This window comes from Labeo rohita, chromosome 3 (assembly GCF_022985175.1).
Source record: "Labeo rohita strain BAU-BD-2019 chromosome 3, IGBB_LRoh.1.0, whole genome shotgun sequence".
NCBI lineage: Eukaryota > Metazoa > Chordata > Actinopteri > Cypriniformes > Cyprinidae > Labeo > Labeo rohita.
Genome location: NC_066871.1, coordinates 19,749,004 through 19,818,592, shown reverse-complemented (window position 1 = coordinate 19,818,592; position 69,589 = coordinate 19,749,004). Strand labels below are relative to the sequence as shown.

At 37.0% G+C, this 69,589-nt stretch overlaps 3 protein-coding genes and 1 long non-coding RNA gene across 5 annotated transcripts in view; all 4 read right to left on the bottom strand.

The window, feature by feature from the left end:
• gfap (glial fibrillary acidic protein) overlaps positions 1-8,403 on the bottom strand; it is an 8,962-nt gene extending 559 nt beyond the window's left edge. Inside the window, exons 1-8 of the mRNA XM_051099683.1 lie at positions 7,763-8,403; positions 3,600-3,660; positions 3,420-3,515; positions 2,961-3,122; positions 2,744-2,869; positions 2,395-2,615; positions 2,262-2,305; positions 1,551-1,636 (exon numbers count right to left, since the gene is read on the bottom strand). Coding sequence (XP_050955640.1) covers positions 1,551-1,636; positions 2,262-2,305; positions 2,395-2,615; positions 2,744-2,869; positions 2,961-3,122; positions 3,420-3,515; positions 3,600-3,660; positions 7,763-8,259 — 1,293 coding nt within the window. The 5' untranslated portion in view covers positions 8,260-8,403. The remainder of the gene's footprint in view (positions 1-1,550; positions 1,637-2,261; positions 2,306-2,394; positions 2,616-2,743; positions 2,870-2,960; positions 3,123-3,419; positions 3,516-3,599; positions 3,661-7,762) is intronic.
• Positions 8,404-13,663: 5,260 nt separating this feature from the next.
• On the bottom strand, positions 13,664-17,004 carry LOC127156964 (uncharacterized). Its single transcript, XR_007825807.1, has 3 exons — positions 16,900-17,004; positions 14,512-14,657; positions 13,664-13,753 (listed from the first exon to the last, which is right to left on the bottom strand). It is a non-coding gene; the product is annotated as an uncharacterized LOC127156964 (long non-coding RNA).
• A 3,188-nt stretch (positions 17,005-20,192) lies between these two features.
• On the bottom strand, positions 20,193-48,578 carry map3k3 (mitogen-activated protein kinase kinase kinase 3). Of its 2 annotated transcripts, XM_051099557.1 has the most exons (18): positions 47,226-48,578; positions 40,969-41,011; positions 40,147-40,239; positions 36,666-36,796; positions 36,545-36,585; positions 36,028-36,127; positions 34,922-35,035; positions 34,609-34,729; positions 32,825-32,958; positions 31,314-31,387; positions 31,165-31,232; positions 30,985-31,080; positions 30,745-30,906; positions 29,066-29,214; positions 28,421-28,552; positions 26,130-26,259; positions 25,697-25,874; positions 20,193-22,531 (listed from the first exon to the last, which is right to left on the bottom strand). In XM_051099557.1, the coding sequence occupies exons 3-18, from the start codon at positions 40,148-40,150 to the stop codon at positions 22,303-22,305; spliced, it is 1,863 nt and encodes a 620-aa protein (XP_050955514.1). In that variant the 5' UTR covers positions 40,151-40,239; positions 40,969-41,011; positions 47,226-48,578; the 3' UTR covers positions 20,193-22,302. The 2 variants fall into 2 exon arrangements, with proteins under 2 accessions (XP_050955514.1, XP_050955521.1); XM_051099564.1 differs by lacking the exon at positions 40,969-41,011.
• Positions 48,579-50,698: 2,120 nt separating this feature from the next.
• Positions 50,699-67,086, bottom strand: limd2 (LIM domain containing 2). Its single transcript, XM_051100115.1, has 4 exons — positions 66,852-67,086; positions 55,687-55,731; positions 55,110-55,246; positions 50,699-53,823 (listed from the first exon to the last, which is right to left on the bottom strand). Exons 1-4 carry the CDS (start codon positions 66,852-66,854, stop codon positions 53,664-53,666), a joined length of 345 nt encoding a protein of 114 aa, XP_050956072.1. The 5' UTR covers positions 66,855-67,086; the 3' UTR covers positions 50,699-53,663.
• Positions 67,087-69,589: the final 2,503 nt, after the last annotated feature.

The following is a 69,589-nucleotide window of genomic DNA, read 5'->3' as shown; positions in this document are numbered from 1 at the left end:
ATAATGGACTAAATTACGGTTCAACCACTGATGTGACATGGAGTATTTTAACAATGTCCTTACTAACTTTCTGGGCCTTGAATGTGTCAGTTGCATTGCTGTCTATGCAGGGTCAGAAAGCTCTCGGATTTAATCAAAATATCTCAATTTTTTTCAAGTGAAATAACTGAACATAAACATAGGAGCCTGAAAAAAATGCTCATTTTAGAAGAAAATTTCAGATCTCTTCAGAACTCTTCAGATACTGATTAATACATTTTTAAATAACAATAATAAAATATTCATAAATACAAATGTACTGCTCATTGTTAGTTAATGATAATTAAAGGAGTAGGTCACTTCCAGAGCAAAAATGTACATATAATGTACTCACCCTCTTGTCATCCAAGATGTTCATGTCTTTCTTTCTTCAGTCATAAAGCAATTCAAAAAACTTTTCGGGAATTATCTCCATATAGTGGACTTAAATGGTGCCCGTGAGTTTTAACTTTCAAAATGCAGTTTCACTGCAGCTTCAATAGACTCTAAACAATCCTAGCCGAGAAAGAAGGGTCTTATCTAGTGAAACGATTGGTTATTTTCTAAAAAAAAATAAAATAAAAACTTATATACTTTAAAACCTCAAATGCTTGTCTTCTCTAGCGCTGTGATGCACATGCATACTCTGTGCAGTCCCTTTCAAGACAGTTGGGGTATGTCAAAAAACTCCCATCTCATTTTCTCCTCCAGCTTCAAAATTGACCTACATCGCTGTTTTACCTTTTTTGTAAAGACCGTTTGACATTCTTTGCCCGTTCATTTTATAAACACTGGGTTGGTACTTCTGCAGTGATGTAGGATGATTTTGAAGTTGAAGGAGAAAATGAGAAGGGAGTTTTTTGACATGCCCTAACTGTACTGAACCGGAACACACAGAGTTCACGCAAAGCTAGACAAGACGAGCAATGGAGGTTACAAAGTATATATATATATATATATATATATATTAGAAAATAACCAATTGTTTCGCTAGATAAGACCCTTCTTCCACAGCTGGGATCTTTTACAGCCCTTTGAAGGTGCATTGAAACTGCATTTTGGATGTTCAAACTCACCATTGAAGTCCACTGCATGGAGAAAAATCCTGAAATGTTTTCCTGAAAAAACAATTTCTTTACGACTGAAGAAAGAAAGACATGAACATCTTGGATTGCAACGGGGTAAGTAAATTATCTTTAAATTCTGTTCTGGAAATTAACTTCTCTTTTAATGCATTACTACTAATGGAACCTTAAACTGTAAAAAATTATATAAATATCACATAAAATGCAGTGTTGGATGTAATACAAGTTTGATTTTTGGCCTTCATAGTAAAAGTTTGGGCACCTCTGTTCTAATGCAGTGTAATAAAGAATAAATGAATGAAAGAACTTATCATTTAATTCTGTTGTGAGAGAGATTGTTGGAAAAAAATGTTGCCATCAGCTGATGATGAAGTATTCATGTGAAGCCGGTGTCAAAAACTTTTTAAAACTTGTAAAGGTTGAAAAAGAGCGCCTCCTAGTGTTTACCTCTCCATCACGAGTCTCAACGGTTCGCACCACTATGCTCCTCTTCACATGTGCCTCAGGAGTCAGTTTAGTGTCCATGCTGGTGTCTAACAAAACACACACACAGGTTTCCATTTTTTGTGGGGTCATTCCGTAGGCGTAATGGTTTTTATACAGTACATATGTGACCCTGAACCACAAAACCAGTCATAGGTAGCACAGTATATTTGTAGCAATAGCCAAAAATACACTGTATGGGTCAAAGTTATATTTTTTTTAATGCCAGAAATCATTAGGATATTACGTAAAGATCATGTTCCATGAAGATATTTTGTAAATTCTCGACGGTAAATATATCCAAACTTTTTGATTAGTAATATGCATTGCTAAGAACTTCATTTGGACAACTTTAAAAACGATTTGTCTCAATATTTTGATTTTTTTGCACCCTCAGATTCCAGATTTTCAAATAGTTGTATCTCGGCCAAATATTGTCATATCCTAACAAACCATGCATCAATGGAAATCTTATTTATTAAGATTTCAGATTATTATCAGATTATTATTATTATTATTGTTATTATTATTATTATTATCAGATTATTATTTAAAAATTGACCGTTATGACTGGTTTTGTGGTCCAGGTTCACAAATTGTATTATCTATTCCCTTACCTTTACCTTAAAACTACCACTCGTGCACGAACCATTAACTGGATGATGAACTACTCACCTCTAAACTGTAGGTTGGTGAAGTTCTGCACTGGAACAGTGATTCTAGAAGAGGTGGAAAATATTCATTAAATCATATTTGAATTCATTTAGTCAAATTAGTGTGGCTGATGTCATTTCTCTCCTGTCCTCACCTGGTTTCCTCTCCTTCGAGCAGCTTCCTGTAGGTGGCAATTTCAATATCCAGAGCCAGTTTTACATTGAGCAGATCCTGGTACTCCTGCAAGTGTCTAGCCATCTCCTCCTTCAGCATCTGGATTTCATCCTCTAGGCGGGCCACGGTGTCCTGGTAACCGGCCGTCTCAATGGAGAATCGCTCCTCCATCTCTCGCAGCTGACGCTCCAGGGACTCGTTCTTAAAGACAATGAGAAGTTTGAAAAGGTTATGAGAGGGATACTTCGCCAAGTGATCTACAGTCAAGGGGTGAAATTTTCATTGCTGTAGTTCTGAATAAGTTTAGTGACAAGTTAACAAACACTTACAGATCCACGAAGAGACTCCAGGTCACAGGTCAGGCCTTGAATCTGCCGGCGATACTCATTGGCCTCCTGCTTAGCTTGTCTCAGAGCCTCTGCGTTACGGTTGGCTGCATCAGTCAGATCAGCAAACTAATGAAATAAATATTAAAAAAGAAACATTTTATTTTCTTATATCATGATATGAATTATAAGAGAATGCATGTTTGTGTGTTGATGTAACCTTTGAGCGATACCACTCCTCAGTCTCCTGCATATTGGAGGTGGCCATGGCCTCAAACTGAGCTCTGATCTCCTTCAGGGCAGCGGTTAAGTCTGGTTTAGAGACATCCAGATCCACATGAACCTGTTGGGCCATCAGCTGCTCCTGCAGCTCCCTCATCTCCTAGTCGGAGCAAGGAAGCGGAATGAAACAGTGAGAGAAGTTTACAGATGTACAGGTGAATATAATGTTATCTGGTCTAATCTGATTTTTAGGAGTCACTGTCCACCTTCTTATTTTGCAAGAGATGAAATTGAATCTGTTTGGTCAGATAAAGACATCAGAATCAGATGTAGCTACAAATAGCCAGATTAAATTAACCGATTTGAGACAGATATGCCAGTTGGAGTGAAATCAAATGAGACAGGGATGAAGTGAACAGACGGAGGTAGTGTGGAGAGAGTGGGAGAGATAACACACCTCCTCATGGACCTTCCTCAGGAAATTGATCTCGTCCTGCAGAGCCTCAATCTTCCTCTCCAGCTGTACGCGGTTCAGCGCCGCTTCATCCACATCCTGGAATCAAACGTGAGATTTATGAAAACGGTATGCTAACTTATTCATGATACATGAATGAGACGGGAATTGAGTGCTCCTTACCTGTCTGAAGGTGTTGAGGTTGTTTTCTGCATCTTGCCGTAGGGCAGTTTCATCTTGAAGTCTGGAGGATGGATAAGAAAACATATTTAAAAAAAAAAAAAAAAACTTTAAAACCAACAGTGTGCTACATATTAAGGATTTGTGGGACCCAAATATGGACTTTTTATTAAATGAGAGCAGTTTTGGCATAATGATTAGAGAGTTGGACCCCAAGGTCACGAGTTCCAGTCTTGGTACCATAGGGCCCTATGATTCCTCGATGCAGAAAACGCGTACGGAATTGCGGAATCCATTCATAAAAACGGAATTTACTGAAAAACGTGGAATGTTACAGAATTTCCCTGGTGAAAAAAACAGCATATGCTGGTAGGCATGTTTTGATGCTGGGATGCTGGTTAGGTATGTTTTGGTGCTGGTTTAAGCTGGTCCTTTGCTGGTTGATGCTGGTCATTGACCAGCAGCATGACTATCATAAACCAGTAAAGGACTAGCAAAAACCAGCAAAGGACCAGCATAAACCAGCAAAGGACCAGCTTAAACCAGCATCAAAACATACCTACCAGCATATGCTGTTTTTGTCACCAGGGTTGTCAAAGTTTGACTGAATTAATCGAAAGTAGGTCATTACACTTAAACCAAACCGCAATATGGACTACTATCTCTACATATTATGCTGCAAAAATACCATTTAAATGTGAATCCTGCATGTTCTGCGTGTCTCTGTTTTAATGAATGGAGCAGAGGAGCAGTTTTGTTTACTACACACACTGAAGCACTCGTGATTTCAGCGCGCTGATTTCAGCATTTGACCGTTCCATTTTAGGAAAACTAGCGTCATATCATATATAAACAGAAATGTAATGGTAGACACGGCAACCCGTCAAAATAAAAGTTTGGTTTAATTTGAAGACATTGTGTCAGAAATATTTTACTACTACTGCTAAAATGAAACAAACATTTTTTTTAGGATATAATCACACAACATTTTTTCCGTGTTTTAATTTTAATAGTACATTCCCCCTTGTTTGTCAAAAAAAAAGTTTGCTTAATTTTCAATAATTAAAAGATAAATGAAATTAATGTTTTATGCCTTCATTTGATAACCAGAACATTTTAAATACACAACAGAATTTCTGAGGGTAAACTTTCATAAGGCTATTTTAAGAATAAATTTGAATAAATTAAGTATGCACTCAAATAATTAGACATGCTAAAACACAGAATTTAATACAATAAAGCATGGTGGGAAAAAATAAAACATTTCATAGGGCCCTAAACATATCATTTTTGTTAAACCTTTATTAAATTGATGTGAAATTGTATACGTTTCATGATTTTAATTAATTAGACATGCTATTTTATTAATAAAATTTAATTTACCATTAAAAAGGAGTTGAGAAAAATTCAAACAGAAAAACAATCCAGAAAAAATAAAACGGAATTTGGAAAAAAAATATACTTGGCCACATGTCACTTTCTCACTTTCTTTTTTCAAACAACCCCCAGAAAGCTAAAGCATTGATACTGATGGTGCAGTTTCTTATTTTCCCTCTTGAAAGTATTTTTTTTTTTTTTTTTTTTTTTTTGTTTGTTTTGTTGAAGCCTTTACTTTCACTTTTTCCTCCTACTTGTGGAAAAGAAGGGGAAAAATTTTTTTTTTAAAGAATATATTTATTCATACATATAACTTAATTAAACGCTTAATTAGTTACTTAATTAGAAATGAATGCAGTAAAGACTTTAGGAGCCTCACCTCAGCCAGATCTTCTGTAATATGCCACTGGCTCTGATGTCTTTATAGTGGTTAAACATGAGTTTAATTAATAATTAGTTTAATAATTAATCTAACGGGCAGTCTTTGGTCTCAATAATCTATTATTTGTTCTATTATTTGTATTCTATTATTAGTAGTGTTTCTTGAGCAGCAAATCAGCATATTATAATGATTTCTGAAGGATCATTTGACATCGAAGACTAGAGTAATGATGTTGAAAATTCAGCTTTGTTATCACAGGATTTTTAAATAGAAACTTTTAAATTGTAGTACTATTTCAAAGTACTGTTTTTACCTTTTAAGTTTTTTGATTAGATAAATGCATAAGCACAAGATGGCTATAGTCCTGACTAAAAGACTTCTGATAACGCCAAAATATAGTACATTCTGTAATCTTCGAATTTCCCCAGGCCTCAAAGTGTATCCCTGAATATTTATTTATGATAAATCAGTTATGACAGTTATACTGAAAGGCTCACAGTGGAGGTGACCTATGATGCAGTGGTGAGATCTGCAGCAGGGGGCTGGACAGGGTTTAATGGATCACTCATGCATCATTAACTGCAGCTACTGCTCTTTCCCACGGGGTGGTGTAGATGCACTCCCTTTCATATACACCCTTCTAAACTGAGCCTCTACACCTGACAGAGGCAGTCCAATATACATCAATACAATTACAAACAAACAGTGTCTGATTGGGGCATGCAAATAAAAGTAATGCATGTACATAAGAAATAGTCAAAATGCAACTTATATTTTTGTTTACTGACTTTGTTACCATGGTTTCAGAATTTATTTTTACGTCACACTGATGTTTCATCAAATATTAACAGGGAATTAAATGGAGCATCGCAAATGATATATTATAGAATTATATAATATAATACATTTCCCTGTCAGTTCTGTTTTAACAGATTCTTATAAATATTTTCACTTTGGTATCTTCGTGATCAAATTTGGTCTCTGAATGATCTGGTAATGGCAAACAAGCCTTTTACTACAGATTCCAGTGAGTTTAAAGGTATGAGGATTTGGAATTTGGGTTAAAATGTGGTTCTTTTCTAACAACAGGACAATTGCACTGGGTGTGTTCGGCCTTTGTGAAAGCCCTGCTGAGGTATTGTGCCCCTCCCTGCCCCCATACCACTCATCGACTCAGGCTTTAGTTTGCAAAGAGAGGCAGCGTGGGATCGAACTAGAGTAAGAAATGGGGAGCCTCTCATTGAAAACAGAGTAGGGGTGCTATAAATTCACATAGAAACATTGTACTGTGGCAGTTTAGTACTGGTGTGGAAAAAAAATGCTTGAGTTGCTGCAGTTGTTTATTCTTAAGAGATTCTTTAGCTATATGAGAGCTGTTAAGTGCAGGTTAATAGATGGCAATTTTTGGATGTGGCTATTGACCTTTTTTGTGACTTTGTTCTCCTGTTGCTCTTAGCGCTCTTGTTGGTGTGTCCTGGAATGCGTGATGCCTCCACCCCAGCTAGACACATCTACTCACACAAGTACACCCCGGCTGTAGGTTGTTTTTTACTTTGACACACTGGTTATTCTAACTGAGTGATTCTAACTGTGTGTTGCCAGTTGTTTTCATAATGACACAGATAAATCAAAGTAGCTTTGGTTTCTCACTGGGTTCCCTTGCATTTTTGAAAGTGAACAGATTAATGATCTGACTGGCTTGAAAGCAACGCAAGTCACTTTAGATAAATATGTCTGCCAATTGTATATATATATATATATGTCTAGTCTGACACCCATTTTAAACAAACAAGGTGCCAGATGAAATTATAATATTATAGCATATTATATTTTATATATATATATATATATATATATATTATATTATATTATATTATATTATATTATAATTTTATTATGACCCTGGACCACAAAATCAGTTATAAGGGTCAATTTTTTTAAAATTGATATTTATACATCATCTGAAAGATGAATAAAAAAGCTGATAAATAAGCTTTCCAGTGATGTACGGTTTGTTAGGACAGGACAATATTTGTCCGAGATACAATTATTTGGAAATCTGGAATCTGAGGGTGTGAACAAAAATATATTGAGAAAATATATTGAAAATATTGAGAAAATCACTTTTAAAGTTGTCCAAATGAAGTTCTTAACAATGCATATTGCTAATTAAAAATGAAGTGTTGATATATTTACAAAATATCTTCATGGAACATGATCTTTAGTTAATATCCTAATGATTTTTGGCATAAAAGAAAAATCAATAATTTTGAACCATACAAATATACCCGTGCTACTTAAGACTGGTTTTGTGGTCCAGGGTCACATTTTTTTTTTTTACATATAAGTTGTATTCAATATCCACCTTGGAGGACACTTTAAATGGTCATAACACATCTGTCCTTACCTCTGTTTAAGAGTTGCCAGGTCTGAGGCCAGGTTGTCTCTTTCAATCTCCAGTCTGGCTTTACCAGCGTTGAGGCCGTCCACCTGCCTGCGGAGCTCCCTCAGCTCCTCCTGGTAGATGTCCCCCAGACGGCTGGGCTCCTTCCCCCTCAGCTGGTTCAGTTCTGCCACCAGCATCTTGTTCTGCTGCTCCAGGAAGCGCACTTTTTCGATGTAGCTGGCGAAGCGATCGTTCAGCCCCATCATCTCCACTTTCTCGTTGGTGCGCGTCTCCCGGTACTGGGCCTTCAGCAGGGAGTCCGCAGAGAAGTCCAGCCGCTCCCCGCCCAGGGACAGGCGCGAGGTGGACATGGTCATGGGGCTGGAGGTGAGGTGGCGCGGGCTGCTGTGGAGGGACAGGCGGCCTGTGCTGTGGCGGCTTGTGACCCCCACGGATGGGGATCCGCCTGAAGTCCCGAAACGCTTACGGTAGGAAGAGAAAGATCGCTGGGACTCCATGCCAGAGGAAAATGAGATCGAGTGTGGGTGAACTTTGGGTTTTTATAGAGAAGGCGGGGGAGTGAGAGGGGGTCCAATGGGGAGGGCAAAGGCCAGGGGGTGTGTATGTGGGCCCGGAATTGTTTGTGCTCGTCCACCCGGTCTCCTGACTGCCTCTTTTCACTCTGTTCTGTCTGTGTCTCTGGTGTGGGGTGCACCGTGTGTGGGGAGGGGACACAGTCAGTCAGAGAAAATCCTATTCATGCCACTGCTGGAACACATACACACAGAGACAGACTGTAATGGCACTGATATCTGTTCTGTCTCACCCCATAAAAAAGTGCTGCTTTGTACCTTTTCTGAGTTAATTTGGAGTTCCTCTTCTACTTGCTCAGAGTTCTTCTGTCGTTCCAAGAGGGATTTTAATGATGTCACGGAACACTGGGGTGATTATGTAAGTCTTCGTTATAAAAAGAGTCTGCCGCACTCTTTTGTGCTGATCTGGGAACATCACACATGCTTTTCAGTGCCACTGATTCATATCTGTTTACCAGAAAAATCAAGTAACCAAAAGATTTGACTCATTTAACTTATACAACTTACACCGGTTAACTATTAAGGGAATAGTTCACACAAAAATGAAATTTAAGTCATCATTTACTCACCCTGATGTCATGCAAAAGAAGATATGTTGAAAAATGCCTGAGCTGCACTTGGCCATAAATAAATGGAAGCTCCAAAAAAAAAAAAAAAAAAAAAAAAAATCACCACCACTAAAATTATTAAAAATTATTTTTGTAAACTGAAACAAGATTAAAAAAATTAAATACATCTAACAAAAATTTTTAGAATATGTATAATAATGTTTAAGTAAAACTACTAAAAATTAAACTAAAATTAAAAAAGAGATTAAGCTAAATATATCAGTTTGTCAATTTGTATCAATGTGTTTTTGCTTAATAATAAATGTTCATTCTTTTGGTTATTGCTGTTGCTTCTAGTAATTCTGTGTGCGTTTATACACTGACCAAAATTATAAATGCAACACTTTTGTTTTTGCCCCCATTTTTCATGAGCTGAACTCAAAGATCTAAGACTTTTTCTATGTACACAAAAGGCCTATTTCCGAAAACCAGTCAGTATCTGGTTTGACCACCATTTGCCTCACGCAGTTCAACACATCTCCTTCGCATAGAGTTGATCAGGTTGTTGATTGTGGCCTGTGGAATGTTGGTCCACTCCTCTTCAATGGCTGTGTGAAGTTGCTGGATATCGGCAGGAACGCCGATCCAGAACATCCCAAACATGCTCTATGGGTGACATGTCCGGTGAGTATGCTGGCCATGCAAGAACTGGGATGTTTTCAGCTTCCAGGAATTGTGTACAGATCCTTGCAACATTGGGCCGTGCATTATCATGCTGCAACATGAGGTGATGGTCGTGGATGAATGACACAACAATGGGCCTCAGGATCTCGTCACAGTATCTCTGTGCATTCAAAATGCCATTAATAAAATGCACCTTTGTTCATTGTCCATAACATACGCCTGCCCATACCATAACCCCACCGCCAACATGGGCCACTCGATCCACAATGTTGACATCAGCAATCCGTTCACCCACACGACGCCATACAAGCTGTCTGCCATCTGCCCTGTACAGTGAAAACCGGGATTCATCCGTGAAGAGAACACCTCTCCAAAGTGCCAGACACCATCGAATGTGAGCATTTGCCTGCTCAAGTTGGTTACGACGACAAACTGCAGTCAGGTTGAGACCCCGATGAAGACGACGAGCATGCAGATGAGCTTCCCTGAGATGGTTTCTGACAGTTTGTGCAGAAATTCTTTGGTTATGCAAACCAATTGTTGCAGCAGCTGTCTGGGAGGCTGGTCTCAGACGATCTTGGAGGTGAAGATGCTGGATGTGGAGGTCCTGGGCTGGTGTGGTTACACGTGGTCTGCGGTTGTGAGACCAGTTGGATGTACTGCCAAATTCCCTGAAATGCCTTTGGAGATGGCTTATGGTAGAGAAATGAACATTCAATTCACGGGCAACAGCTCTGGTGGACATTCCTGCAGTCAGCATGCCAATTGCATGCTCCCTCAAAACTTGCGACATTTGTGGCATTGTGCTGTGTCATAAAACTGCACATTTTAGAGTGGCCTTTTATTGTGGCCAGCCTAAGGCACACCTGTGCAATAATCATGCTGTCTGATCAGCATCTTGATATGCCACACCTGTGAGGTGGATGGATTATCTCGGCAAAGGAGAAGTGCTCAGTAACACAGATTTAGACAGATGTGTGAACAATATTTGAGAGAAATAGGCCTTTTGTGTACATAGAAAAAGTCTTAGATCTTTGAGTTCAGCTCATGAAAAATGGGGGCAAAAACAAAAGTGTTGCGTTTATAATTTTGGTCAGTGTAAGTTCCAGTCCATTTTAAACCAGGAATATAATAATTTTTAAATAAAATAACCCAGCATGTTTGGTAAAAACATTTAACCCAACCAGCTGGGTCAAAATAACCCAGCATGTGTTCTGTCCAATTTATACACAGCACTGGGTTGCCAAATAACCCAGCATTTTTTAGAGTGTAATAAAAAGATAAATTACTTTGCAAAATGATTAAAACAAAAAACAAACAAATTAAAAAAAGCTATTTCAAATGATTAATAAATACTATACATAAATGCCAAGTTCTGTCATGAAACTCCAGAAGGCGCAGGCTGATGGGTCGTTAATGCAAACTGATAATATTCACAGAGTTAAACTACGTGACACAAGCTGATTGGTTCATGTTGCATTTCACAGCACGCTTTAAGAGTTCCTCTGAAAACCTCCACCTCCCCAGCTCCACCTGTATAGATCTGCTATGGGATAATATGTATTAGATATGCTACTTGTGCAGCAGCAGTATGTCTTAAATTCTCACATCTTAAATACTCGCTTAAATACTCACTCTGTATCAGTGTATGTATTGGCAGTAGCAAGTTCTTCTACTAGCTTTGCTGCAGTAGCAGCAATAATCTACAACAACAGCAATAACCAACCGCAGCAGCAATTCAGCAGCGTTGCAGATCTGTTCCGCCAACACCAAATACATTAACATTGTCATATCATTACCATGCTAAATTCATCCGAGATTTGTCATGATAGAAATAGTGCTAAAATGACACCGGTCAAAGCATCATGAAAGTAAACAATATTTCTCGCCTGCTGTATTCCAAGACGTCATACAGTGATTCTGAAAACTCAAAGAAATTTAAGTCAATATTTACTGAAAACCTAGCCTTGATATCTCAGATATTTTGGTAATAAATGTAAAAAGAAAGTATAAACATATTATATTTATACTATATACTGATGAAGTGCAAGAGATAAAGGACAGATGGTTTTGATAAATGGTTTGGCTCATGCTCCATCAGCAGTCTACAATGCAGTAGAGGAGTGTATCAATGCCAGAGAGACACTAGGGCACTAGACTCACAGCCAGACAGAAAACAACACACCCACCAATCAGATTCGTAGGGGATGAGCTCATCAGCAGCCAACACTGATGACCAGCAGACTGCAGGATTGTTATGGATGGACGGTCAGATCCAGTGAGAATACTGGCTGTGTTAGGAACAGTACTGAAGATATCAGAAGTTAATTATGGGGCATACATTCACATAGAGAAGAGTGGGCCAAGATGTGTCAGTGGGTCAGCTGTGCCACTCATTAATTTAAGAAACTGTGCACATTTTTAAACAAGTGAACATATATTTAGAAAACATTATTTTATTATATCTAGCATGATATGTGAGGAAGCATGCTGTTTTTTTGTATACTACATTATGAGGTTTGGGGTCAGGTTTTTTTTTTTTTTTTATATTTTTGAAAGAAGCCTCTCATGCTCACTCCAGTGCTAAGGTGGCATCAAAGATACAGTAAACAGTAATATTAATCAATATAATTACAATTTAAATAACTGTTATATAAAAAGTTCAATTTTAAAATGTAATTTATTCCTGTGATGGCAAAACTGAATTTTCATCAGCCACACTATAGTATGGGGACCAATTTTTACTATTAACTAATTATTAACTACAACTTTTGCCTCAATAAACTATAATAGTTTTTGAGGTAGTTGTGAATTTATTAGCAATTTATATAAACAGCCAACATGCTTGTAATATACATGCTAATAAGAAAGTTCATAGTGAAAACTGGTCCTAAAGTAAAGTGTTACAAAAAATATTATAATATTACGTAATATAAATATTTAAGTATCATTTAAATAATTTAAATATTTATATTAGGGCTGGCAAACGATTAATCACGATTAATCGCATACAAAATAAAAGTCTGAGTTTGCCTAATATATGTGTGTGTGCTGTGTGTAATTATTACGTATATATAAATACAAGCACATTCATGTATATATTTAATAAATATTTACAAGTATATGTATTTATTATAATTTTTATAGAATTTATATTATATATAAATAAATATATTTTGTACATAAATAACATATTTCTCTTAAATATATACATTAATTTGTGTGTATTTATATAAGCATATTAATTACACACAGCACACACACATATATTAGGCAAACTCAAATTTTTATTTTGTATGCGATTAATCGCGATTAATCGTTTGCCAGCCCTTTATATATTTTACATTTTTAAAGATATTAAAAAAAACTGCTAGGACTGAGCAACGTCATGTTTCCCCTGCAACAGTACGAGTTGGAATGTGGGAATGCAATTATAGACATACTTCTTTCTACCTCATTTTTGTCTTAAGTGCCATATCAAGACAAACCTGTTTTACTCACAAGATTTCTGGACATGTGAACTCGAGTGTAGGCACCAGAACTAAACTTCATTTCTAGTCAATAACAATATTTTAGCCCAGAGGAATTCAATTAGGCCTATCCCAACCTGTACTGCAGCATACCCATCATGCCGTACTCTCAACGTAACCTGTTTCACTGTAGCAAGCAGACTATATAACCAAAGACACTCTTGCAGTTTTCCAGACACTAACACCCTGTGTACTGTTGCTTCAAAAGGACTTTGCTAAAGCTGAAACCATGAAGGCTCTGGTGTGTGCTCTTGTTCTGATGCTTGTGTGCAGCGCTACTGGTGAGTTAACATCTATAACCTCTCAATATCAGATACCACATAGGCCTGCATGAGATTTATGGAATTCAGTAGTTTGAGGAGAGATGTAGAGATGGAAATGTTGCCTGAAATGACTGTGCTAAACAGAACTGTATCAAAAAAGTTAGAAAACATCAACAGTAACCATTGTATGTCTCACCGTAGCTCATGATTTGTTGGTGGTGGTTTGTCTCTCATTCTCTGTGCAGTGCACTCCCTCCACTGCTTCACTTGTGTGGGTGACGACTGCAAAGTGAGAACCGAATGCCCCCCATCTGCCAACTTCTGCAGGACCGAGGCCACCGGTACGTGCTGGGGCATGTCCTCATCCTGCCACTATCATGCAAAACTACAGCCTCTGTAAAATAAGTGAGGCTTGTTAAGATGCCGAGGCAGATTTAAAAATGGCAGGCCACATATTCACTGTTAAAAAATATCAGGTAAACTAGAAATTATTATTAAATAGTCGGAGGTGGGTAGATTACTTACACATTGCAATCCGTTACTGATTCCAAATTACACAACAAAAATTGTAGTTTTAGGTAATATAGATAATATAATCAAACTACTTTTAGATTACTTTTAGATTACATTTGACCTATCTCATTTGTCACATTGATTGAAATGGGATAATCTTGTACCATATTGATATAAATTGAAAATATATTCCATTGATTGTTTTTAACAACATGAAGTGCATTAAACATTATATAGCATCAAGGTTTCCCAAACTGGGGTTTGTGAGTTTAAAGAAAAGATGAAAAAGAGAAATTAGGGTGAATCAATTAATTATGAATAATTTCTTACTATTGTGTGAATAATATGTGATCATGTAATCTTTAAAAAAGTAACTGTAATCTGATTATGAGTATTTTAAAAACGTAATTTAATCTAATTACTCTAAATACTGATTACATAATCCAGATTACTTGTAATATTATTATATATTAAATAGTATTTAATGTGTTCGAGTCACCTTGGCTATATTAGATTATAGTGTATGTCAGTTTTTTACAAAAACTGTCACTGTGGCAATACCCTCAGGTACTAAATAATATGACGGCTTTTGTGAGTGTGTTTATATAAATAGATAAACATGTAAAATGATATACTTACAAAAATGATGAGTTTAAAATGTGTATGTCTTCTTCCAGCACAATCTTTGTCTCGCACATGTGAGGAGTCCTGCACGCCAGGTGAAAACGTCCACTGCTGCAACCATGACTTGTGCGGCTGAACGTCTTGTTATGCATGAAGACTCACTAATATATAGAAATATAGTACGAGCACTTCAAAAACTCAATAAAAATCAATAAATACTTATCAGCATAAATGATTTCCACTTAATGTGCTGCTTATTTTTTACATTTAAAACTATTTAACATGTACTGCTTCAGGTGTGAAACGTTCAGTAACAGTAAAGATTCAGGCTAGAAAGTAAATAAAAAGTTCTGAATTTACAGAATTTGTAATGGCTTTACTGGTGGTAATGGGAATTGTGTTGTAATGGTCCCTGTGGGTTTCTACTAGCAATTTGTCGCCTTTCATTGGTGTCTTGTTAAAACCTCTAAATCCTAATGGGATATGTCCCAAAACACCACTACTGAAAACCAGTTTCAGTGGTTTTAATGGTTAAAAGTTGATGGTTTGTAATGTTTGTACTGGTATTTGTAGTGGAAACCACTAGAATTTCTGTAATGGTTTTCTACTGTTTTTTTTTTTTCAGCAGAGTTGACAGGACACCTAGAATACAAATGACCTTTTTATCGCACCACGTTTCTGAAAGAGTGTTTCCACTGTAAGGCCAGCTGTAATTTATGCCGTTTGATGTGTTTAGTGTCAGGACTAACATGGTGGGGCCGTGATTACGATCCCCTAATAAATATCTGCAGGGGTGACTGTGGTTGCCTCAGCCCCAGTAACTGGGAGAATGTCTGTCTGAGACCAAACATTCAAGGGAGGTGAAAAGTTCAAAGAGGAAAGCCTGTTACTTGTATGACAGGGTTTTCCATAGAAATGTCTATTTTTTGTGTTAGTCAGTCTCTTCTGTTTATTGGCGCGCTTGGTTTCGCTCTCTCTGGTTCGAGGGGCGTCAAACAGCTGATTCATGTCTCCAGTGTAATGAGGCAGGAGCGAACAGCAGAATCCTAATGCTGTTTCCACTGACTGATCATCAGCCAAGACAAAGCCACAACCAGACTCTGAGACTGCACTAATCCGCCAAACTCCGTTTGTGAGCATTTACGCTTGTTTATGTGTGTGTGTGTCGATTGTGAATCGTGCTGTGTGTTAAAGAATCTGAGGAATACAAATTTAAATGATGTGGCAATCATGGCTAGCACAACAACTAGCAAGTCCAGGACACAAGCAAATTTTGCCAAAAAATCCAGCCAGGTGCTCCGCTTAGAAGCTGACAGGACACATTTGCTGTGCTCCTAATGCTGCTGTTCAAATGTTTCACACACAGTTCTTAAACAAAACTTAAACAAAACAGTCCTAAAATACTAAAATTTAAATAGAAGCTTAAATCTACTTAACTTAAACGGTAACACTTTACAATAAGGTGTCATTTGTTAACATTAATGTATTAACTAACATAAACAATGAACATTACAGTTATTACACTATTTATTAATCTTTGTTCAAAATGCAGTTGTTCATTGTCTGTTCACGTTAGTTCAGAGCATTAAATATTGTTAAACACAACTTGCGATTTTAATAATCCTTTAGTAAATGCTGAAATTAGCTAAATTTACTAAAAACTAAACTTAATAAATGCTGTAGAAGTACTGTGTATTCTTACCCAGATAGCACACCTACATCTGCAAGATGTCTGTTAAAGATCTCTTGATCTGGAAAGCATCTGCTGTGTGCTATTAGGGTAGTTCATGTTAACTAATGCAGTTAACCAGCCTAATGTTAACTAATGAACCTTATTGTAAAATGTAAAGCATTATTACGTAACATTACATAAATATTATGTAATATCTGTAGTATTTTAAAATTATATGAAAAAGTATATACAAATACTCTAACATGTTAGTCTTAAGAAAAGTATGAAAAAACAGTATAAAAAGACAAACCTGTAATTCTAATTTCTTTCCCTGAAGCATCAAAGCACTAAAAAATTAGGGCTACGTAAAAACAATAAATAATAATGTTAATTTCTCAATTTTAATCGATTCTCATTTTTACGAAACAATATCGATTATTAAATTAGCCTAGCCTGTTTTCAGTTAATGAACAGAACATAGAGCACTTCCCATCCAATAAATCCAATAAAAAAAGCTTTGTGCTTTGTTACTTTTGATATTAAACAAAGTCTCAGATTTCAAATTCGGTCCTGCAGTATTCAAACAATAAATGTCGTTTTGGCGCTGTTTAATGTGGAGAAACAGATCGTCTCAGTTCAAGAACGTTAACTAATGGTCTCCTCCATTTTACTTTCAGCACGAAATAAACATAAATAAACGAAGATATGTTAAAAGAAACAGCACAACTTACCGAAATCCGTATCTTGTCTCATGTAATCGGTCAATCAGCGTTTCAACAGCGAAAAGACGTTAATATAGCAGCTTGTAAACAATGTGAGGTAACGTCACATTTACCTCAGAAAAAAAAAACAAAAAAAACAAATTCGGTGACCATAAACGCTAGAAAAATGAACTCTATTTCAATGTTTATATTTCAAAAGACGAATTGACGAATAGAAATATTATGATGTAATTGTAACTTTATTATTATAAAAACTTCACTGTGTAATTTAAGCATTTTTTACAAACCAGTTCATTTGAATCTTCAGTATTATAGTAGTATAATGTAGTATCAACTGACTCAACTGATATGAATATACACACAGTGGGTATGGAAAGTATTCAGACCCCCTTAAATTTTTCACCTTTGTTATATTGTAGCCATTTGCTAAAATAATTTAAAGTTCTTTTTTTTTCCTCATTAATGTACACACAGCACCCCATATTGACAGAAAAACACAGAATTGTTGACATTTTTGCAGATTTATTAAAAAAGAAAAACTGAAATATCACATGGTCCTAAGTATTCAGACCCTTTGCTCAGTATTTAGTAGAAGCACCCTTTTGATCTAATACAGCCATGAGTCTTTTTGGGAAAGATGCAACAAGTTTTTCACACCTGGATTTGGGGATCCTCTGCCATTCCTCCTTGCAGATCCTCTCCAGTTCTGTCAGTTTGGATGGTAAACGTTAGTGGACAGCCATTTTTAGGTCTCTCCAGAGATGCTCAATTGGGTTTAAGTCAGGGCTCTGGCTGGGCCATTCAAGAACAGTCACGGAGTTGTTGTGAAGCCACTCCTTCATTATTTTAGCTGTGTGCTTAGGGTCATTGTCTTGTTGGAAGGTAAACCTTCGGCCCAGTCTGAGGTCCTGAGCGAGAAGGTTTTCGTCCAGGATATCCCTGTACTTGGCCGCATTCATCTTTCCCTCGATGGCAACCAGTCGTCCTGTCCCTGCAGCTGAAAAACACCCCCACAGCATGATGCTGCCACCACCATGCTTCACTGTTGGGACTGTATTGGACAGGTGATGAGCAGTGTCTGGTTTTCTCCACACATACTGCTTAGAATTAAGGCCAAAAAGTTCTATCTTGGTCTCATCAGACCAGAGAATCTTATTTCTCACAATCTTGGAGTCCTTCAGGTGTTTTTTAGCGAACTCCATGCGGGCTTTCATGTGTCTTGCACCGAGGAGAGGCTTCCGTCGGGCCACTCTGCCATAAAGCCCCGACTGGTGGAGGGCTGCAGTGATGGCTGACTTTCTACAGCTTTCTCCCATCTCCCGACTGCATCTCTGGAGCTCAGCCACAGTGATCTTTGGGTTCTTCTTTACCTCTCTCACCAAGGCTCTTCTCCCCTGATAGCTCAGTTTGGCCGGACGGCCAGATCTAGGAAGGGTTCTGGTCGTCCCAAACGTCTTCCATTTAAGGATTATGGAGGCCACTGTGCTCTTAGGATCCTTAAGTGCAGCAGAAATTTTTTTTGTAACCTTGGCCAGATCTGTGCCTTGCCACAATTCTGTCTCTGGGCTCTTCAGGCAGTTCCTTTGACCTCATGATTCTCATTTGCTCTGACATGCACTGTGAGCTGTAAGGTCTTATATAGACAGGTGTGTGGTTTTCCTAATCAAGTCCAATCAGTATAATCAAACACAGCTGGACTCAAATGAAGGTGTAGAACCATCTCAAGGATGATCAGAAGAAATGGACAGCACCTGAGTTAAATATATGAGTGTCACAGCAAAGGGTCTGAATACTTAGGACCATGTGATATTTCAGTTTTTCTTTTTTAATAAATCTGCAAAAATGTCAACAATTCTGTGTTTTTCTGTCAATATGGGGTGCTGTGTGTACATTAATGAGGAAAAAAAAACTGAACTTAAATGATTTTAGCAAATGGCTGCAATATAACAAAGAGTGAAAAGTTTAAGGGGGTCTGAATACTTTCCGTACCCACTGTATATAGCATTAGTTCTAAAATAATTCAAATTAATTCGATTCGGAAATTAACTCGAATTGCAAGCTTGTGAATCTGAATCGAATTGTGAAATTTGTATCAAAACCCAGCCCTACTAAGAATACAAGTTTATCACATGCAGCAAGAAACGCATTCCATCTCAGTTTATGCACAAGAAAAGCAATTTTATTTTCCTGACAGTCAAAAGACCCTGAGAGCACTGTGACTGGCAACTGAATGCTTGTAGTAAATGCAGAAAAAAAATGCAGTGAAGAAATAACGAACATCTGAGACTTCACATCAGTCACTTCTTTATGTGGGCCTCATTCCTGCCTGAACATAATGTTTCACTTTGCACTATATTTCACTGCAAAGAGAGAGGAGAGGGAGGAAGCGCTATAAATTCAGTCACTCCTTCCCTTGATGCCACAATGGTGTGTATTCACAGAGAAAAGCAGTTAGTACTGTGACTGGCTTAGACTGACTCCAAATAGACAAAGACATATGGTGAGAAACACACTGTTAGCAAGAACCATGAACAAACACATATAATAGGCATTAGAGAGCACTGAAAATGATCCTATATATTCAAAATGAAAACAAGCACACAGGTTTTGTGCATATTATTTTATTTGAAAATATTTGATACACTGGACTTTGCACTGCAAGTCTCACGTCAAGATACATATCCATACTCATATACTGTGTATCTAATCTATTGGCTCGTATTCTTTTGCTTATCCCAGGGTTCTCAACTAGACTTACGGTGACAATTCTCTGAGACAATTCTCAATCTTTGGTACAATACTGATTCGTAGCTGCCTAAACAAAAACTAGCAGCTATTTGAGATCATATTTGAGCCCGTTTTAGAGGAGGCCAAAATACTTTCAAAACAATACAAAAGGAGGACGACTGGTCCTGCGGTCAGTGTTGCTGTGTCCGTATGACGGACACCTGTCACTCAAACCCTGAGCTAAACAAAGTCGTCAAGCTGAGTGGAAATTCACCCCTGGCATCCACCTACCCTTTTAACTTGAACAATACCCCGTGACACGTTTCCAAAGAAAGCGTAGTGCCTTTTCACCCACTCTTCTCAGTTCCACAAAAACATGCCAAGTCTCATGTACTTACTTTCAGTATAATAACACTTCCTGCATTTTGAATAATTCTAAATTATCCAACCGTTCAGAAGTTTGGGGTCAGTAGGATATTTTTAATATTTTTAAACCTGAGAGCTTTCTGACCCTGCATAGACAGCAAAGTAACTGACACGTCCAACACCCAGAAAGGTAGTAACGATATAAGAAATTTTTGAATAAAGTCATTATTTTTGCGCACAAAATCACAAAATGCTCTCGCAGCTTCTTAAAATTACGGTTGAACCACTGATGTCACATGGACTATTTTAACAATGTCCTTACTACCTTTCTGGGTCACGAACATGTCAGTTGCGTTGCTGTCTATGCAGGGTCAGAAAACTCTTCATTTGTGTTCTGAAGATGAACAAAGGTCTTACAGGTTAGGAACGACATGAGGGTGAGTAATTAATGACAGAATTTAACAGTTGTTGCTTAACATTTTTATGGAAACCAGGTTCTTTGATGAATAGAAAGTGAAAAAAAACTTGAAATAGAAACATTTTGTAAAATTATAAATATAGTTACTGTCACTTTTGATCAATTTAATGCATCCTTGTTAAATTATTTTATTCATAAAAATCTTACTGACCCCCAAGCCGTAGTTTACATCAACCTTAATACCATTCCATTTCTTTTTCTTAACATTTCTCTTTATCTCATTAACTCTTTCTTTTACACACCTTATTTTTCTTTCCAACACTGCATCTCTGAATACATAAAGGCATTTATCTGTGCAAGCCCTTGTGGCAGCAAGTGTGAATATCGGTGTGTACATGCATTTCTGAGAAAGATTCAAGGCACTGGTCACTTCCTGTGACAACCTGCGTCAAAATCCTGTCTGCATGAGACTCGGGTGAAAAAGCAGACAGATAAACAGAAACAGACACACAATAAACACTTATAAAAACATGAGTACAGAGGACTTGTGACTTGCACAGATCAGGCGCGGCATAAATCGCCAGAGCTCAATTTCCAGCCAGTAATAAACACATGTAAAATCATGTTGTAGTCTCGGCAAAACCAGCTGCTGTTACAATTCTTGTTTCTAACTCATCTTCTGTTCCTAAAAGCATAACTCGGTTCAGAGTCACTATATAAAAATAGATTTATACATATATATATACTCGTATATAAAAATGGCTGAACATTGGGATATAAATAAAAGTGAAAAAGGCTTCACATTCTGTGTAACAAATGAACAATTTGGCAAATTCAACATTCATTTAACAAAAGTGCATCTGATCCAAATGAGTCCAATAAACTGCCAAACGACACTTTAAGGCACAACACTTTCTTAATACATTTTCTTTGGCTGGGCTGGAGAGAAAACTAATATACATCCTAATGTGCTCTCAATATCTCGCCACACCCAAAATAACTGATAAAACACCTTACGAGATTCCCAATTTAACATCTCATCACTATGGGAATACTATTAGTGAGACTAGCTGCATCTTAAGTACTGTACTGCTGCTCTCTACAGGACACTATAAGGCACTACTGCGCTACAAAACTACGTATTACACTTCAACCGAAGCACATTTTCACTACAACACTATAACCTCATGCCATGACCCTCGGCATCTGACCTTTTAAGCTGCTTTCTGTAACAGACTAAAACAGTTCTGACAAGCTACAAATCAAGGAAGTGCAATTCTACGAAGATTAATCAATATATGAGATTAATCACGAATGCAAGCCATTCGAGACTGACGTGCGTAAGACCCTCAATCGTCTGAGGCAGGAACAAACCGAGACGATTATTACGTTTCCTTTAACACTAAGTGCCTGGAGTCATAGAGACAATGGGCGCACACGGGAATCCGTGTGAAAGGGGAAATGGCACATAAAACACTGCCTTCATAACTCTGCTGTGGACTATGAAACATTCATTACTAGGAGACTTTCTTGATGTCTGAAAAACTCTCCCTGTTGGCTTTGGAAGGCACATTTGGCAGCTGTTGTAAGAAAAAGTCCAGTTTGAAGCAGCTCAGTGGTTCAAACTGTATTGTGTTTGTTGCATCTGCTCATCCTGTGACACATTTATTCCTGGAATAAAGAGCGTGTGTGACACGAAAGCCCTGTGGCGCCCCCTGTTGTCCCAAAGACATCACATTAGAGAAGAAACCAGTTTTGTGACCTGATCCACGCAACAGCGGATTGGGTGCTGGCAGGTCACACGCTCTGGAAACGCCGATTGCCTTTGAAACTGAGCTTATCACTCTCTGAGCAAAGAAACTGAGGGTTTTTAACCCGTGGAAGCAGCTAGATGGACCTCTTCAGCACAAGATCTGGGAGAAGGGGTGTCTGAGCAGTTCCTCTGCACTTGGCCTGTATTTGGCCTCCACGAAGATGCATCGGAGGAAGTCCCGCGTGTGCTCGGAGATGTGGGAGGGCAGCTGGGGGTTGGTGGGCTGAGTGGCGATCTTAAATATGGCTGCCATGGCCTCGAATTCAGCCCACGGAGGCTTTTCTGTCAACATCTCCACCACAGTGCAGCCGAGACTCCTGTTCACACAAGACAGTTTAAGAAAAATGTTAGGTTACATGATATTGTTTGTTTAAGGGTGTGTTCACATTTGTCATGTTTGGTTCCATTACATTAAACTCTGGTGCGTTTGCTCTGTTAGTGCGGTTCGAGTAAGTGTGAACGCTACCATCTGAACCCAAGTGGGCCAAGACCGCTAAAAAGATGGGTTTCGGTCCGATTCCAAACAATCTCTGGTGCAGCTCGAATGAAATATGAATGCCACAAGAAGCAAAAACAGGAAGTAAGGACATGATCCGATGCTATGCATCGGACCAGTTCCAGCGGACCAAGACCAAATGTATCATTTTCCTTTTTGTTCTGGACCAGATAAAACAAACAAACTGAACTACAAGTGTGAACACACCCTAACATTCCACATGTTTTCAAGCACATTTTGTAGTGTTTTAGGTTCGTGTTCACACTTGTCTTGTTTGGTTCGATTGAAATGAGCTCTGGTGCAATTGCTTAGTGCGGTTCATTTGAGTAAGTGTGAACGCTACCATCCGAACCTTGGTGCATACAAAACAAGTGGACTAAGACCACTGAAAAGATGGGTCTCGGCCCCCTTCCAAACAAACTCTGGTGCAGTTAGAATGAAATATGAATGCAACAAGGACCAAAAACAGGAAGAAATGACAAGATACGACGCTATGCGATATGATGAGTGTATCCAAAACAAAATGAGCAGAGGGAAAACGTGAAGCAACAATGAGGTAAAGTGACTTTACTGATCTCCTCGTGAGTTCACAGGTGGTGAAAATAAAATCATATGTACATGTACATGCAACTTTAAGCGCTTTAAGTCGAATGCACCTTTTCCTTTTGTTTGGAGTGTTCGATGAGTTCCGTCACAAAATATGTATCATTCAGCCCAACCAATCAGGTTGTAAACATATCACTATGCTTTTAGTTTCAGTATCTTTAAGGTCGCTGTCAAAAATGCTACGCGGAACAGGACCCAAATGTATCATTTTCCTTTTTGTTCCTGGACCAAATGAACCAAAACGAACCGAACTACAAGTGTGAACACACCCTAACATTCCACATGTTTTTAAGTACACTTTGTAAAATTTTAGGGCGTGTTGACACTTGTCTTGTTTGTTTCAATTAAAACAAGCTCTGGTGCGATTGCTCTGTTAGTGCAGTTCATTTGAGTAAGTGTGAACGTTACATTTCGAACCTTGGTGCGTACAAAACACGTGGACTGAGACCGCTGAAAAGATGGGTCTCGATCCGCTTCCAAATGACCCTTGGTGCAGTTTGAATGAACTACGAATGCAACAAAGACCAAATACTTCTAACAAACCAAAAACAGGAAGTAAAGACAAGATGCGATGCTATGCGACATGATTTCACAAAGGGAACAAGCGGTAGCAGAGGGAGCACGAGGAGGTAAAGTGCCTTTTATGAGTTCGCAGGTAGCGAAAATAAAATCATATGTATAGCAGACGACATTAGGTGTATTCAACTTAAAGCAGCGCTGAGCAGACCGATCAGTGAATGGGTCCTTTGATATCATACATCCACAATGCTGCTTTAAGTCAAACGCACCTTTTCCTTTCGTTTGGAATGTTTGGTAAGTTCTGTCATGAAATACACGTCATTTAACCCGACCCATCAGGTTGTAAACGTATCACTATGCTTTAGGTTCGATATCTTTAGGTTCACTGTCAAAAATGCCAGTGTGAATGCTAAGTGGACCAGGACCAAATGTATCATTTTCCTTTTTGGTCCAGACCAAATGAAGCAAACGAACCAAACTACAAGTGTGAACACGCCCCAACATTCCACATGTTTTCAAGTACAGTCTGTAAAGTTTTACAAAGGTTATAGATTCCAGGTGTTTCAAAATTGCACTTTGATTTTTGGTTAAACTGTTATAATATTCTTAATATGTTTTGTAATTTTGCTTAAAGTAAACTTGTTTTGTTTTATGGATGTTTACAGACATTTTTAAAGTCAGTGTAAAGGCAATTCAGAGAATTGTTTCTAAACGCGTTAAAAATGTATTGCCGAAAAAAACACGTTACAAAGACTGAACTATGTAGTACTGAATTGTGCAGTTAGACTAGTTTTTCCTTCCATTTTTGTCTCGATGACACTGATCATGACCCTCCTCTAACACTATAATAACTGGACTGTATTTGCATCGGTGGTTTGCTTTACACAGACTTTAAATTGTAAAATAAGATGAAAATCCTGATTAAGAATGATTTTTTTTTGCATCGTTATGCGCAAATTGACCGTCTGGTGACCCAGAGAGCAACAAACTTTCCAGCTCACTCGTATGAGCTGACTTTCATCCAATCATAACACACTCCTGAACGAAAAACGTTTGATCAGTCTTGAAGATTTACAAGCTTTAATATGTGATCCAAAATTATTTGAGCATGAAAACTGTATGTTTTAAAATTCCCACTCTTCAAATATAGCTACATTTATATATAGAATAAGTTTCCCAATGGTCAGCAGTGTAAATTTACCAAAGCAGCAAATTAAACTAATGTACTTCTGACATAATACGTTCCTAGTTATTTATAATTGCATTTCAAATTGCTAAAACAACTATATAGCCAAAACTTTTTCCAGCTCACTCCTGTAAGCTGACTTTGAGCCAATTAAAATGCTCCTCTGACCTGACGGGAGGCTGTCCAATCAGTTTATGTCGGGGAATCCCTGAGCTGCAACTAAGCCACTCCCACTGACTGAGAATCTGTGCACTTCTTAAGGATATAAAAATAACCCTGTTCTTTTTCTCCTACTTTAACATTTGTTTATAAGTCTTTCTTTTAAAAATAGGTTGTTAATATTTAGAGGATGTTGCTTTTTTAGACTCGGCAACATAGATCACAATAGTTTACAGTAAAATGTGACTCTTAGCCCAGATCTAACATCCACTTCCATAAATCCCAGCTGCTTTCTTCACTCTACTATGATGAGATTTCGAAAATACTTTAAATATTTGAAAGGTTTTTAGGTTCCCATGATGGAAGACGAATATGGAAAAAGCTGTTCCAAAGCATTTTTTAAAAGCAAAAGCCCAGAATCTACTACTCTGAATGTCTTGGAATTTCACCTTATAAAGATATGTGCACTTCTTTGTTTTTTGTTTTTTTATTCATAAACAAAAGAATTGCTCTCACCAAACATCTGCCTTCCGGCCGTACCCCTCTCCGCTGATGACCTCTGGACTCATCCAGTACGGCGTTCCAGTAACAGAACGGACTCCAGTGCTGGACATACAGATGGTCTGAAGCCGTTTACTGGCGCCAAAATCTCCCAGCTTAACATTCCCAGCTGAATCTCGCAGGATGTTGGCACCTGAACACACCGGAGGAAGCGACCAGGGAGAGCAGTTAACATGCAATGGTCTAAAAGATCTTTGATCCAGTTTTCCTCTTGTTATATGAATTACAAGCTATAATAGGTCATCCAAAATAACTACAACATGAAATGTGGCAAACAGCCACTACTCAAATTCATTTTTGTTTTACAAAATAAACTTCAATTAAGCTTTGATATAATACACTTCTGTACACGGTATTTGACTTTGTGAGGTCTAATGCCAGACGGTACCTTTGATGTCTCTGTGGACGATCATGTTGCTGTGCAAGTATGACATGCCCTCCAGAATTTGTCTGGTATACTTGCGTGTCACATTCTCTGTCAAAGCCCCATAAGCCTTCAGCTGGTCTTTGACTGAACCCTGAGGGTCAAAGACCACAGCACCAGTGAGTCACACTGAATTCTACATCACAACAACTGCACTGCTAACAAACAGGTGTGTGATGACACATTAAAACCCTTAAGGCTGGGACACACCAAGTTGACAGTCAGACGTTTTTGGTGTGTTCCACACGTCGGCTCTCATCGGTGGCAGTTTGCCCGATTTAACATGTTGAATCGGCGTTGGAGCCGTTGGCAAGTGTGAGAACTCTGATTGGATGTTCAGTTTAGCGAACGAGTCAGTGCCCGAGAATTTAAGTGAAAGAGATGAAAACGAGCAAGTAAACAAAGGCTGCACAGACAGAAGGCTGTTCTTATTTTACTTGATCTTACCCAAGCATTCCAATATGCAAATATTTTAATAAAATGAAAGAAAGCTTAAAATGAAGAAAGTTATCAACATAATTATATTCAAAATGGTAAGCTTTTTATATCTTTGTATATCTTCATTACGGATGTAACGATATCAAAATCTCACGATACGATAGTATATTGATATGAAGTCCACAATACAATATTTATTGTGATATTTAAAGAAAAAAAAGACAAATGAAGACTTGGGGGAAAAAAAAATAAAATTTTGTGCATTTTAAAGTAACATTATTCTACCTGATGCACTTTGAGAGTTCAAAATAAGAGCTCCAACTCATGTTTTTAACTAAGAAAACTCAAGTGAAAAAAAAAAAAATGTCAGTGAATTGACTTGTACCTGAACATTAAAGGAGATGCAACCCTTCTTTTCGTTGTGTTATACTGTCTGTGTAAATTACACTCACAATGGTGTTTTAGAAGGAGACTTAGAAATATAACAACAAATTTATATTGTAAAACAACTGCACTGTAAAATAAATGAAAAATGAATATTTTAATAGGTACATTATTTGTGCATTACACTACAGTAGGGAAATTACAATACTTCTTTCCTAATTTCTTCACTTGAAAAAAGAGAGTTTGAATTTGGACTGCAGTAACGTTACCCATTTAAACTGCTAGCTGTCAGCAATTTATACTGCACTTTTATTTTAGACCTTGTATTTTGACAAAAATGACAACAGAGCTTTTATTTTGACAGAAAACTCCAGCTTCAGTCAAAACAGGCTTACAAAAATGCATCTCACTACAAATCTAGTGAAATGCCGTGATCATCTGCCGCGAAAAAAAAAGCATAACTTCGCTGTTGAGTTCCCAAACACGCACTAAACTCACAGCACATGCAATAAACAAGCTCACTGTATTCGCTGTGAACGGAGCCGTTCTGAGGTGCGGAAAACACTGGATCACAAGCTGATCGCCTGAACAAAGTGCACACTTCACTTTGAAACGCACAGCGAAAACAGACTTGATAAAGGTATTAAGCCATATTTTGTTTTCGGTTTTAGTTCGTTTGACAGATACTGCGCCAAAGCATAATAGTCCAAAACACAACTTTTAAGACCTTTTATGTTAGAATGAGAAGCTTAAATATATTTAAAAAAAACTACACTTTTTTTCCCAGAAGACCTAATGTTTCATATCGTCATGTGACCATGATAATATCGAGACAATTTTGCTATCGCGATACCACGATATTGATAATGTCATTACATCACTTAATCCTCATATAATTTTTTCCTTTTGAATAACGAAAATATATACTATTGATAGCTGCTGAAAGTTGCTAGCAGCTTTTCGGTCCAGACACTGGCGACGTGAGACGACAAAACCTTCGGTTTTCGTCGCTGCTAGTGCTTTGAAGATGGCTTGGTGTATTCCAGCCTTTATAATAAAAATAAGTCATTTATAATAGAATGCATTAGCTGTGATAAAGCACCAAAAACGAAAATTGTGTCATCGATTATTTACCCTCATTTCATTCCAACCCTTTATGTTGTTATTTTTTATCTGTGAAGTAGATTCCAATCGTAGATCTTTTTTGTACAACAACAACTGTCACCATATTGAATTTGAGATTTGAGAAAAAAAAAAAAAGAGAGAATCTTTAAGATTCTTTTAGTGCATTTCTTAGGAAAATTAGCAACATGCAGGTTGGGAACGACACGAGGATTAGTAAATGATGACAAAATATTAACTATTGCTGAACTTTTCTATTAACAAGTGTAGTCTTGTTGCTTTCGCAACACCCAGCGCTGTGCCAAACTCACCCCAGGCATATACTCCATGAAAATAGTGAGGGTCTTCTCATTATGGTCTCTAAGGCAGCCATAGTACTGAACGATTCGTTCGTGATGCAGGTTCTTCAACAGCTGTATCTCACACTCTAAAGCGCTCACCTCCTGTAGAAAGAGGGGCAAGAGTCATGACACGACCACAGCTGAACCAGCTGGCTGTGACCAGAGGGGGGGTATGTGTGAGATGACTGAGCATGTAGGTGGAAGATCAACTGAAAACATAAAACCACAACACACTAATGCCAAACATTCCTCTGTGTAGTTAAGAGGCTCTTTGCCTTTAAGTGTGTAAGCGTACGTGTGCGTTCGTGTCAAGCGAGGGCACGATCAACAAGAAATGGGTTGTTAGACTACCCCACTTCCCCTCGCCTCAAAACCCCCCTCTGGCCGACGCACACAATCACACACAGATACAGGAAGCGACAGTGCGTGTTTTTGCAATGGCAGACAGGAAAGGATTTAAAGAGTGGGGGAAAAGTTTGAGAAAGAAAAAAATAAAACTGGCCAACTCAAAGAGAAAAAAAAAAAGAAAGATCACGAAAAATACAAACATTTTAAATATAAGAAAACAAAAGAAAAAATAAAAACAAAAACACAACAAAAAACAAAGTGAGGTACCTTGCTGGTCTCTGGACTGGCAGGGTCAAAATGAACCTGTTTTGCTGCAAGTTCCCTGCCTGTGTCCACATCATAGCACAGGTAAACCCTTCCAAAAGCACCCTGACCCAGCAACTTCCCTCTACGCCACGTCACTGGAGCTGTGGGGGCTACATACATGAACATAACACATGTGAAGATACAATAATGACTGGCTGAATAAACATGTAGATTTACAATTTCACACAACACATCAAAGCATTCTTAAAGGGATAGTTCGCCCAAAAATCTAGGTGTATATGACTTGTATATGGGAGTTTGTAAATGTGATATTGAGGGGTCATCGGATGCCCATTTTCCACAAGTTGATATGATTCTTTAGGGTCTTAATGAAAAGCCTATAATATACTTTGGTTAAAAATTCTTAATGGTAGTGTAAAGCAACACCCTTTTAACCTTGTCAAAACGAGCTCTGCAAAAATCATCCCATTCTGAGGAGTTGTTCCTTTAAATGCAAATGAGCTATGATTGCCCCGCCCCTCTCTTCTCTCTGCTGCTCTGAGAGATTGTTACTTTAGCCGCGAAACTTGCTAACTAGTACATTATTAGGAAAGGTGATTGCAGAGATTCATAAAAAAAAAACTGTTACAGCTGATTTAGGGCGGGTCAGAGGTAAGACGCTCATGTCTAGGGGATATTATTTTTACAGATTAATTTAAAACCACTGCATGGAGTTTTATCCTTATAGGGTAGATTTGTACATACACTGCCAACACACATTAATGTTCAAACAACATGTAAAAGTGAACTTTGCATCCGATGACCCCTTTAATACAACAGTTTAATAAACAAGAAGTAAATATTAAGTAACTTACATTGCCTGACTATAACAGTATTGCCTGATTTTTGCTAAGCCGCTGCACATCTCCATTCAAACACAGCGGTGTTACATTAATGAATGAACATGCGTTTTTAAACAAATCTAGTGAATCAATAATTCAACTACCCATTCATAAAAACTATCAATTGCTTCATTCCTGAATGAATCAGCTGTTTGAATTAATAAACTGAATGAATGATTCAGTGATAAAAATCACTGACAAGATCAGGTGAGAATATGCTAGTCACGTGAGAACAAGAAGGTTTGTTTACAGCAACCAGTCTCCTCTTAGCATTTGCTGAAATAATTTTTTCTTTACAAATGCTCGTTTTGTATTTCTAATTCATGACTAGTGTTTTGTTTCTCTTTCTCCTCTGTGCCTCTACGATCGTCACTTCTCACTGGAGCTGACGCTATGTCTACATCCTACATAAACACAGTCGTGAGTATGACTAGTTAGGGGAAGCGAGAGCTAGCAGTTTATAAAGTTGTAAATATGGATATTTTTCTTACAAAAACACATTGATTCGCTTCAGGAGGCCTTTATTCACCCCCTGGAGCCGTGTGGGACACTCTTTATAATGGATGGATGTACTTTATAAAACTTTTTTTGGACTACTGAAAAACAACACCCATTCACTTCCATTAGAAAGCTTGGAAGAGCCAGGACATTTTTTAATATAACTCCGATTGGATAATGTCTGAAAGAAGAAAGTCATACACACCTAGGGTGACTAAATCCTGCAGTAATTTTCATGTTTAGGTAAACTATTATAAACACAACCATAATCTACAACATAATAATCTTCATCACACTCACACTTATGAGGGACTGGGCGGTCCTGTGGACGGAGTCTGGCTTGAGTATCAACCAGCTGCCAGCTCCCCAAACTCTCCTCACTGCCGTTCAGCGAACGCCGTGACGGCACCAACGTGAACAAGTTTCCCTGTGGACGACGGATCCGTGGAAATGTCCGTCGACCTGAGGAGAAGCATTTTTTGTATAAATTATGACATGGAGTGTGTATGTGGGAGTATCCTAAATTTGAGCATTTCGTACCTTCGCTGTGGTCTTTATGATGTAGCGACACATGATACCTGCGAGGGTACGTCCCTCCCTTCCCTACAATCTTATCATACACGTGGTTTTCCCGGTCTAAAAGAGGATGGATATTTGGGTCAAGCAGATTAAAAACTTCAACTTTATCAATGTTTGCAAAATATCTTCATTAAGACACACCTGCACAGTCCTGTCGATTGTCAGGGTAACTCTTCACCCTGTGTGTACGAGGTTTCCTGAGTGATGGACTATGAAACAAAAAAACAATAAATGCAAAATAATACGGCGACAGGTGCTTATAATTACAGTTTTATTATTTGTCTCCTCACCTGTCAGAGTTGCTGTCCAATGACTGACAGCTGCCGGACACCGAGTTTTCAGCACTGCTCCAGGGATCCAGCACCTTGAAATAACGGTGAACTATAAGTTAAATGGATTCAGGTGGCACTGCAGTTGATTAGGTGACTGTATTTCATTTTAGCAGTAGTATATAATGTGGTGTGTACTTGAATTCTCTCATAGAACATGTGGTGTTTCTATGAGAAAATCTCATTGTTCCGAGATAACCCTGACACCTTTTCTATATTTGAAATCTATGCTGCACATGTGGCTCTTTTTCCATACTGGCTACAAGAATATGCAAGTTAGCAACGTATATGTGACCCTGGACCACAAAACCAGTCATAAGAGATTTATATAATAAGAACGAATAAGCTTTCCATTGATGTATGGTTTGTTAGGATAGGACAATATTTGGTTGAGATACAACTATTTGAAAATCTGAGGAATTGGTGCAAAAAAAAAAAATCAAAATATTGCAAAAATTATCTTTAAAATTATACAAATTCTAAGCAAAAATAACGAATTTATAAAAAAAAAAAAAAATTTACTAAATATCTTCATGGAACATGATCTTTACTTAATATCCTAATGATTTTTTGCATTAAAATGATCATTTGGACCCATACAATGTATTTTTGGCTGTTGCTACAAATATATCTGTGCTATTTAAGACTGATTTTGTGGTCCAGGGTCAAATATATGAATTGGCAGCAGTACAGTAATTGCAAAAGTTAGCATGTTGCCAAATTACAAATTAACATTATTTTGATTATTCATTTCTGCTTTGGAGAGTAACATTCAGCACTTATAAGCAATGACCAGTTTATGCCACAAAAAGAATAGAATAGAATAGAATAGAATAGAATAGAATAGAATAGAACAGAACAGATATTTTCAAGTATAAGTACACTACGGTTCAAAAGTTTGTGGTCAGAAAGATTTTTTGAAAGAAATTAATAGTTTTTTCAGTAAGATTGCATTAAAATTGATCAAATATGTTGTTACTCAACAAACATATTTCAAACAAATGCTGCTCCACTGAACTTATTCATTCAAAGAATGCTTAAAAAAATGTGTTTCCACAAAAAATGTTGCACAACACATCTGTTTTCAACATTAATATTAGAATGATTTCTGAAGGATTATTTGATACTGAAGACTGCAGTAACGGCTGCTAAAAAGTCAGCTTTGCCATCACAAGAATAAATTATATTTAAAAATATATTAAAATAGAATAATAATACTTCCAAGTATTAGTTTTACCATATTATTGATCAAATAAATGCAGCCTTAAAACACTTCTTTCAAAACATAAAACAAATCTCCAAGACTCCAAACATTTAAACGGTAGCATACATAAATATAAACTGATATATTAAAATAAATCTGACTTACACAATGAATACAAATATACATATATCAAAAATTCATGAAACACTAAATCTGTTTTCATTTTAAAGTACCCAGTGACATATTCGTGCACGTGTTTTAAACTCACACACTGGTCGCTGGTTTCAGGTATGAACTCCCCCTCGCTATTGATGCTGGTGTATGATCCCTGACGTGCAATTCGCTGCTGCCGCTCAGGAACGTAACCAGGAGGAGGAGAACTTCGCCCAGTGTTCTGAGAGCCTATGTAAGGACAACACAATAGACAGAAATGTTACAACTAATAATTCAACATTTGCAAGAACACATTTTTTCTGGTAACACTGTTATGGTGGCAAACAAGTATCTCTGTCGGATTGTTACTGACAACATTGTGATATGAGACCGATATTTTTTGTGATAATCTGTATTCACATCATGTTTCCTTCACCATTTTGTCCATTTGTATTTCCACTTCCTTTTAGTCAGTACAGTGACTCAGTGAAAGAGAAAAATACCAATTACCCTGAAAATGGACATCTTACAATTTATACACAATAATATTTATATTTTCAAAAGCAGCATTGGCTTGCAATAAACCAGTGTGCACATATTTAATCAATTATGCTGCTAATAGTCATTAATGCTGCTGTCAAATAAAGTATGTGAATAACTATTGCATGATATAATCAGACAGCAGATTTAGGCTTTGTGAAACTGGCTGACAAATTTTGTTTTGTCTTTTTCTACCCTCTCTTTTTAATTTTAATTTTTCTGGATTATGTTAGAATAATTAAATAAAATTTGACTAATCAAAAAAATGTATTAATTGAATTAATGAAATGAAATAACTGTTACACTATAATAACAATTTATTAAAAGTTAAATAAAAATAAAATTTTAGGGGTTTCATTTTGTCTTTAATTAAATTAATTAATTTAAAACGAATTAATTTTAATTATAATTTTTTTTTCTAATTTTAATTTTACCAAACTATGTGTTTTCTGTTTGAAATTTTCTGGATTTTGTTTTAATGGTTTAATTGTTAACATTTTACAATAAGGTGTCATTTGTTAACATTAATTCATGTATTAAATAACATGAATGAACAACGAACAATACATTTATTACACAATTTATTATCTTTGTTAATGTTAGTTAATAAAAATACAGTCGTTCGTTGTTAGTTCATGTTAGTTCACAGTGAATTAACTAATGTTAACAAACACAATTAGTGATTTTAATAATGCATTAGTATGCTGAAATTAACTAACTAAGATTAATAAATGCTGTAGAAGAATTGTTAATGTCACCTAATGAACCGTACTGGAAAGTGTTACTGTTTAATTGAACTGTAATAATCAAAAAGTATTTCTAATCAATTTAATTAAAAAATGGTCATTTATTTTGACTGTTCAGCTCAATGCAACATAAGAAAAAGTCCTATGCAATGTGTTGCACGGTGACAAGAGCATAATCTAAAATCAGAACAGCTGAATCATGAAACTGAAGCAAAACATAAACAAATGTCTTTTTCCTCCAGTCACAGAGCTCAAAGAGCTCACGCTTTTCTCCAGACGCCCTAACAAGCTGTAGCAACCTCCCCTCCCCCCTAAAATACACACTATCTCTACAACAGGCCATTGGCCCACCATGCTAATAGTGTCTCGCAATCTGATTGGCTGGGAGCCAGCAAGCCATTGTGGAGCAGCCAGTGATGGTGGACAGGAAAAGGAAGAGGACCCACTGCTCACAGAGGAAGTCAGAGAAACAACAGAGGGAGAGAGAGAGAAAATGAAAGAGTATGAGAGAGAAAAAGACCAGGGCAAGAAGACTGATAAGAAATGCAGAGGGGTTTTTGATTGAGCGCAGCAGTGTGTGCATATGCGTGTGTGTGTGTGTGTATGAACTCACTGGTGGAGTGGTGGCGTCCTCTTGTTTCTGAGGATTGGTAGGCAGTACTGACATCACCGGTGGACTGAGAGGTTTTGATGCGAACCTGCTTGCACACTGTGTGATGAGATGGAGAAGAGGCCTGCATACACAAAAAACACACACACACACACAAATGTACATGTGTGGAAACAACATAACACATCTCCTGCGTACTAACGGATACACAATTGTGTTAGCATTTAAACCTATTTCTAGTAGAATTTGCTCTGCACATGAAGCCAATTTGCTTTCCTGGTTCATACTGACATATGATATTAATTGCAAGTCTCACATTGCTTTGTTCCTGTGTCAGCAGCATGATCTTGATGCTCTTCATGTTTGAGCTGCGGTCCAGCAGATCAATGGCTTTATCCAAGTCGTCCTGACCACGCAGGGGAATGGACAGCTGTGTGCACAAACACAATGCATTACATGGAGCTGTCATTCAGTATTTTTATCTCTTAAAGATTTTACACAAATATAATGTAACTACACGAGTTACAGCAGCCGGCAGATATAATAGCAAGAAGGCTGCATTAACGTTTTAATAAATTATTGATAAACTAGCGCTTTCTTTGTTTTCAGCTTAAGAGATGAAGTCGCCAACACTGACTCGTCATCTTCGCTTTAGTGATGCGCCTGTATGCATGTTTCTTCAGATTACATAATCTGAGAATATGTGTTTTCTGTTTAAATTGGTTCATTTCACTCTCTATAGGTATATATTTTTTATGTCTATAAGGCAAATTTTCATAGAAGTTTCATGCTCAAGTTCACAGAGACGAAGATGGCAGAAAGCGCATTCCTGATCGCTTTAATTGTTTTACAAAAGCACAACGTTTCGTTGTTATTGTGAGTGCACACAAATAAACGTCGAGTCTTTACAGATTCGAAAGATGTATTACTTTTATCTGTATGCCCAAAAATGACAGAGTATATTAAGAGCAAGTAACCATACCCGCGCCTCTATCTGTCATGCAGTGAGCGTGCTATTTTTCTAGGTTAACATTAGATTGAGCGGCCATGTAAAGTTGCTACTACATACATCTTTAAGATGAAAAGCCATATTTGAGGTCGATGAATGATAGGTAAATGTTTGGATGTCCTGTCTGATGTACTATATTACCTCATAGACCAGCCTTTAACGATCTGTCCGTCACGGACTGTGTGACTTTTTCTGCAACTAAGCGAATAACACAATTTTGGTCGACCAAGCCTTATTGATTATTAGGAGGCAGCCCTGAAATTTATCTTTATACCTTTACTTTTAAATTGACCCTATAATTTATGATAATAGCAGTAAAATAGTGGGTATTAAAGTCTTGCATATTTTTGGTAAGGGTGCAGCGATCAGACATAAGTGAGTGTCAGTGAGTGCATTTGAAAGTGAATCAATACCTCATTATTCATATAATGCAGGTCTAACTGCTGACCGAAGAATGTTTTGACTTTCTGCTGGACTTCCTCGAACTGCACAGGCCGCCCAAACATCAGGATCCTACACAAACATATATAAACATACACACACGACACGCACACAGAGGGGGGGACATTAAACAGGAAGCTGAGATTTCTTTAGATGTGTAATCTGAGCCAGCAAGTCAAGTCAAACACACAGTCGGATCTGCAGAGTGCACACATTCCTGCAAGCACACCTAGCATAGCTGTGGTCTGTCCTGGCAGCCATAGACTAACCACAGTCCTTTCCCTTTCCACTGTGATACCAGTCTAAGAGCTGAGAGACAGGATGCCTGTGTGTGTATCTGTGTGTAAATGCCACAAACTCAAAATGCACGTTGTACATGCTGTTTTATGTGTGTTTCCATTACTATTCGAACATTACTTTTACTTTAACACACACACACACACACACACACACACACATACATTCCAGTAGAAAGAAACTCAAATTCACCTTCTTTCACCACAGAACTCAAACTTAATCCTGACATCCTCCTGAAAAGAAAGAAACGGCGGTTAGGTCACGACAGGGTCATATAGGAGTCACAAGGTTCTCCTGTATGTGTGTGTATTACCATTCTTTTGGAAGAGCTGGCAGTGCTGACAGGTTTAGGTTTTGCCGTGTCATAAGTTGACGCCGGCTGGCGCCTGGTCATCTGCAGGGCCACCAGATCCTTCATAATTGAATGGAGAGCCTGTCTCTCATCTAGGGAGAAAGACACAGATGTTATGGCCGTTAACCAACAAGTCAGGAATAATTAACAACGGATCGTTGAATTATTAGAAATAACGTGCATCCAAGGTGGCGATGCCGCAGTGACCGTTACATCTTGGATGTGCATTATTTTCTAATAATTCAACAGACCAGTGTTAATTATTTCACTTACAATGGTTACCACATCTCAAGACATTCTTCAGATGATGTATTTCAAAACATTCATCAGGTTTTTGTCTTTAAAATGGTCATTTGTATAGGATTAATTTCTTACGCATCTTAGTTGCCAATTCCAAAACGTCATTTTACTTTGATAGCAGACTAATGCAGTTAATAATCAAGTTATTAGAGAGAGCGATTAAGCGTGTATGTGTGAATTGTTTGAGTCCGTGCGTATCTCAAACGTCTTCCGTAGCAGCGTCTCTACTAATAGCGAAACTAAGTCCTCCTTGAAAAACTGTGCTGTTATTACCTCACAAGTGAGAAATAACAAGTAGCTTTTTAGTTGCCAAGCTATTTTACTGATAAAATCGTTAGAGCAGAGCTGACAACACATTTCTGTGTTTTTGCGTGTCACTGTATGTGTGTGCATTTGTAAGGGAGAGTAGGAGGAATAGAGTATGTGCTTTCGGTACATAATAAAACGTAGCTTTGTGGCAAAACCATGGAAATAATTTGTAGTTTTTATCCTTTTGTTGACTATATTTATGTGCTTGGCCTGTGTCGTTATAGGCTTTGGTTCTTTTGCTGTTTTAGGCTGTAAGGACCATTGAAATAACTGAAATCATTTGGCGAAGTGATATGGTCAATGCGGTCAAGACCTGCCTGGAACTACTTTAAACATGCATTTCCCTGAATATAATTGCACACCTGAGAATGTTTATCAGCCAATCAGATTCAAAAATTCAATGGCCCCTTAGAAGAAATCAAAGCCACTAGAAGGCAAGCCTGCAACCTTTAGCCAAAAAAGCGCAATGGCTAATGCTAACGGAAAGGCAACCAGAGGCCGTTTTTTTATGGATGTCAACAGTGGAGAGGCTTCACTACACTAAACAAACAGCTTTTTAGAGGAAACAGCTTATCATTTAACAAATCGACAGCCTATCGGCTAATCTTCAACATGTTTTTCAGTAAACAAAACTTTTGGAAGAAACCATTTTCATTGTTTACACTGAAAAAAAGTGTAATCTTTCATAAAATGCCGTTTTATGAAAGAAATCACTGCCAGGTAAGATTCAGCTTACGACACTTCTCATTCATTCCTATGGTATCCATAAATGGCGATTAAGTGTTGCACAACTCTGACTGAAATTCAGTGCATCAAGGCTGTAATGTGATTGGTTATCAAAGCACACATGATCAAAGTTGACCGTTACACTTTCTCCAATAGTATAGTAATACAGACCCTCTCATCTCCCTATAGTAAGATAATCTCTGGTATAAATGCCAATATTACCATTCTAAACTATTTAATTAATTGTATTATATTATATTATATTATAATTAATAATATTATATTGTACAGTACAGAAAATACATATTTCTTATTTACTGAAGATTTCTGATATTTACTGAAGATTACATTTTGCAGTATTACCAAATTATTAATTTATTAAATTAACTTTAGATGTCACTTAAATTAACTTTAATAACATCTAAAGTGTTAGATGATGGCAAATGTTACCTAAATGTAATAGGGAAAAATTATCATAAACAAATAAATATCCAATATTAGTCAATACAGGTTAAAAACATCCCAAATATTGACCGATAACCAATATGATATGGATATATTGTGTAACCTTATAAAATACCAAATAATCAGTATTTATTATTATTATTTTTTTTTTTTTTACATATTTTTGAGGAGACTACTGTGACACTACTTTCATTTATTTTTGTTGCATACTCTACTTCAACTGAAAAAGTAAAAAAACTAAACAGTCTGTTGTTTGTCATTTATACGTCGGTCAAACGGTCTCTTCCTTAAGAAATAGCTGCCGCTGTTTACCAGCTAAACAACTTTAAACAACTTAAGCTAATTTAATATATTAATTACTCTCGTAAGTACTCTATTAAGTACTCTAGTTACTCTCGTTAATGTGCGTCGAAGACTGACACGGAAGAGAAGAAATTGTTGAAGTCGTTAATTTAGCTTTCTTTGCACACAAAAAGCATTTTCGTAGCTTCATAAAATTAAGGTTAAACCACTGATGTCACATGGACTACTTTAACGATGTCCTTGCAATTTTTCTGGGCCTTGAATGTGTCAGTTGTGTTGCTGTCTATGCAGGGTCAGAAAGCTCTTGGATTTCATCAAAAATATCTTAATTTGTGTTCCGAAGATGAATGAAGGTCTTATGGGTTTGGAACGACATGCAGGAATAACAGAATTTTCAATTTTGGGGAACTATCCCTTTAACTGTGGTTAATCATTATAATCAATGTCCTTGAGTGGCATATTACTGTAGTTTAAACTAAACAAGAATTATGTTACAGAAACTGTAAACTTGCTATACAGTTACAGCACAGGTGCAAAAGAACTGAGAGGATGTTCTGCTCGCTTTCATGAATAAACACACTCAAAGTCAGACGACTAGACCTGAGTCAACGCAGTGAAGGCTGCGAGAGGGAGATGACTGTGTTTTTTCGAGAACTCCGTTCTCATGTTTGATGTAAGAATGAGATGTGTCTTGGCTAAGCTCACTCATGGAGGGAAAATATTCGCAGTGTGTTGTTTGGACGGACTTCACACATCTCCAGAGAGGCAGAGAAACGGAGAAGTCTCGTCTACCCAACCAATACTGGGAACATGGCAGATCAACCCAAGCAACAGACTCAACCACTCAACTGTTGAATATCTGTGAGTTCATGTGACCAGTGAGAACATAAGCCACTGTCTGTCTCTGTTTCACTCGCTCTCTCTTAGAAAAAAAAAAAAGAAAATCTCCAAACATCCTTTTAATTTCAGGCCTCAAAGTTGCTTCCAGCTCAGCAGCTCATCTGTCATTTCTTAGTCAGTCTTTTTCCTCTCTAATTTTTAATATTAAAATAGGAAACAGTTATTTGAAATTATAATAACATTCACAATAATGTTTATTTTTACTGTATTTTTGATCAAACAAATGCAGGCGTGGTGAGACTTCGAATGGCTGAGTACATTTTAATGACTGAGAGACTATTACACAAATAGCTAAGATTTAGCTTTTTAATTTAAGCTTTGGTTGAAAGCTACCTATTACTGTACATTTTCCATTTTTGTTTTTCATAAAGTTTGAGATCAAACTACAAATTAAGACACTTGATATATGGGGGGGGGGACAAAAAACATGAGGACTTACTCATTTTGCCGGTTTGAATGTGTGTGCTCTTGATGGGAGTTCAGGTCTGAAGGTCCTCACACACACCGTCCTCTAGTGTCACCCATCAATGGCCTACAAATCAAAGTGGACAAATCATTATGACGGACTGTCATCAGCTGTATCTTACTTCCCTACCTAAGCAAACATAATCTGAGCCAACAATGATATCCAACAAGAGACAATTACACATTATACTGTCATCCTTCCAGGGGCTTTTCATTTACAAGCGTATTTTAATAGCAAACTGTTTACCGCCTCAGGGTTAATTTGACACATTAAAATTTACTGATGCTAGATGCACAAAAACTCCACCCAAAATATAGGCAATAACCTAATTGTGGAAATTTTTACACGGTGAGAATTTGTGCTGTGAGTGCATGTGAGACCTGAAGGACTGTAACCTGATCTCTGTTGGCACTGAGAAACCTGGCACAAAACTTCAAGCCGAGGGGAAAAATGCTGAAGGAAATATTTACCATTTAAAAATTGCCAGATTTTCAGCTCCAAGCTTGCTTCCAGCCATAAAGTCGCCTCTCAACAATGCCATACTCCCTATAAACACTATCATTGTAATATTTTCAAACTTCATTTGCCCATGAATACAGGTGGCTCACATTATTAAAAGAATGTGAATGAGAAAACGGTTGTATTTTACATTGAATGCTCTGCTTTCTAACTGAGGTTCTGTTCTATTTTTCAAGGCTCAACAAAATGATCATATGGTCCACAATAATGTTACTGACCATCAACTTGGAGCTCTAAAAGGTGCAAATTTATATAACGAGAGAGAGAAAAATGTACCTAGTAACCTTCTGTTGTCCTTCAAAGACGTTATCTGTTCTTCCTGGAAGAGGAAAAAAAAACAAACTCACCACAAATGTGTCAAATGATACTTTCACATAATATGTAACCCAAGAAACCTATTTAACAACAGCTAACCTCTACATGGAATGCGTGGAATCTATAGCGTCAGCATTCATTTTGCAAGCATTGTGATTGTCTGGATAAAAATGTTTGAGCACATTTAGCATTCAGCTCTAGTAAAATTGACTAACTACAGCATAACCTAAAGCATATGATGGATCGGTTTTAATTAAAAAAAAAAAAAAGGGTACAAAACCAGATCTTAATTTAAATGAACCTGATATCGATTCTTCAAATATCGACTCCAAAGATGAATCTTGGTGTCACTGCATCCTGCTGAACAAGTCAGTACCACTACCCGGACAAATAAACAACATTTTATCCAAGCTGTGAATCTGAGTTTGCAATCTGTATTGATAGTTATGCAATAAAAAGGCAAATGCATTACAAAACAATGTCAAAAAATTACTTTTTGTTGAATTCTCCTTGCAGGCTGTATACAAAAACAAATATGTGACCCTGGACCACAAAACCAGTCTTAAGTAGCGCGGATATATTTGTAGCAATAGCCAAAAATACATTGTATGGGTCAAAATGATTGATTTTTCTTTTATGCCAAAAATCATTAGGATATTAGGTAAAGACTATGTTCCATGAAGATATTTTGTAAATTTCCTACCGTAAATATATCAAAATTTAATTTTTGATTAGTAATATGCATTCCTAAGAACTTCATTTAGACAACTTTAAAGGTGATTTTCTCAATATTTTGATTTGTTTTGCACCCTCAGATTACAGATCTCGACCAAATACTTTCCTATCCCAACAAACCGTACATCAATGGAAAACTGTTATGAATGGTAGTGAATCAAAAGCAAAATGCGACCAGTGTACCCTAATTGTTATGAGTCAATTAGTTTAAGGAATATCACAAAAAGACCAACTGCATATGTTAAAAACTTCCCTGTAGATGATTTACATCATTAGCCGAGAGAGAATGTCTTACTTATGCACTTTTCTCATTCTGTTACTTTTCTTTAAATACGATTCTAAAGACATCTAAAAATGTGATATAAAAATATAAAGGACTTATCAACATCCTGAACAACTCAGAGCAGGTGAGCTGCTGAGGAACAAACTGACCAATAGTCGCTCTAGAAATTCAGCCGAGTCTCATCAGATTGCTTCCATCAGCATATCCTGACCTTTAAAAGCAGATCTCCGGATAGGACTGCATCATTCCTAATGACATTACCTGCCTGTGCTTCACTGCCGGGCTTCATCAGACCTGCAAAGCTCTCTTTTGATCCAATTACAGCGGACTGGAGGAGAGAGGACTAACTGGACATTGCTGAGAATTGCTCATCCTTTCAAACTTACGGTCAGTGCTGAAATGATTAACCAAACGGATGAGGTAAGGAGCGTGAGCGCGCATGCGTGCGTTTGTTTCTGCGCCTCCGGTCATACAGCTTCAACTGAACCGTGAGAAATTACAGAGGTCAAACATCATTCATTTGCACTCATTCAGCCAAATATCCTGAGTGGCACCCAGGTAGCCTTACTGAATGCACCTATGAACAGCGAGAGTGTACGGCCCCATCTGACGTATGCTATATATAAATCCAAGTCTAAGTTAAACAGACCCTCACCAGAATGCTGCACAGAGGGTTTGGTGAAAGAGCACACACTTTTCCATCATGCAAGCTCTGAATGGATTTATGCTGGGGTCATGCCACACCACTGGAAATCTCACAGTTTGTAAAATACCATCTCAATTACTTTACATCCTCCTTCCATCTTTTGCTGCTTTCCTACTAAACCACTTTCATTTATTTTTAAGCGAGAAAATAACCTCTGCAGTCTAAACTCCAAGATGCAAAAATTTCTAATGGATTAAAGAGAACCACGGGTATTAAGACATATATGGCGTAATATAATATAAATTGTGTTTCCTACTGAAATATGTAGCAGAAAACCAATGAAAGACTAACGTTATTTAAAAATCTACATCGTTTTATAGCTACTGACGCTACCTGTTGCTATTTTTACCTTAACATAAATCTAAAAATAAAATAGTAACATGATGTCACATTGTGCAGCTTTTGGTTGTCATTTTCAGTTGAAGGGCAACAAGAGAATCCATGCAAGTCTTCACTGCTTTCCAAGTGATAAGAAGAAAAGAATGGGAAGATGTCTGTGGATGAATAAAACTTCCTGAAGACGCTTGTCATGATGCCGCAGCCACTGAAGGAGTTTCTCAGTATGGATTTTACTTGATATTCGAAAGCGTTTAGACTCCTTGTGGGGAAAATTGATGGTACGGCATTTGGTTTAAGCCTATGCTTATATCAATCACCACCTGTGAGCTCTTTCAGTAGCTGTGGTCATTGTATCAGTATTTTATTTTCTGACTTGTGTTGCGGTAAAAATAGCAACAGGTAGCGGCAGTAGCTCAACAAGTGCAACCATTTGATGCCATCAAAATAATGACGCTCCCTCATAGTCCAAAATATGTATTAAACGATGTGGATTTTTAAATAACATAAATCTTTCATTGATTTTCTACTACATATTTCAGTAAGAGAAACCACTTACATTATATTAAGCCATAAAGGTTCTTTATTGGCATCAATAATTCTGTGAAGAACCTTGGAACCTTTCAAATGCAGAAAAGATTCCTTATAGTTGAAAAAGGTTCTTTAGATTTTTTTAAATGTTCTTCAAAATGTTCTGTTTTTTTAGGAGCTGTTCACTGAAAGGTTCTTTGGGGAACAGTGTTGTCAAGTTTGCGGTTTTCCCGCGGTATTGGGCTACTTTAACACTATTGCCGGGGGTTGCTTTTCATGTCCACGAGTTGAAACGACCCCAATGATGTAATATTTAGCCCCTAGAATGCTAATTTTAGCAGGGGACCCCTGTCAAAAACATCATGTATTTGACCCCCCGAAATGCGGGGGAAAATAGATATGGGCTACTTTTGGGCTAGTTTTGAGTAGCAATTGGGCGGGTTTTGTTGTGAAAACCTGGCAACTCTGTTGGGGAAATCAAAAATGGTTCCACTATGGCATCACTGCAAAAACACCTTTTTGGAACCCATATTTTTAAATGTGTGCGCATATGATAGACACTTTACTATCCCATGGGGTCAAAGAAGAGGTGAATGACACTGAAGTGATGCAGCTAACACATACTTTTTTTTAGCAGTCACACAGTATTTACTTATTCAAAATATGTACTTAAACAAGACAGTATGTGATTTCAGACGCAGCCCTTGGGTGGAAACACTGCTGAACTGTTTTTGCAGTATTGAGATTTTTCACAAATTGGATGCATACACAGCTATTGACAGAATGCACTAATATTGCTGGTACTGTATGCTGCCACTTACTAGTTTGATGCAGTGTTTGAATTAGTATTATAAAAGCTGAATATAACAGTTGGGCTGTTGGGGCAGGAGGTCAAAAATATTAAACCTTAAAACGGTCATGGAGCAAAAAAAATATTTAGAACCCCCATACAAAGGATCCTTGTTATCCAGTCTTTACTGAGTCTCTGGTCCCTTCTTGGTCTCATTTTCTCTTTCTCCTGTTCTTAATTACCTTGTGGTAAGTATGTGTGGAATTTGGAGAGGGAAGAAGGCCGTGCATGAGCCCTGTCAGCTGGACCCGCTTTGTTTTGCTTGTATCCCTTTTCCAGCATTCGCCAGAATCTCAACAAACTTCTCTAACCGTTCCCGCCCCCAGCCACCTCTCGCCTGATTTTCAGCTGTTTAGTCTGTGGCTGGTTTTCCCAGCCGTGGCGCTGGCACCGAGGCTGTTGGCTTTTGCTCACGGAGGGGCTTACGGTACAAGAGATTCAGAGGCTTACAGCACAAATCCCCCCTAGGGTTCCCAATGCTCTCGAGCGACTCGACTAAAACGGTTCCTGGGGTGAACATGACAAACAGTTCTAGATGGTGGAAAAGATATTTTATCACTAGGCCATGAACTGGTCAAAAGCCCATGTTACATCATACATAAACAGATCTTGCACCATCTGTGTAAGCTGTGGTCCAAGCAGTTGTTACAAGTTAAAGTTGTGATGCAAAGACACATTGATAGTGGAGAGGTGTTAAGGATTTTTTAAACACAGAAAAAGCACAAAGACCAAACGTCCTTTCGTCCTTTCTTCACAAGGCACTTTCTAAACTGACTGACTTGGTAGTGAAACTGAACATTTCCATTAATCAATTTCTAATTACGACGTGTTCTCTAGTGTTAGAATATCATAAAATGTAGGCATGTTCCTGTAGAAATGTTAACAGATGTTTACGGTTTATTCATCTATAACAGTGATTTCCAACAAGCTTCCTGGGGTACTTGGCATTGGAAATATTTCAGTTATGCGCATCACTAGTGGTCAACCGATATTGCTTTTTCCATGGCAGACACTAGTATCTAGAAAGCAGACTGGCCATAACAATACCATACTAAAATACAAACCATTAGAAGTTTAGGGTCAGTAAGATTTATTAACTTTCAAGAAATTACTACTTTTAAGGATGAAATTGATCAAGAGTGACTGTAAAGTTGTCTATAACGTTACAAATGGTTTCTATTCATTTTGAATGTTCCATTTATCAAAGAACATCAAAGAACACAACTGATTTGTGAAGGATCGTGTGACACTGACGACTGGATTAAAGGCTGCTGAAAATTCAGCTTTGCCATTACAGAAATAAACTGTGATTTTGCTTTTTAAAGAAGTCTCTTCTGCTCACCAAGCCTGTAATTATTTGATCCGAAACACAGCAAAAGCAGCAATATTGTGAGATATTTTTACTATTTAAAATAACTGCATTCTATTTGAATATATTTTAAAATGTAATTTATTCTTGTGATCAAAGCTAAACTTTCAGACTCATTACTCCAGTCTTCAATGTCACATGATCCTCCAGAAATCACTCTATGCTCATTTGCTGTTCAAGAAACACTTTTTCTTATTATTATTATCAATATTTAAAACAGTTGAGTACATTTGTTCAGGATTATTTGATGAACAGAAAGATCCAAATCAGATATTTATTTTACAGAAACTATAGAAAGTAATACTTTTATTTAGCAAGGATGCTTTAAATTGATCAAAAGTGATGATAAAGACATTTGTAATGTTACAAAAAATTTCTATCTCAGATAAATGCTGTTCTTCTGAACTTTCTATTCATCGAAGAAACCTGAAAAAAATTCTACTCTGCTGTTTTCAACATAACACTAATAATAATTAATGTTTTTTGCCGCAAATAAGAATATTAGAATGATTTCTGAAGGATCATGTGACACTGAATAGAAATAGAAAACAGTTTTTAAATAATAAAAATATTTCACATTTTTACTGTTTTTGCTGTACACTGAATTAAATAAATGCAGGCTTGGTAAGCAGAAGAGACTTTTAAAAAAACATTAAAAATCTTACTGTTCAAAAACTTTTGACTGGTTGTGTACGTTAACAAAAAACAGTTACATTTAAAAATGCAGTATTTCACAACATTACTGTTTGTACTGTATTTTGTTATTCAGCGTTGGTGAGCATCACTTCTTTAAAAACTACTCACATGCACACATGCTTTATAGCTGAATCACATCTTCCTACATCCACACTGTTATCCCACTGAACTGAATCATCATAAAACTGACTCGAGCTGAACAACAACATCCCTGGCTTCTTTCAAACCACTTTTAGATGAAGAGTACTTGTTTCAAAATAGACCAGCTTTACATTATCAAACTGAACTGAACCCACACTGACCTAACTTGAGCATAAATAATGACACTACTGTTTTCGACTGACTCCATAGCCAAGTTTCCATAATTGATTCTGCTATTTTCCTGTTTATTACTGTGAAGCTCCTTTGAAACAATACATACTGTATAAAGCGCCATAGAAATGAAGGTGACTTATCTTAACCTGACATATGAGCATGAAGACCTTCATTCAAGTCCAGTTGTTCTACATGATTTCCAGTATTTGTGAATCATCTAACTGCTATGCAGTTTACACCTGCTATTAGTCAAACAGATGCCATACAGCTATTTACATGAATATTTACAAGACATTTTATGAAGGACAAGAGGGGATGTCAGTTTAATGAGTCAGGACTGTCATACACACCTTTGTAAACATCCAAGCATGTCAAATTTCTAAGTTATAATACTCACCTGAACTGCACGCAGGTGAAGGAGGGGGCTTCACAGAGTCACTTTCCGTCCTGTCTTCAGAAACTCGATGTATATCGTGAAGACAAACGCAACAGGTACAATTAATGTAATATGACTGTCCATAGAGGTCCAGGCCGCTGCCATTGCTAACGCGCTTTCAGGCGCGCAGACCCCTGAGGGTCTCCCATATCATCCATCAAACTTATTCCTCAGACGAGTCAAGACACCTCTTATATACAAAAAAAAAACGTAATTTCCAGTTAATGCTGAGAGAAAGTAGCAATCTACTGACTACGAAGGAAATTTTGACGTTTCGTCAAGCGACATGTCTGTATAGCTTTGTGTAGACAGCATAACTACTGCATGGAGAGTTCAAAATAAATCTGAATATTAAACTTCACGTCCAAAAGGTATTAAAACGAGACAAATGATGCACATATAACGTTAAGCGAGCAGCTTACTTAGAATGCATTCTGTAATAGCAGACTGGAGGAAAAGAAAGGATTTCCGTAATTTTGATGGCTTCTTTTCCTGCTAGGTTTGCATATTTTCCCCTCCGTCGATGTGTCTGGCCAGCTCACCGCACGACTTTTCACTTCTTTTTTATTGAAAGGCGATTCGGTAACAGTCCGTGTGTGTTGATGAATCCCGTGCGTAACAACTTCGTAAAGCCAAATAAACCAGAAAATGAGCCCTCAGCTCGATGCTTGGACAATCTCCGCATTATTCTGCGACAAAAGATTATGAATGAAGGCATGTGACTGTGAAAGCAGCCTTCGTGGATCCACTTTAAAACCAAAAAACGTTTGAGGATGACCGCACAGGAATCGCACTGTCGAAGATCTGGACAAAAGAGCGTGCGCGTTCCAGTCAGCGGCTACTTGAACTTCGAGAACAAATTCCCCTTTCCGTTGATGACGGTTAAACTCAGCGAAAGTTAAAACTCGGAGAAAGTGCGAAAAACACGCTCCCAGATGGCCGTACAAGCGAATTTGGCGATACTGAGCAGGAGATGGGATCTTTAGGCGACATTAGTCCAAGCATTGTCGTGATGTTGATGGTGATAAACAGCAGATGCTAGAATGAATCTTTAGCGCAGTGAGTTTCCTGACAGCGAAAAAGCAGTTCGTCACCGGAACCCATAAGCTCGCTTCCTTCAAAGCCAGCCGAAAGTTCGTCATGTTAATGCCCGTGCACGGACAGAATTGCGTTCACGGTTTTTTCATCTCATCGATGGAAAACAATGCATTGCAGAGCGCCTGTAATTTCCGTAACATGTTCAAGATGACAACTGTGGTCAGCACACGGACTTTGTGTACGCTCGGGGGCGCGCTGTTCCTCTCTTTAGTTCATGCTCGGTGACGTGACGCGCACAGCGCAGCATCACTGCCGCGCACACATTTATGACGTAGGAGTCAGAAGTAAGCCATCATAGTGAGATTATCAGTCGTTTCGTATTTAGACGAATAGCGTGATGCGTTTAGGCAAATATTTCTTTGTGCACTTGTATCTGGGATCAGCATTTATTTACAACACTCACGTTACTTTTAAATAGACGTTACACATGAAAGTGATGACAACCGTGAGTAAATGGTAACTTCACCTCATTAATTTCTCTCCTTTGCTGTGCTGGCTTTATATTTTACAAAATATGTGGTTACACTTTACAATAAAGCATCATTTGTTAACATTAGTTAATGTGTTAGCTAACAAAAATGATGTAAAATGTATTATCTAATTAAAAACTAAAATACGGTTGAAGTCAAAAGTTTACATACACCTTCCAGAATCTGCAAAATGTTAATTATTTTACCAAAATAAGAGGGATCATACAAAATTCAATTTATTTTTGTTATTCAGTACTGACCTGAATAAGATATTTCACATAAAAGTCGCATTCATATAGTCCACGAGAGAAAATAATAGTTTTTTTTTTTTTACAAAATATGTAGTAACACTTTACAATAAAGCATCATTTGTTAACATTAATGTATTATCTAACATGAACAATACATTCATTCGTTTTTGTTTTTTGTTAACATTAGTTAATAAAAATACAGTTGTTCATTGTTCACAGTGCATTAACTAATGATGACAAACACAACTTTTGAATGTACTAATGCATTAGTAAATGTTGACATGAACTAAGATTATTAAATGCTGTAAAATATTGTTCATTCTTAATTCATGTTAACTGAAGTAGTTAACTAATGTTAACTAATGAAACCTTATTGGTAAAGTGTTGCCAAATATATTTCACTTTACAATAAGGTGTCATTTGTTAACACTAATGTATTAACTAACATGAACAAACAATGAATAATACATTTATTACACTATTATTAATTTTTGTTAATGTTAGTTAAAAAATAGTTGTTCATTGTTCGTTCATGTTAGTTCACAGTGCATTAACTAATTTTAACAAGCACAAAAATGAATTAGTAAATTAACATGAAATTAGATTAATAAATAATAAAGATGAATAAAGTATTGTTCATTCTTAGTTTATGTTACCTAATGTAGTTAACTGTTAACTACTGAAACCGTATTGTAAAGTGTCATTAATGTCTTTTTTTTTGTTTTGTTTTTGGGAAAAAATAATACCACTTTAAGAATTACCGTTGAGAATTATGTTTCTGTAAGTTTTATTTGTCTGTGTTTGTCAATTTAGTTTTTTTCCTAAACATGTCCATATTTTTAAAATGAATTTTATATCAGTTTAGTTAATTTAATACATCAATTATTAAAAACTAAAATTTTACATACACCTTCCAGAATCTGCAAAATGTTTCTTATTTTATCAAAATAAGAGGGATCATACAAAATTCAAGTTATTTTTTTTTTATAAGATATTTCACATAAAAGTCGCATACATATAGTGTTTGAACCTTCTGTGATAGTTGCATATGAGTCCCTCAGTTGTCCTCAGTGTGAAAAGATGGATCTCAAAATCATACAGTCATACAGTTGGAAAGGGTTCAAACACAAAAATGCTGAAAAACCAAAGAAATTGTGGGACATGAATGATTTTTCGGAAGAACAGCGGGCAGTTGAACTGTTCAGGACAAACAAGGGACTCATAACAACACACTACTAAAAATCAAGCATATGTAAACTTTTGGGTCAGTTTTATAAATTCAACTATTATTTTCTCTTGTGGACTATATTTAAACATCTTTTATGTGAAAAATCTTATTCAGGTCAGTACTAAATGAAAAAAATAAAAAATAAAAATAACATGCATTTTGTATGATAACTTTTATTTTGGTCAAATTAACATTTAACTGTAAACCTTACTTTAGCAGCTAGCCAAAATATAACATTTATTTGAGTTAATTTATTTTATTACTTTACTATAAGAACAAATCCAAACTAAGCGTTGGTCAACACCAGCATATCATTTATTGTTTTTCTCCAAAAGTGTGTACAAAAATGAAAACAAGAAGAAAAGGATGAGACAAGACTGTGGGAAGTGAAAGAAAGCAAATCACATTTTATTATAAATTCTTGTAGCAGTTGAACTGGAGGGCTGATAAAAGTACTCAGACAAAAATGAACCTGAAGGGGGACAAAAGAGACACGTAAAGAGCCAAGACCTCCTTCTGCATTAAGGCCACCTTGTTCCACTGATCAAGTTTTAGATATAGAGTAATACACTTTGCGTACATTTATCTCCTCTCGCTCAACTCAACGCATGCGGACAGAGTCAACAGCATTTAAAAATAATCTTTTGCAACCTTAAATATCCATACATTTACAAAGACACACTCACACATTTCAAGAACTACAAATCCATCAGAAAAGAGCAGAGAGCGTACCTTTTTCCGGTTTGTTCTGTAGTTTATAAAAGACAGTGAGCGTTTGCAAGATATTGTGTCATTTGTACCTTGGCGCACTGCGTGCAAACACTTAACAATTGGTGTAAACACAGTGATTTGTGTCTGTGGAAAGTTTGTTCCGAAATCAAAATCACATTTGGACAGAAAAGAAAAGAAGACCAAATCATATACAGGTTCAACATTTTGAAAGAAGTGAGAAAGTCGATTGAAAGGTAATGATTTGAGGAAAACTCAGAGAGTAGCTGAAAAGAAACTCAACTGAAAATGCAACTAAAATGTTAAGGCTTAATATTAAAATATAATTTCCGTTCACGCCAAGAGCTTTCGATAATTCATCTGTACCTCGCAATGCATTTCAATTTCACAGTCATCTTAAATATATACATACACGGGGACTTTTGCGGCGTTCAAGTTGCTGAAAATATTTGGATGATTTTCAATGGCTTAGAAAGTCTAAATGGAGAATTTCCTCAACGTACAAACAAAAGGCCATTGCACTGAAAGGCAGACGAGACATTTGCAAACACAACAAGCCACTACATCATGGCCCTAAAACTAAAGGCAAAACTACCTACGGCATTTAACAAATACAGACATCAGAATAGCTTTACCGTATTACACTATTAAAAACCAAAAAGCAACTGTATTAAAACACATAGGCATTTCATTCATTAAAAGAAGTGACATGATGGCATTAAATGACGTTTGTACACAAATACATGAAGCACTGGAGAGGTCACAGCTTATGGCCACAGTGACAATTCACAAGTCACAGTTTCACGCTGACATGTGCATATCAGACCTGGGATGGAAGTGTTCATTTAGACGTACAGCACCCCTTCCTGCTCAAACCCCACCTGCTGACTGTCAATTTAGAGTGTAGAAATGACTTGTTTAGTGAACAATGAACACTAGGGGTGACACTGTTGGATCATTGTGACCCATCTATATTCCTGAGCAATGCTTCTGAGTCACACGGCTACGTATGCACTCGAAGTCCCACAAAACCCTGTCACAGAGAAGCCCACAGGAAACAGCCAAAAAACTATGCGACGACAGGAAGTGGTGGAGAGGGGGGGTGGAAAGGCAATGGTGCGAAGCATCATAAATGTCATTTCCTCTGAGACCTAGTTCCCTGTGAATATCTTAATTTGTCGTACAAGCTTGGTCCCATGCAGCAAGGCATAAGTACAGTACAGTGCATCACAGTACATTCACTCCGCTTAGTGGTACTTACGTACAAATGCCTTTGCAAGAAATCACTGAGCAACAATATTAAAACAAATTATTAAAAAACAAAACAATGTGCATTCTGCTGAAAAAAAGCTAAAACGAGACTAAAATAAGACGTAAGGAATATTTATGTTTGATAAAATGATATCACTAGATGGCATCAATAGATGGCATAGAATAACCAAAGTTAAGTCAAATAAGGAACGTCATCCAAAACACTAGAGGGCGCCAGAAAAGATGCTTGATGTAAGACTGTGTCCAAGTCTAAATCTCAAACTCAGAGTGGTTAATATTCAATAAAGGGGATATAAACTACTATATTGTGTTTACAACTACATTTGGTAAAATACACCCATGCTTAAGAATGGATGACAGAGGCCTGTTTTACAGGATCTGTCAAATACCAGTTCTTAATGTCAAAAGATAAAATGAATGAAAAAAGGGGATGTCAAGTGAGTTCTTTACAGTACAGTGTACCCTGTAGATTCACAGATAAAATACCCTGCGCCAGCAAAGCAGACAGTTCCTATTTTAAGGAACACTTAAGCCATTTTAGTTTGACTGCTGTAACTGAAGTGAGGGACAAATATCAACCATAAAACTAAACATTTACGATCACTATGTACATAAAAAGATTGCTGAATAATTTTGATGCAACAACCCAGAATCTTTACCTGAGTGTATAATCTAAACCAGTGGTTCTCAACTCCAGTCCTCAAGGCCCACTGCTCTGCACATTTTGTATGTCTCCCTCATTTAACGCACCTGATTCAGATCATCATCTTGTTAGAAGAAAGACACATGAACTGAACGGAGTGGGTCAGATTCAGAAACACACAAAGTGTGCAGAGCAGTGGGCCTGGAGGATTGGAGTTGAGAACCACCGATCTAAACATCTTGAAAACGTTCACAACGGAAAACCAACGAAATCAACCGCTACTAGTACTGCCAGACAGGATCGTAATGATGCTAATAAGTGAATCATCCCACCTATAGGGATACAAAGATTTTGGTCACAATCAACTAACTGTTCACTCCACAACAAAAACACTAAATGACATTTTCTAAAGCTAAATAACTATTTTAAAAGAAAAGCGGAGAAGGAAGGGTGGAAGGACAAAATAAAATGAATAAAAACTAACAAAGAACAATAAAAAAAGGGAAGGTAATCAACCCTATCACATTGTGGTATATCTGTGATTGTGTTGTTATATAATGAGAAGCCTGGCTCATTTGCTTGTGTGCTCAAAATGAGCGTGTAAGTGTGTTTGTGTGGATGCATGTGTGTATTGACGTGGGCAGAGTATATAAAGGCTCATCATCATTGGCCAGTGAAGGGGAAAGGTGCTTTGGAAATCACTGAGGATTATGCCGTCTTGGTGATGCTCTCCGCATCCTTGGAGGCCCAGCGCTCCTTGTGCTGCTTGCGTCCGAAGCCCTCGTCGTAGTTCCCTTTACTCTTGAAGAGCTGCTGGAAGTGTGGTTTGCAGTAGAACTCCCCCTGCAGCGCTGCATACGACCCCAGGCTACAGAGCACAGAAGCCAAGAGATAAATGCATTATTGAATTAAACTGACAGTCAAGTGACAAATCTTTTGTAACAATCTTTATAGAAATCTTTACTGTTCCAAATCAATGCTGCTCTTTTGAACTTTCTATTCATCAAAGCACACTAATAAAAAGTAGAATTTTCCCCTCACTAAATCAGCAAGTTTATTTCTCAGAATTGCGTGTTTATGTCATGCCATTAAAAAAAAAATTCTGAATTGTGAGTTTATATCTCAGAAATGCGATTTTTTCCTCTCTCTCAGAATTCCAAGTTTATATCATGCAATTCTGAGAAAAAAAATTAATTTTGAGTTTATCTCTAGCAACTTGGACTTCATTTTTCAGGATTGGGAGTTTATTTCTCAGAATTGCAAGTTTATATCATGCAATCAAAAAAATAAAAAATAAAAAAAAGATCAGAATTGTGAGTTTATATCTCGGAAATGCAATTTTCTCTCTCTCTCAGAATTCCAAGTTTATATCATGCAATTCTGAGAAAAAGAAATTGAATTTTGAGTTAATCTTTAGCAATTCTGAGTTCATTTTTCAGGATTGTGAGTTTATTTCTCAGAATTGCAAGTTCATATCATGCAATTAAAAAATAAAAAAATAAATAACAATAACAATAATAAATTATCAGAATTGTGAGCTTATATCTCAGAAATGTGAGTTTATATCATGCATTTATAAAAAAAAAAAAAAAAAAAAAAAATTGTGAGTTTACATCTCTGAAATGCGTTTCTTTCTCAGAATTCCAAGTTTGTATCATGCAATTCTAAGAAAAAAAAACTCAAACTCAAAATTCAAATTATCTTTAGCAATTCTGACTTCATTTTTCAGGATTGCGAGTTTATTTCTCAGAATTGAGAGTTTATATCATGCAATTAAAAAAAAAAAAAATCTTTTTTATATCTAGAAAGAGTTCATAGTCTAAGAAAAAAAAAAAATCTAAAATGTGAGTTTATATCATGCAATTCTGAAAAAAAAAAAAAAAAAAAAAAAAACAGAATTGAGTTTATATCTTGCAATTCTGAATTTATAACTCGAGTATGTATCTCACAATTCTGAAAAAAAAAAAAAAAATATCTGAATAGAGTCAGTCAGAATTGTGAGATGTAAACTCGCAATTGCAAGGAAAAAGTCAGAATTGTGAGATGTAAACAAGGATGTCTTTCAATAGAAGACTTCTTTTAGTTTACAACAGAAGTTTAACTGCTCTAGTTTTGGGCATTTTCTCAGGCTGTGCTGGTGAGGAAGTTACTAACCTGAGTTTGGTGTTGCAATGCTTGCAGCAGAAGCACGTGTTGTGGAAGATGAGGTTGTCGGCCACCAATCTCTCCATCGGATATACGGTCTTCTCACATGATGCACACGTCTCCTTCTGGGTCTTGAAACTGAAAGACTGGTGGAAAAAGCAAGCAAAGACACTAGTTTTCAATCAAAGAACAGATCAAAATATCATGAAATAACCTCAAAATATTGACATGCACTGTGCAGGAGTCATAAAGACTTACTTTAAAGTACTTTATTTTTAAAAATGTATCTGTCCTTATAAATATCTTAGCTTTACAATTAAATTCTAGATAAGTGAATAATCTAAAACTATTACATATTTCTAAATAAATAATTATTATGCATTTTAATAATATAATATGCATTTATTTAATGTTTTTATTTATAAAAAAAGATAAACAATGGTTTTGAAAATTAAATTAGGATCAAAATCCCATGGAGGAACAAAACTGATTGATTTACTGAACAATATCAAATCCAGACAGACGTTAAAAATGATTGAAAAGATTACGAAAAGACAAGAAAGATGTTGGACATAAAGCGACGTACCTTAGAACGCTGAACGGGCTTGTCATCAGACGTGTTCCTGTTGTCCTGGAAACAAAAAAAAAGAAAGAAAATGAAGCCAGTGGTCCTAAGACAGGTTACCCATGGCAACACTTTTTCAGCCAGAGCCTCGTGAACACCACAGCGTAATCCCGCACATTATCCATCCACCATCACTCATGTCCTTTTAACCTGACAAACTCCAAAAATATTCCCTTCCAACCGTGCAGTCCCTCCTATATCCCTCCATCTGGTCGAATGCTCTTACAAGCACCTTTTGTCCGTGTACACGCACGCACAAATGCATGAAGAGGGATCAACGAAGACTAAGCCTGGTGAGCGTTTCTAACTCAAATCACCCTTTGAAATAAAGACTCTGTGCGCGCACACACACTCTTTCAGGTTCAGCCAGTCTAAAGCTACAATATGACATTACATAACACAAACCCCATGTCCCACAGTCAACTCTGCACCAAATATTCGGAAGCACTTAAAATCCAAACAGCTGCCAGGCTAAACAGGCCACCAAATGATGCACAGAAGAACTTCCAAACTGCAGTTGAAATGCAGCTTCAAAATTGCTCTAAATTGGTTATTTTCTTAAAAAAAAAAAAATTATATACAATTTATATACATTTTAACCTCAAATGCTCATCTTGTCTAGCTCTGTGTGAACGGTGTATTCCGGTTCAGTACAGTTAGGGTATGTCGAAAAACTCCCATCTCATTTTCTCCTCCAACTTCAAAATCATCCAATATCGCTACAGAAGTACCGACCCAGTGTTTACTAAGTGAACACGCAAGGAGGGTCAAACTCCCTCTACAAAAAAAAAAAAAAAAAAATTTAAAACAGCGATGAAAGATGATTTTGAAATAGGAGAAGAAAATGAGATGGGAGTTTTTCGACATGCCCTAAATGTACTGAACCAGATTACACAGAGTTCACACAGAGCTAGGCAAAAGGAGCATTTGAGGTTAAAAGTATATAAATTGTGTGTGTGTTTTTTTTTTTTTTTTTTATAAATAATTTATAAAATAAATTAATTAATTATTAAGTGATCGTTTCGCTAGATAAGACCGTTCTTTCCCAGCTGGGATCATTTAGAGCCTTTTGAAGCTGCATTTAAACCAGTGTTAATTTCATCAACGAAGACGACGACGAAAAATATTCGTTAACGAACATTTTTTCTGTGACTAAGACGAGACGTTGACGAGCGAAAACTAATATCTGATGATAAAAACTGACGACATTTATGCTGCGTCTTTGTTATCAAGACGAGACGCGACTAGAATGTTATTTGAGGACTATGGGACATTCACAGTACATCCTATAGGCTAAGTTAACTGTTTTGTCTTTCAAAATGTGCGTCACTGTCATTGGATCATAAGGGACGTATCTAGTCTCAGTATGACAGCCGCAAACAGCCGGCTACCAAAACGCGAACTTGCGATCTGAAACAATGGCCTCAACATCCGAAGGGTTAGTGATAGGGTGACCAGACGTCTCGTTTTTCCCTGGAGTCACAATTTGTTGTCTATTAACTTGAAGTTAGTGAATGTGGGATAGGCGGAATAGCGCTGAAAGCAGCGCTCTCTCTGGCGCACACTCCATTTCTTCAGTTTTCATACAGCGCATGATCAGTTCTCAGTTCTCAGTTCTCAAATACACACAAAGTAGTCCAAATGTCCATCATGTTGAGTATCTCACGTAAATACAGTCAGTTATGGTTTACGTGAACGTAAACAGGTGGGTGAAAACTGAATCCGTCAGTATTACATGCATGCTGTGTCATTAATTATAACCAAATTATAACCAAAAAAAGATGTTAAATAAGTATATACATACATATACATGTTAAGTAAACCTACTGTATCTGAAAAATGAATTTAATTTCTATTTCTACCCAGAAATGAAAATTGTCAAATTTATTCCAGTTTTTCCAAATTCCTTGATTTAAATTTTTCATAAGTTTAATTGATCTGGCCTAAAGAGAGAAGAATTAATGACTATTTTTGTTTGAAGACTATAAAATAGCTACCAAAATAAATGTTGGTAACTACATTTTGGCTAAAAGTAATGACTAAAAGTTGACAAAAATGTAATGACTTTTCGTCGACTAAAACTAGACAAACTATGAAAGACTCAAATGACTAAAATGTGACTATTATTATTAAGCATTTTTGTCTTGAGATAAAGACTAAGAATAAATCAGAAATGCCTGTCAAAATTAACACGGATTTAAACTGCATTTTGGAAGTTCAAACTTGTGGGCACCATAGAAGTCCACTATATGGAGAAAATTTCTGAAATTTTTGCCTCAAACAAATTTCCTTGCGCGAATTTTTTGCGCAAGGAAAACAAAAATACCACAAAGCTCTTGGATTTCATCAAATATCTCTTAATTTGCGTTGATCTGAAGATGAACGAAGGTCTTACAGGTTTGGAACAACGAGAGTGAATAATTAACATCAGAATTTTCATTTTTAGGTGAACTGTTCCTTTAAGAACCAACATTTATGATAGATTTTAGACAAAATGCTAATGACAGGGTCTGGGTTTGGGACACACCTGCAAAAAAAAAAAACAAAAAAAAAAAAACAGACCGACAGATAGTATAAAATGTTTATGCATTGCGGTATGAGAATCATCTGCTGAACTGACAGATTTTTATGTAACTGCTCAGGTCTGTCAGTAAGCCAAGTGCAGCTCTCCACCTCCACTACAGCATCTATACTTGTCTCTTTCGTGGAAATCTAGAGCTTGAATCGCACACAGATCTGCTGGTATAACACTCATGCCCACTATTGTTGTAATTCTAGTTGTTTTATTTGCTTGGCTCAGACAGGTGACAGGCAGCGCAAGTATTAGTAATGACCATTATATCACATTAGACATCCAAAAACACCACTTTTCACAAATTACAGCCATTATCAAGAGGGACTTCATGCTCGCACTCACATACCATCAAAGCCCGGAAATGAGATTGGAAACTCTCAACCTCAACATGATAATATTTGCTTTAAAACAGAATCAGACAAGAACATTATCAGTATCAGGTACTATCAAGTTATCCTGATTCACAACCAACTAGAAGAATAAAGTGCAGCTATTTTAATTATTTTTTAATTATTATTTTAAAATTCTTTAAAACACACACATGCATCAACACCAACAACATTTTTGTTTTCATTCCAGTTTTGCAGTGAAAAAAAGATGCATTCAGTAGATATACAATGTGAAACATTACCATTTTTAAAACAGAAAAATAAAACTGCATTTGTATCGAGTCCTTTCAAAGCATGTGTTGCAAAAGGAAGTGCACTGTGTCTGCACTGGCTTGTGAAGTGTATTATTGTACAATGTATAATGTGCTCATCAATAAAGAAAGAACCATTTACTATGTATTAGCCAATGCAATGCAGTAAAACGAGAAGCCAACATGATTAAACTTCATCAGATAAAGTCACAACACACCCTGAGTGCAAGACAACCCTCAGCCCACTTCCTGTTTCAGAGCATTTGTGTAACACGTTTGTTTCAGAGCCATTGACTTATTTACATATTTGTGTGCATATAGCATGAATATCAAAACCACCATTTTCTACATTTGAAGACACTGTGCAAAAGGAGTCTAAAAAGGCCTTACTATTACAAAAAAAAAAAAAAAAAGTCTGGAAGTTTCAGGCACCTTCTGTCTAGTAATTAGCAGAAGTGTAATAAAATGCTGCCACAAACTATTAAATCCAAAACAAAGATGCTCCGGTCACTCACAGTTGAAATGGCGGCAAAAACGGGATAAGGGATGTGTGAGTGTGTTATTTTTTACACACAAGAGAGGCACACAAAGCAACGGAGCAGGGTACTATCTCAGCTTGTGCCATCTGTCCCTTTTTGCCTTATTTGTACATAAGACGAAGAAAAAACACACTCTCTCACCACACACATGCAGATAGCACTGCTGCCCAACCGTCTGCACTGTGGCAGGAAGGAGTGATGACACATCTTCTTCCTGTGCTCTGCTCTGTTGCACTTCATGATGATGAGGTCCAATCCGCCCTCCCTAGAGACCCTCAAAAATCAGTCATCAGCTGATCTGCACACTGAGACACAGCTTTAATGCTTTAATTTTGTAAGTATGCCATATGCAGTCATAAGATCCTGAAGAACACTGTATTGCAGTTCACATTACAAACTCCTCTGGGTTTCACAATGACACTCTCAGAGAAAAAAAACACCATGTTCTCTTTAAAGTTCAACCTTGTTGCAGAAACACTACTTTGCGTGTAAATGTCACAAGAAAAGAAATGCAATCAGGCCATTAGATAGAAAGCGATAATTATAGTGTGCAATGCAACAATGTCACTGTGTTTTGCCATTTTCAAGCCATAAGTGTAAAAAAAAAGAGAAAGAAAGGTAGCGCATAGTACTGTGCACATGTGATTTATTGTTTTTATACATGGCATGAAGAAATACGAAGATACAAATCTTTGTAGAAAATTGAACCCTTTGAACACAAAATTGAACGCATATTTGAACCCTTTCCAAAAATAAATGTATGATTTTGAGATCCATCCTTTCACATTGAGGACAACTGAGGGACTCATATGCAACTACTACAGAAGGTTCAAATGTTCACTTATGCTGTAGAAGGAAAAATTATGCATTAAGAGCTGGAGGATGTAAACCTTCGACCAGAATGAAGATTTTTCTTATTTTGCCTAAATATATTTTTTTTCCCCATTTAGTACTGCCCTTCAGAAGCTACAGAAGATACTTAAATGTTCCCCAGAAGACAAAATTTGTGAAATTTACCTTGATCTTCAAATTCAAAAAGTGAATTAAGTGGCTCTTAATCCATTGTTTCCTTCGGGAGCATCAGTGAGTGTTTGAACCTTCTGTAATAGTTGTATGAGTCCCTCAGTTGTCCTCAATGTGAAAAGATGGATCTCAAAATCATATAGTCATTGTTAGAAAGGGTTCAAATACACAAAAATGCCTAAAGGGGACCTAAAGGATTTTTCTGAAGAACAGCAGGCAGTTTAACTGTTCAGGACAAACAAGAGACTCATATGCAACTATCACTAAACAAAAAGACACAGCTGTGGATCATTTAGGCAACAACACAGTATTAAGAATCATAATTTTTATAAATTTAACTATTATTTTCTCTTGTGGAATATATATAAAAGTTTTTTTTATGTGAAACGTCTTATTTAGGTCAGTACTAAATAAATAAAAAAAAAAAATGCATTTTGTATGATCCCTCTTATTTTTGGTAAAATAATTGGCGTTTAGCAGATTCTGCAAGGTGTATGTAAACTTTTGACTTAAACAACTGTGTGTGTGTGTGTTTATTTATTTGTAGTATTAGTAAGAGAAGGAAGAGGACTGTTTTTGGTCATTACAAGGTTAAGGTAAATGTACTGTTTTTAAAATCTGAACAATATTAATTATTGACTAATAATATTAATGATAATTGGCCATCACAACATTTAAATAAACACTAGTGCTGTCAACCGAAAAAAAAAAAAAAAAGTATCTAAGTAATCAAACATTTTTGTCTGAAATGGTTTGTGACTAAAACCCACCTAACATTAAAATTTTTAAATATACTTTTATATTGCAATAGTCTTCAAATTAAAGTAGAAACAACATAAAGACAATATAGTTTTAATATTCTGTTCTGCAGAATATTAACTAAAACAATTCTTGTCAAGAGAAAAAAAAAAAAAAAAAAAAGAGACAGAAGTAGCAGATATGAGTGGGATGGCCAAGCCTAGCCCTACCCCTGTGTTAACTGCGTTAAATATTTTTAACGCTGTTAAACTGGAACAATTAATCATCTGTGCTAACGTGCTAATTTTAATAATCATAAATAATAATTAAACAACATCAAGTTACAACAACTTCCAGAACATTTAAAAACTAGCTATGGAGAGTTCACTTTATAAATTCTGAAGGATGACAGAAAACATGTGCTCCTGTGATTCTAATATTTTGACTACACAAAATTGATCAAAAGAAAGTGAGGTAAAGAGAATGGCCAAGACAAAACAAGCTAAATATCTACCCAAATTCAAAATTGCAGCCAACCGGATGGACTGCGGGCCATTCTATGACCCAGGCTAGCGCGTATACATATTTGGACCTTTGCTCCCCCCTCAGACACTGACAGATTTGTGATGCCCTGCCGTTAGCAAAGGTCATTATTTTACTCTCTCCCACGGCCACACGCCACGCACACACAACATTCACTCTCCATTACTCTTGCTCTTTAGTACTGGACTGCAGACGCTCTTTTAATCTCATTAGCTGGACACAATCCCATCAGCTGCTCCCCATAGGCCCAGACAGCCAGGGGAATAAGCAGGAGTTCAATGGACTGAGGAGGCAACAACCATCGTGTGGTCATCAACCCACACAACCCCTGTTCACCTTGCGTCTAATGCATCTCGTGATGCATCCTGTGCAATCTGGGATGCACAGGACAGCATTATATTGCAAAAGTCCACAGACTATCTTCAGTATGCCTGAATAACATGCAGTGACATGCATTTTAGACAGCAGTTAATAATAGAGGATTTGGGCTACCACTTGTGGATGGGTTCTCTGCAATACTAGGTAAAAACAGCAACCTAAACACGGACTTTTGCCACAATTTGTGGCAACACAGATAAGACCTGAGGGAGTCTGGCTAGGCTCCATGAATAAGAAGGAATGTTTCAAAAGATGCTGAAGGGCCTATTTTTCCAAGTCAAGTTATGATTGATCTCCCTGTAACTAGAAAAACAAAATGAGCCTTCAGGCACCAAAACATATACATTAATTTATGGGTAAGTCCACCTCCACTAGTGCCTATCAATAAGTCATTTTCCAACAGATGCAGTCATTTTTTTTTGTGCATTTCTCCACTGCAGTGCTTTGCTTACTTTTAGTTTAGGTCAATAACTCACACGAGATTTGGCTGCCGTTTACTCTTGTATCTAGATGTATGACTGTTGTATAGGTTTTAAATGAAGACTTCAGTGTGGCTTAGTCAAATTTCCACCTCATGTTTTGTTTCGCATCATCGTTACACCCATTTCCTGGGCTTTAACTACTTTTCCAACCATTATAGAGCTCATTTTCATAATACAGAACTGACTGATCTGAAACACTCCGTGTTGGAGTGAAAGATTGTGTGAAAGTGCATGAGGGTGCAGAAAAACGCTAACGTTTCAACACTTGTAAAGAAGAATGTGAAAGTCTTCTCAATCTCATTGACCCACAGACAAAAGCTGATGCTGGAGTCTACACACGGATGTGAAACTTCAAATGTGTTGAGGCAGAAAAAAAAAATCTGAAGACGCCTGTACAGTTTGTTTTAAAGGGAAGGCTTGTGGGCAGGGTTGAAGAGGAACAGTCTAATGTTTCATTTGACTCCAGAGTACACCTTTGACAGAGAAAGTGCACGCCGGTGTAAAATTACACCTGTTAAAGCTGAAGTGGCGCCACTAGCACACAACTGCAAAAATAAGGACTGTTTTCAAACACGTTCTCCGTAGGCTCAGCTTATGTTTGCTACACACTCTTAAAAATAAAGGTGCTTTAAAAGGTTCTTCACAGAGATGCTATAGAAGAACCATTTTTGGTTCCACAAAGAACCATTCAGTCAAAGGTTCTTTAAAGTTCTTTCTTAACTTTTTATAATCTGAAGAACCTTCTTTCAACACAAAGAACCTTTTGTGAAACAGAAAGGTTCTTCAGACATTAAAGGTTCTTTATGAAACCATTTAGACAAAAAAAAAAAAGGTTCTTCTATGGTATTGTGAAGCACCTTGGTTTTTAAGAGTGCACTTCGCAAAATATTTTTTAGAAAATGAGCAGAAAACCACTGGGTCTTTACTTGGAACAGTACTGCTAGGACACATCCCCTTTTTGAAGCCTTTAAAACATGTTCAGACAGAGTGCGAAACTTGATCTAGGCACTTCGTGGTACTTCACAAAACACAGCCATCAGCATCCATCACACCGTGATCTTATCACAAGAAAGGGAGTGCATTTTGCAATCAGAAATCATAAAACATACCCAGCAGAATTGCCAGGAGATATCGCTCTTTTCAGTGGAATTTGACAAACATAGTAGAGATGGCGAACCTCTTCTTTTTTGGCCTTTCACAGGACATTTCACACACTCATTTTCACACAGGAAAACCATTTTAGCACAAAGTGTCTCATGTTGCTTTAAACTCAATACCAGTAAGGGCTTGACAGGCCAAACATAGATAATTGACATGGAAACATTAACATTATAAAAAATATTAATTACACCACAAATACATATGTGACCCTGGACCACAAAACCATTCTTAAGTAGCATGGGTATATTTGTAGCAATAGCCAAAAATACTTTGTATATGGGTTAAAATGATCAATTTTTCTTTTATGCCAAAAATTATTACGATATTAAGTAAATATCATGTTCCATTAAGATATTTTGCTAATTTCCTACCATAAATATATCAAAACTTAATTAGCAATATGCATTGCGAAGAACTTCATTTGGACAACTTTAAAGGTGATTTTCTCATAATTTTCTCAAACATTTTTTGGCAACCTCAGATTCCAGATTTTCAAATAGTTGTATCTTGGCCAAATATTGTCCTTTCCTAACAAACCATAAATGGAAAACCATCAATGAAAAGCTTATTCATTTCGCTTTCGTGTGATGCATGAATGTCAATTTCAAAGAATTGACTTTTCTGACTGGTTTTGTGGTCCTGGGTCATATATATGAACCGATATTGAAGATATAATGCTGGGACACCACAGATAACCACTGCATCGACAACAGCTAGTCACTCAGTGGAAAGTTCTATTTAGGCCTATGGAGCAAGCCTAATTTCTCCTTTTTCTCCATATAAGGAGACACTTTTTGCAAGGAAAAAAAGGGTTCCATTATCACTCTGCAGAGGCTGTCCCAGAGTCCTTGTTGGCATAATTTCATTAGTATGGAGATCTAAGAATAGTCAAGAGACTAAGAGTAGACCATGGACTAGAACCTCAGCGTGTGACATTCAGCTCAAACAAGAACATCACTGATGCACAGCATGCAAACACACCGACAAAAGAAAACGCTGCATATGATGGTAGACTTGAACAGACTTGAATGGATAAACACACCTAGATGCGTATGATTAAATTATCTGATATTCTTATGAATGAGAATTCCACTATGTGGCTCTTGGGGCCTCTCACTAAATACTAAATAACTAAAAGTTCCTGCAAGTTACAACGTTTTAAAACACCTGGAATGACATGCCTGCACGTTCATTTCTGACAACTGGACAGTTGACGCCGCAGGCTGTCATCTCCACATGAATAATCTGTGTATACAATCTTCAGAGCTTTGTTTCTTCTGAAAACCCTGAGGGGCTCGGTCTGCTCCTAACTTAAGCATACAAGAGAGATTGACATCTCTAATTAAAGGAGGCATCATTAAAAAGCAACACTAATTTGAAAATTCTGCGTTTAAGTTTATTTGTACCATTTGCTTGAGCATTCACAATCACACAAGCACATCATTTGCTGAAAGAGCCAACTTCCTTGTGCCGCTGAATGCCCAATGGACCCAATTTAACTGAGAATGTACATATGTTTGATCAGACAATCCACTGCCAGATGGTGATCCCTAACCGCAAAAAAAAAAAAAAAAATGCAGCTACCACTACCAAACAGTCTGAAGGAAAAGAAGCTTTAAAGACTAAAGATACACACATTTAACCTTTATTGGCTGAGTAGAATTGCTAAAAATAAATCATTATAAAACATTTAGTTCCTCAAATTTGATTCAGTAGTGATATTTACTGTACAAACGGGATGTTTCACTCTAGTCTGGAGTAAGCAGAATGGAACTGAGGAGAGTTTTTCAAAGAGGAAGTCGAAGCGAATACATTTGCTCACACAAATGAGCTTTTTGTGTGTTTTTTTTCTCATTAGCGTGTGGGTAGTGAGAAAATCCCTGTCGCTGAAGTCCACACATACGCTATTCAACTTAACTGTACTTTTAGAACAGTGTTCGCTGGTTGAGAACAATTGTACAAAATAACTGGCAAGTTTTTGTCTGCAACGCAAGACACTGAATATTGTTTCAGCTATTAAAACTTATTAATGGAAAACATCACGGCAGTTTCAGGTCTACAACAGAATCACTCTCATACTGATATTCAGTACAACAAGTGGGATATTGCTTGTATTATGCAAATTATAATTATCTAAAACTGGTCAATATTTGCTCCCATTATTACTGCGTGCGTATATATGTTTTCAGTCAGCTGATGCTGGGCAGGAGTTAAACAAACATGTTACCATGACAACATTAGGCTGAGATTCACTGGTGTACATGTCAAAAACATTTACATAAATTTCCACATAAAACCTGTGCTTAGTCCTAGTCGCCGGTTTCCATGATGCAGTGACAAATAGAAAGGATGTTTGTCTATGAACGTAGCCTCAACATCTTAACGATGAATGTCACACATGGAAACAAACTGAATGTGAAACCTAAATACACTACAAATCACTTTGCTCAAATGAATAAATATAAATGTGGACATACAGAAGATGCTTTAGACACAGACAGGCTGGGCTACGTGATTTTACGTAACCAAGCATCATATAACGGCAAAAATGCAGTGTAACACTGCGAGGAAATAGGATAAATCTATGGTTACAAAATAAAAACAAACCCGGTGTAAGTTTACGAGCCCTTCAGTACGGAACAACCGGTCCACCTTTCAATGAACTAAACTGGGTCGACGAAAACCAGGTGTCAAAACCAGAAGGCTTTGTTTTCGGAGGTTCATTCCTTTTCGGTCTTAATTCATGTGGAAACACGCATCTTCAAGAAGACACTGACAGCTTTGGACCCTGCGACCTAGCCTCTCACAACACAGGTCTGATTAGTATTCATCTTATGCATACAACCTCAATGCTCCAACAAATACATATTTGCAATAAACAAATCATCTGATTTGATAGACCACTGCAACCCTATGAAGTTTCAGCCCGGTTTCCCACAGTTAGCTCTTGATAGCACTCTAGCTAACGGACTGCACCTCACCACAATAGACGACGAGGGGGTCGTTGGGTTCACTGGCTGCAGCTGAATCAAAGCGGTGAAACTCACCATCTGGGTCTCCTTATCAGTCTGCTGAAGAGAAACGGGATGAGAGAGATGTGCTGCCCGGTCCGGTCCGCTCACAGTGCCCCAGTCGGTTGAAATCTCATTCGTTTGCTCCGCCGCTCTAAACGAGTAACTTCTCCGGTTGAGCTAAATGAAATGCACCAGCACACGCTGTGATCATTCGAGCCGTCTAGAGCGCTTGACGTGCTTTTCCCCCCACCTCACTCTTTTCAACGGACCTTTTTTTTCTCTTCATCACGCCTTTTTTTTTATTCAGCAGGATGTCGCACGTGATTGGACGCAGCTCGTGCCGCGTCCTCGCGCTCTCCTCCCACCTCAGAATGTCGGTATATTTTCTGACGAGACTTTTGCAAGAAATAGCCATGTTACCTCATGGATTCCTAATTCATCGCCTCTGTTTCTTTCCCGTAGTCTTTGTTTAATCATTAGTGACTAATACATGAGGTAAGTAAGTGGCAGTTTAACAGCTAATTCGTTTTTAGCCATCGTAATGTACACAATAGTCTCTACAAAGTAATCAATATTGAAGGATTAGTAATTCTCGCTGTCACGTCGTTCCAGACCAATATGGCTTTCTTGTCTTCTCTGAAGCATTTAAGGAAAATTTGCAGAATCATGCATAGGCCTAATCTTACATCTTTTTTTCGTGCAGTGACTGACAGTGGCTGTCATTCATCAGAAATAACAGGAAACACCTTTGAAGCCTTGTAAAAGTAGGCCATGCAACTCATGTGCAACATTCCCAAGTCTTCTTAAGTCATAATAATATAGAGAAGAACAGATCCAAAATGGACCCTTTTCACAAGCCTGATGATGTGTTTTAATGGTCATCATCATCATAAATCCATTAAACTTTTTTATATTTTGATTTTTAAAAATATGTATGTGCATTTATAACACTGTATTTGACCTTTTCATCAAGTTACCAAAAAAACTAGTTAACTCTGTGCGAGGGTGTTTCTAATGCCACGTCAATGGGATGGACGGTAAATTTGACATTGTTCTCTCTTCTGGTTGCCAGTATCCATCTCTCTCAATTTTTTCCTTTGAATGAAAGCCGTGAAAACACTATTGTGTAGTTTTTCTTTTGTTATTTGAGCAAATGGGAATGCAAAAAATATATTTGTGGTACTTTCCCATTCACTGCTATCGGATTTTACCCCACTGTGACGACTTCTGCTATGAGAAACCCGGAAATGTGAGAAAGATCCGTTAAGTCATTTGTAGGTACTCTCTGCCCTTGTCTACATTGGTAGGTTTGGACCATGTCATGCTAATTTTAAAATAAAAAAATGAATTAATTAATTAAGAGCAAACTAACAGATTTTTGTTCTGGAGATCAGGCAGTATTAGAGTAACATGAGAGGAACATGAAGATCATTAGTGATCGGCTTAAGCTGTTAGTGAGTGGCGACTCTGGTGTAATGGAAACAGATGTACGGGAGTCACCTTTCATAGCAAAGGGAGATGGCACTGACCATTTTAGTGTCAAATTCAGAGAAATAAAATAGTGGAAAAGAACCAAAAATCCACCATCTGGTGGGAAGATACTAGCATTGCAGCTGGGGAAAAAGAGACTATATATAAGGAAAGATTAGGTTTTGTGCTTGGTTCTTTGGTTGCTTTGCCTCAAACCCACCTTTTTTGGTTTTATGGGCTTTTTGCAACATTAGCACATGTCTGTATGAAATCCACAATAGATTGTTAAACAGATGAGTATGGTCAATTCATTATTTAAAATATTGAGTTGCAGTTTTGTTATGGAAAAATTAGGCACATCAGGCTTAAGTTACAATTGTTGGTTACACTTTATTTTAATAGTCCACTTTAGACATTCTGCTAACTAAAGTAACTTTTCAACTACATGTCAACTAATTCTCATTAATTTGCAACTAACTCTCAGACCTGTTAGGTTAGGTTTAGGGTTAGTAGGATAAGTTGACAGGTACTTGCAAGTTTGGAAGAGTGTTAGAAGATATTAAGCAGAGAGTCTACTAATACTGTAATGACTAGTTGACATGCAGTTGCAAAGTTACTTACTGTTAGTAGAATGTCTAAAGTGAACTATCAAAATAAAGTGTTACCCAATTGTTTACATCTTCTGGAAAGAAAAGTTAGTGACTGGACCTTAGTGATGCTTAATACTTCTGATCTAGACATGTTAGACTACACTACATCAAAAAAAGTAATAGTTGTAAAATTACAGAGCATCTATTAAAATACGTTTTACAAGAAAATACCATTTCAGTCTTCTTTACTTCAAAATTAACATTTGTTACTTCCCATTTTCTGCAATTGTGAAACTTACTAGCAATTTCCAAGTGAAAATAGTTTTTACGATTTTCAGTGTACACGCTACATTACGCAACAGTTAAGCAATAGCATCAACACGGACTTAAAATGATTAGAATCACAGGAAAGCAACACAAATGAAAGGTCTTAAGTCACCCAAACTGTAACTGTTTGGATAAAAAAAAAAAAAAAGCCGCAAGCAGCATTGAAAGGGCCCTCACACCAGGGCTCACCGCCACCCGGTGGCTTTAGAAAAACAGCGAATGGTGAGCAATATGCATTTAAAGTGGTGAATATAGGATGAATGCGTCAATTATATGTGCTTCCTGCTGGTGGCGCTACAACTATAACTGAATATTGGCATGTAGATGTCTTCAGGCCAAGAGTTTCAAACATATGAAGTTTGGTGCAGATTGAACAGTATATTT

Bases quoted from the DNA above. Each gene is read 5' to 3' on its own strand.
- limd2 (XM_051100115.1), bottom strand. The intron at 55,247-55,686 runs GTACGTCGCTTT...TTTTTCCACCAG, and splicing joins AGCCCGTTCAGCGTTCTAAG to TCTTTCAGTTTCAAGACCCA. The intron at 53,824-55,109 runs GTTAGTAACTTC...TGTGCTCTGTAG, and splicing joins CATTGCAACACCAAACTCAG to CCTGGGGTCGTATGCAGCGC.
- map3k3 (XM_051099557.1), bottom strand. The intron at 31,233-31,313 runs GTGAGGAGACAA...TTTGTTTCATAG, and splicing joins TTGGACAGCAACTCTGACAG to TCCATCACTCAGGAAACCTC. The intron at 28,553-29,065 runs GTACCTCACTTT...CTCTTTCTACAG, and splicing joins CCAGTCCAGAGACCAGCAAG to GAGGTGAGCGCTTTAGAGTG.